The 70,074-nt window shown below is 48.2% G+C and overlaps 3 protein-coding genes across 12 annotated transcripts in view; 1 reads left to right on the forward strand and 2 right to left on the reverse strand.

The window, feature by feature from the left end:
* The window catches only part of MGAT1 (alpha-1,3-mannosyl-glycoprotein 2-beta-N-acetylglucosaminyltransferase), a 20,806-nt gene extending 13,142 nt beyond the window's left edge, over window positions 1–7,664 (reverse strand). For 2 of the 4 annotated variants that reach the window (XM_012738538.2, XM_075998798.1), the window contains exons 1-2: window positions 6,497–6,603; window positions 5,165–5,593 (exon numbers count right to left, since the gene is read on the reverse strand). The gene's annotated coding sequence lies outside the window, so the exon portion shown is untranslated. Of the gene's footprint in view, window positions 1–5,164; window positions 5,594–5,773; window positions 6,215–6,496; window positions 6,604–7,198 lie in introns of those variants that run through there. The other 2 variants (XM_012738540.3, XM_012738539.3) reach the window with 2 other exon arrangements.
* A 5,956-nt stretch (window positions 7,665–13,620) lies between these two features.
* On the reverse strand, window positions 13,621–47,149 carry ZFP62 (ZFP62 zinc finger protein). 5 transcript variants are annotated; one of them, XM_075998796.1, is made up of 5 exons: window positions 46,870–47,148; window positions 33,840–36,191; window positions 26,500–26,571; window positions 26,140–26,213; window positions 13,621–15,054 (listed from the first exon to the last, which is right to left on the reverse strand). In XM_075998796.1, exons 2-4 carry the CDS (start codon window positions 36,175–36,177, stop codon window positions 26,179–26,181), a joined length of 2,445 nt encoding a protein of 814 aa, XP_075854911.1. In that variant the 5' UTR covers window positions 36,178–36,191; window positions 46,870–47,148; the 3' UTR covers window positions 13,621–15,054; window positions 26,140–26,178. The 5 variants fall into 5 exon arrangements, with proteins under 5 accessions (XP_075854911.1, XP_075854910.1, XP_075854909.1 ...); XM_075998795.1 differs by having other exon boundaries at window positions 13,621–21,362; XM_075998794.1 differs by lacking the exon at window positions 13,621–15,054 and adding an exon at window positions 24,725–25,138.
* A 3,953-nt stretch (window positions 47,150–51,102) lies between these two features.
* Window positions 51,103–66,676, forward strand: BTNL9 (butyrophilin like 9). Of its 3 annotated transcripts, XM_075998789.1 has the most exons (12): window positions 51,103–51,134; window positions 51,249–51,296; window positions 53,168–53,303; window positions 54,225–54,572; window positions 56,585–56,866; window positions 59,782–59,910; window positions 60,163–60,195; window positions 60,433–60,453; window positions 61,562–61,582; window positions 61,802–61,828; window positions 63,768–63,794; window positions 65,871–66,676. In XM_075998789.1, the coding sequence occupies exons 3-12, from the start codon at window positions 53,189–53,191 to the stop codon at window positions 66,512–66,514; spliced, it is 1,647 nt and encodes a 548-aa protein (XP_075854904.1). In that variant the 5' UTR covers window positions 51,103–51,134; window positions 51,249–51,296; window positions 53,168–53,188; the 3' UTR covers window positions 66,515–66,676. The 3 variants fall into 3 exon arrangements, with proteins under 3 accessions (XP_075854904.1, XP_075854905.1, XP_075854906.1); XM_075998790.1 differs by lacking the exon at window positions 61,802–61,828 and having other exon boundaries at window positions 51,106–51,296; XM_075998791.1 differs by lacking the exon at window positions 59,782–59,910 and having other exon boundaries at window positions 51,106–51,296.
* The last annotated feature ends 3,398 nt before the right edge of the window (window positions 66,677–70,074 follow it).

Genomic DNA, 70,074 nt, shown 5'->3' on the forward strand with positions numbered 1-70,074 from the left:
ACAGAGTCTCACTTCTGTTGCCCGGGTTAGAGTGCTGTGGCGTCAGCCTCGCTCACAGCAACCTCGAACTCCTGGGCTCAAGCGATCCTCCTGCCTCAGCCTCCTGAGTAGCTGGGACTACAGGCATGCGCCCCCATGCCCGGCTAATTTTTATATATATATATATATATATATATATATATATTTAGTTAGCCAATTAATTTCTTTCTATTTATAGTAGAGACGGGGTCTCACTCTTGCTCAGGCTGGTCTCGAACTCCTGACCTTGAGCAATCCACCCACCTCGGCCTCCCAGAGTGCTGGGATGACAGGCGTGAGCCACCTCGCTCAGCACCATTTAGTGTTTTAGAGGGAAGGAGGGTAATAAACCTGAAGAAGAGGTGGAGAAGAAATTCATGACCCTGGCCTAGCAAGTAAGGGAAAACTCCATAAAGATACCTGTGGCTGATTCTTGAGCAAAGTCCACGTGAAGAGGAGGAGAGACGCAGAGCACCGGGGACTGCAGGGCCTGACCGTGGGGTGGGCACCAGCCCCAGAACAGAGGCAAGTCTCTCCAGGCACCCAGGCCTGAGGCCTGAGCCCTGGATTCCAGACGGGCCTCAGTGCAAGCCAGGGGCCAAGGGAGGAGCCATTTCTCCAGCGTCTCTCCTGCCTGGCCCTCTGCCCAAGCCTCAGCTCCCCACCACCCCACCCCCACACTGACCCTGGAAAGTAAGGGTCCGGGGCTGAACCACCAGCTGCTCAGGAGGCGACTTTCCTGAGAAGGGCTGCGCCACGTGACACAGGCTACTGACATCCACGCCTCCCTCATGCTCCAGAGCACAGAGCAGCCTGGAACTCGGCAGTGTGTGGTTTCTGACTGACTGACTTTGCTCGCTAACTTGTTTCTACATGAAACCGGGAATTGTGCAGGGTCCTAGAGGAACAAAAGGCAGGGCATGCCCTACAGGCCCCTGTATGGTGGGGAGGAGCTAAACCGAAATTGCTAAGGGGTCACCAGGCATGGAGAGAGGCCTCCACATGTCGGACCCCTCCCTCCCTAGCAACTCTGCGGAGTGTGAATCATCCCCATTCTACAGAAGACGAGTTTGAGGCTCAGGGTGAGTGCCAACTTGCTGGAGGTCACAAGACCTAATGGGGGGCATGGCTAGGTTTTAGACATGGCATTCCTGCCTCCAAGCCTGGCACTACCCCCCACCCCCGGCACCTCCACATTCTCGAGGGCCAGTGCTTTCTTTGAGGGCTACATGCCCGATACAGAAGGGGCACAGTGGGGCCGCAGGGAGGTCTTGGTAGAAGCGGCTGGAGTGCCGCGCTGAAGGAGCAGAGGGAGCAAAGCTGGCATACCGTGAAGCTGGACTGTGTGCTGGGAATGAGGCCATGTGCCCAATGAGTCCGGTTTAGCTGACTCTGTGGACTGTGGCAGGAGAATCGAGCTCATGCTTACGTGCCAGTCAGAGGCAATTGTCTCTCACCTCTGCCTTCTCTCTACATTTTCCTAATGAAGAGAGTTGGGGAGCCTGGGCCTTGCAAACTCAAACTCAAGTGTCAAGGCATGAAGGAAAACGAGGTTTCCTAAAAGTGTAAAAAGTTGGGAAACACTGGTTTGTAGATACAACACAGAGAACTAAAGTCACCCTGCAGGAGAAAGGGAGGACATAATGGGGTGCTGAAAGGTGGGAGAAGACGGACCAGCCCATGACATGTCAGATTCCCATCTCTAAGCAAGATACTTCTCCATGTAAGGCCCTTTAATGGGAAACAGAATGGGGGACTGTTTGTGCAGCATAACTCACATCCATCTCCACAGTCTTTTGTTTAAATTCCAAAGTTCACAGGAAGATCTATGAATAGAAATTCCCTGACTGCAAGTGGAGTATCCCAAGAAGAAAGGGCCTGGTTAGAGAATTGGGATGGCCTGAATTCTTAGATGGAAGCAAGAAAAAACATTTAGTTCGAGAGACAAGAAACCAGGGTAATGAGTGCCAAACTGATCTGGGAAAAGAGGCCCTGGGCTCCAGACAGAGGTTACATGGGGAGGGGTGTTTGGGGAAGGGCAGCAACAAGGGGCCAAGTGTCTGGATTCTGGGGATGAGCCTGGGATTGGAATATGTACAAATAGAAGAAAGAAGAGGATCCAGTCACAGGACAAAACAGAATTAGAAGGGGAAAGACTCTTTCCTGCCCACCTCACCACCACCAAAAGACAAATGAAGAGAGGAAAAGGAAATGAAAACTGTTCCAGGAAATTTCTCCCCCATTAACTAACTATGCTCAGGATATACCAAAATATTTTATGATTTGGAAAGAATGCATGCTTAGAACTTAAGACAGATCTTGTCTTGAAACCATCAGTAAAAGTAAAAGCAAAATTTTAAATCAGTGTTTTGTTTCCAGATCTGCCCCTCCCAACATCTCTTGCTCTCGCCTCCCATGGAGATCCAGAAACTTATCTCATACAGGACAGGAAAGGTGAAAAGATTACCACAATAATCACTGAGCAACGTCTGTGAAGTGTAATTTCTGGCTAGCCCCCTACAATTCCTTCTGGAACAAAGAAGGGTAAAAATAAATTCAGTTATAACACACACACACCACTCGGTTAAGTCTGTCCCTGGCCTAGCTAGGTGTCCTGACCCCTGACAAGTGCCATGCCCTAGCATCCTGGTGCCCCTGTGAGAAAGCCAGTGGCTGTCCTGAGCGGACAGTCCCGTGGAAGGGTCAGGCAGAGGGAAGTACCAATGACAGGGGAGAGGAACTCTGGCTCACTCCTAGAAGGAGGAGAGGCTGTTTAACAGGGCCCAGAGCTTCCCCCCGGAGGTTCACAGCAGAACCGAGATGGCCTCTGTCAGGTCAGATAGTGTGGAAACAGCCCAGCCCTGGGCAGGCAGTTCAGTGTCTACCACTCCACACTGAGGCAAGCCCTCCCCACTCGGGGCTTCTGTAGCTTCCACTCAAATTGAGAAAATAATCCCTATTCTATCTTCCTCACAATAAAGTGGTAAGGGAAAACTGATACAACAGACAGACCGCATCACATGATATAAATACTATACAACTACAACACAACTCCTTGGTACTTCCAGTGCTTGGAAGCACTCGTAGGCATTCACGGGATAGGATGGCCTCCCAGCGAGGATGGGGAAAGCCTTCTGACACAGAGCAGGACCCCAGAGATGGCTGGTGATGCGTCCTGGGACCATACATTCCTGAGGGATCGCTGTGATTTCTGTGCCTAAGCAAAGACTGGCACCTGGAATTTGCTAGGCAATGCTGTGCAAGGTGACTCACCCATCCTGAGAGGAGAAATAACAACTAAGGGACACCAACGCCACCCAGGCCTGCCTGCCCAGCCCTCAGGCCACAGGTGAAGGGGTGGCCGGGAGGGTGGAGAAAGAAATTCAGGAGAGAAAAACGGGAGAGAAAGAAATTCAACAAAGAAAGTCAGGCATAAATACAGGATTTTCATTGTATTTTCAAAATACAGGATTTCATTCATGTTATTGTTGCCAGTCCCCAGTGAATGTGAGAGGCCCAGATATTACTCAACTATCAAGAGGTTAGAGATGCTAGAAGCAAAGTTTCCTGCTCCTCACCCAGTCCACCTTATCCTACTGTCTCTCAAAAGTCCCAACACCATGCTCCACCTCTCCTTTCTGCTGTTTATTGTCACTAGGAAGAGCAGACATCCTGGCACAGGTAAACCAGAGTTCAAAGAAGCAGGTAGGACATGAGAAGATAACTACAAACAGGTCTACTTAAGTGGAAACACTATCTGCCAAAATACAAAGGGTGAAGAGATGTCGGTGTGAAAAAACCTTTATCTTAAAAAGAAGGAAAGACGACCAGGATGTGGCACAGGAAGGAAAAGCCCAGCACGTACTCCAAAACAGGCAGTTCCAACTCCTAACCAGACACCTGGCCCTTGAGACTTAAACTTTCCTCCACCTCTCCTTAATCTGCTGCCTCAAAGGTGCACAATGAAATGGGACTGGAGAGCCAGGAGGGCCAAGATCGCATCTGGTAGAATCCCTCAATCTAATTTCTCCTTGGCGCCATTCACCTTTTCTACAACTTGACGATCTCAGGTATTGTTTAACAGCCACAGGATGAGACAAATTGAGGGCAGGCTTTTACTTAAGAATATCTAAAGCTTTTGCCAGCACACTAATTCAATAAAAGAACAGAACTCCTAATTCAGAGCTGTTGTGTGACAATTAAACAGACATATCAAAAATGTTACTGTTAAATATACATAGACCTGGATCCTTTCCAAAATCCATCATTATTTCACTTGCTTCTTATGACAACTAGCCAGGGACCTGGAAAGTTAAGTCATCCCCATTTTGTAGGTGAAAACGACATATGTAGGGTTGCATGTTGACTAAGGAAGTCAGAACTAGAACCTCAGTCTTGCTGATCCCCAAAACTGTGTTCTGTTCCTCTGCTCTTTTCATGAAGTTTCATGCCCTAAGCTCCCTTATAGGGGAGGGAAAAATAAAGACAATTTAGAAGGTTATCTAGACCAGTGGTGCCCAACCTTTTTGGTACCAGGAACCAGTTTCACAGAAGACAATTTTTTCATGGACCAGGGTGGCGGGGTAGGGTGTCTGTCGTGGGTTAAGGGGGCATGGTGGGGAGCTCAGGCAGTTTCCTGACAGGCTACGGACCAGTACCAGGCTGCAGCCTGGTGGTTGGGGACCACAGATCTAGACCATTCCCTTCTCCTTCCCCTCAGCAGTCCTATTCAGTTAGCTCCCCAAAACAGAGCAGCCTGCCTTTGCCTAGGTAATCCATTCCGAGTATTAGCCTAAACTGATTTGGAATCCTTTTATCTCAGTGTTGGAAAGGCCCTTAAAGGTAATCTACTCCAATCTCCCTTCAGAAGCCTGAATTTTTTTCATGTTCTCCTTGGCCTAACCGCACCAGCCTAACCTTTCAATTGCCTTTGCTCACAAGCCCTTACGAGGTACTCCTCCAGCCTGGGTAAGGAAAGATTGGAAACAAGTCTATACCCAAAGAGCGTGAAGCAGAGGTGAAGCTTCCTGTTACCCATCAGAGTTAAGACTTCCAGAATGGTTGTGTGTCCCCAGACTTGATCTACTCAACACTTTCTGCACAGGCACTGCAAGACACTAAGTGGGAAATGAGACAGGAACCTTACCTTTCTCCTCTTTCAGCTGCTCCCCTGGAGATATCAAACCTCCATGCAGCACTCCACATTGCCATAACTAAGAATCCCAAAACAAATCCACCAAACAGAAGTGTAGCTTCTCTCCTCTTATCCAGGTCCCAAGTCCATGGCTGAGTGGACCCGGAAGGGGAGGAGTCTGGGGGGAAGGGGTGTGTCCAGGCCCCTCCCCCCCCGGAGGCTTCAGTGTCCCTCTCTGGAGTCTGGTTACATCCCTTCATTCAGCTGCCTTATTAAGCTCAGAGTCTGATGACAGACAGATCCCAGATACTATCCCGTCTTTTGTTCAGGCAGAGGATATCATCCATTGTGAGGACTGGCCTATCTCTCTTCTGCGGAGACTCATGAGAAGAAACAGGTCTTAGAAACGGCATGGCCCAGGAGGCTGATTTCTGTGGTAACCTGCGGAACATTTAAACAGTATGTTTAATGTTCTAGTATATACTCTCTAATCAAGTATATGCCCAAATGGGTTCTAAGACTTTCTAGTTCCCACTTCTTACCTAAATTAGAGAGCTTTACTATGCTCTAGCATCAAAAACCCTTCTTCAAACACTCCAGAAGTTTATATAAATTACCTACCTCACTCACATATTGCACCCCAAAACAGTCACCTCATCAAGAGTGTGTGTGCGCTATTATATGATTCAGGATAAAAGGAGGCTCGTATCTACTCTCCCTACGGAAAAGTAACCAGGAGACTTGCATTTCTTCTAAGAAATACAGAAAAGAATGTCCTCCTCCTGCCCTCCTCTTGTCTAAAGCGCCACACACTAATCGAATCTCCCAAGCTTCTTAGGGTGCTCAGCGTTTTAATCCTACAGTTCCCTTAGACGGAACTAAATCCTTTCCAGGCAGAGATGCTGGCACCTTCCACGCGCGTTCTTTCCTTCCTTCAACCCTCACCTCCCTCTCTGTTTCTAAAACTGTGCCAGGGATGTAATTCCCAATCTCCGTCAAACTCCTTCCCGGGGCCACCCCGAGAGCTCTCTTAGGATATCTGAGGCCCAATTCCTGCCTGCAGCACCCCACGGGGTTGCAAGTTCTCGGGAGCCCGCGCCTGTCGCCCCCTCCCCCTCCAAGAATTACTCCTAAACACACACCCCCACCCTTCCTTCCTGTAGGGGCGTGGTGTCCACATGACCTCCCCCTCCCTTCAATAATTAACTCCTCCCACCCGTCTCCTCCGAACCCCGTGCTCGCGGTTCACAGGGGAAGGGGGTGACCCGGCGACCCTCCTTACACTCCGACCTCTACTGCTCTGCCCTGCGGATGACCCTCGCCCTAACCAAGCCGGGTCGTTACCTGGTTCCCGTCCGCCCCGTTTCTGCTGGGAGCCACTGCCCGCCCCGGGTCGCAATCCAGGCCGCAGGCCCGGTCCCAGTCGCCGGCCCAGGCCCCACCCCCTCGACCCCCGGCGCCCCGGCCCTCCCCTCGCACTCCGTTCCCCCGCCCACCATCCACCACAGCCACTTCCGCCCGGCCTCCGGAAGCGGGCCTTCGGCAACCGCCGCTTCCCCGCATCCGCCTATATTTCTACCCCACGCCCCCCGCCCGTCACCACCGCCGCTACGGGAGCAAGGGAGGTGGGTCTGCAGGGCTCGAGGCTTTTCTACAGTCACTGTTCACGGGACTGAAGACTGGGTGTGGGCAGATTCAGGTCTGGGTGAGAACGGAGCTGGGGCGCAGCGACCAGACAGGAAGGGGCGGGGCAAAGGCTGTGGCCGAGAGCGGGAGCGCGCGTCACGTCGAGCCCCGCGGGAAGGAGCACGCATGCGTCGCGGGGCCTCAGCCGGACGCCAGCGCCAACACGGGTTGCGCCTGACCGGGCGGAGCTTGGGCGGGAGGAGGCGGGGCGAGGAGCCCGGAAGTGGGGGCGGAGCCTGCGCGGGTTGCCTAGCAACGGCCCGCAGGTCAAGGTTTGTGGAGAAGCCAGTGCGGCTCCGGTTCCGGGCGCCGGTCCTCCCGACGGGGACCGATTCAGAAAGCACCGAGGCCTGTGTTTACCTGTCCCTCTGCAGAGGTCTGTGTAGCAATACCAGAAGAAGGCCGTTTCATGTTCGTCGCTTACTCTCTCGCTGCCCCTCTTAAAGAGGCAGGACCTTCCTCGGTCTGGAAAAGGGCAGAAAAGGGTGGGCGCCTCCGCCGCGGCCGTGGGCTCCGCGTTCGCCGCCGCGGTCTCCGCGAGTGTTGACACGGCGCCGGCGCGTCGGGCCGGGTCGCTGTCGCCGAGCGAGCCCCGCTTCCGACTGGAGCGTTGGAGAGGCCTCGTCCTTGGTCTTTTGGCATGTTTCTATCCATGTAATTTCTCCGTATCACGAAGAGTGACTAACTTGAAAATTTTCAGCACTGAGAATAGAGTAGTTGCTGGATCAGCAGTCTGGAAATGATTGTTTTGTTTGGAAAGTTGTCATAACATTGGAAACTTTAAAAAAAATTATATTGCTACTCCACTCAAATATACAACAGGTTCGCAAATAAGTGTGTTATCTTCTCGCAGCCCTAAACCTACTTCACCTAGCTGTCTTTCCTACCACAATTACTGGCAATTCCATCTACTCAGACCCAAACTGGGAAAAGCCACCTTCGTGCTCTCCCTCACATCCTCTACGCAATCTAAGTGGAAATCCCGTTAACTCTACCTTCAAACTATGTCTAGAATCCTCCAACACCTCGGCATACTTTTTTAAATTACTAGTAAAGCCGAACCTGTTCTTATGCATCACTTTTGCAAACTGCCTACTCATATCTTTTGCCCATTTGGATTCATCTTTGCCTTACTCATTTGTAAGCACTCTTTATAGACTATCAGCCCTTGGTACCTATGTCACAGCCATTTTCCCAGCTTAAAGCAGGCTGTTAAGTCTGTTAATGTGCTCTTTTGACATTGCAGGAGTGCTAGCTGGGCCAGAAGTCTGGTCTCCTGTGCATGTTCTGCCTTCAGAATAAATACTTAGGAGTAAGCTAGAGATTTTTGGTTCAATTACTCCATCTGGAGGACCTGCAGGCGGAGTGTCCGCAGGCAGTCTCCTGGACTGGGATGGGGTAGCCTATAGGGACTGAACACCTGGAGAATATGGCCACAGGGCTGTTATACCAGGTGCTTCCTTACCATGGAAGTGTCAGGTCTCCATGAGCAGCAGCAGGCAAGTGCCTTCACCTCTCTTCTTCCAAATTACCTCAAGGGCATCTAATTAGCTGAACCTGATTATGAGGAGTTAGATTTTCGACATATTCTATTCAACTAGACAGAAGGTAGCCAGAGACCAAGGGGCTGGTCCCCCATCCCCAGCAAGCCCATGTGTACTGGGGCTTCATCCTGGTTTGCTGAGTTATCTGCTCTGGTACTCATTCCAGTCAGTGCAGCTGATAGTAAGATTTAATAAATGGCAGTAAGAGTCTACCCCCATTAACCTTGGTTTTCAGTGTATTCTTGGTCATTAATCCATTCACAAGGACAGAGCCCTTATGACCTCTCCCCTCTTAAAGGCCCCACCTCTCAATGCTGCCACATTGGGGAATACGTTTTCACATGGGTTTTGAAGGGGACATTCAAACCACAGCAATGCCCAAATACACATCCTCAGGCCTCTGTCTTCCAGACCCACATACTTAACTGCCCGCTTGGCTTTTCAGCTTGGTCCCCTCAGAGATACCTCTAATTCAAGTGTCCAAAACTTACCTCACGATGTTCCTCCTAGCTCCTCTCCTGGCACTCTCATTCTCAGGAAATGGCTCTATCATTTGCTGTGTCAAAAACCCAGAGGTCTTCCACAAAGTTCCCACAGCCAGTCAATCCATAAACCCTGTACAGTTCAACTGTGAATTATTTCATGTCTCTACTTGCTCGCCTTCTCCTTTGGCCTTGTTGGTTTTCTTTCCTGCATCCCTTTTCTTTTACATCTGTCTTCATGTGTGATTCATTAGTCATTGCACCATTTTCTAAAATCCACTCCCCACGAGGTGAGGGTGGACTTTTCTGGAACACTGAAGACAAATTTCCCCCATCCCCTTTTTCTTTTTTTTCTTTTTTTTTTTCTTTTTTTTTTTTTGAGACAGAGTCTCGCTTTGTTGCCCAGGCTAGAGTGAGTGCTGTGGCGTCAGCCTAGCTCACAGCAACCTCAAACTCCTGGGCTCGAGTGATCCTTCTGCCTCAGCCTCCCGGGTAGCTGGGACTACAGGCATGCGCCACCATGCCCGGCTAATTTTTTATATATATATCAGTTGGCCAATTAATTTCTTTCTATTTATAGTAGAGACGGGGTCTCGCTCTTGCTCAGGCTGGTTTTGAACTCCTGACCTTGAGCAATCCGCCCGCCTCGTCCTCCCAAGAGCTAGGATTACAGGCGTGAGCCACAGCGCCCGGCCCCCATCCCCTTTTTCATGTTCCTGTGACTTTTTAAGATTTCTGGAAATTTTTTTTTGTTTTAATCCAGAGCTGCACTGCAGTTACAACACTGAAGGGGACATGACAATCCCAGACATCACCATAGCAAAGGTGTAAAGCTGAAGACGTTTTACATACGCCATAAGGAATCCAAGCAAAACCCAGAATATTAAACAGGGACTTGAAGGAGGCAGCAGAGGACATTTGGGAATTTCAGTTCATTTCTATAATGGTAACAAGGGAAAAAAAGACCCCACCCCGGGGCCCATGGCTGAACTCACTGCTGATTAGATAACATCCTCATAGTTGATTGGTTTTGTAAAGCTTGCTGTTGATTGGTTGCATTTTGAATCCCACTGCTAATTGGAAACTCCTCATGCTCATAGTTGTTTGTGTGTAACCCCAAGAAGTATATAAAACTGGAGGAAGCGGTGCTCAGAATTTGGTGGCATTGGCTGGGCTTGGTGGCTCACGCCTGTAATCCTAGCACTTTGGGAGGCCAAGGCGGGCGGATTGCTCAAGGTCAGGAGTTCGAAACCAGCATGAGCAAGAGTGAGACCCCGTCTCTACTATAAATAGAAAGAAATTAATTGGCCAACTAATATATGTAGAAAAAATTAGCTGGGCATGGTAGCGCATGCCTGTAGTCCCAGCTACTCGGGAGGCTGAGGCAGTAGAATTGCTTGAGCCCAGGAGTCTGAGGTTGCTGTGAGCCAGGCTGACGCCACGGCACTCACTCTAGCCTGGGCAACAAAGCGAGACTCTCTCAAAAAAAAAAAAAAAGAATTTGGTGGCATGCCCCTCTGAGCCTGCTGGTGGAATAAAGGTTGATTCTCCGACCCTCTGTGTGCCGCTTGGTTCTTTCTCAGGTCAGTCACTGTTAACACTTGCTGGAACAATGGGATTTAAGTACAGTTGAAAATCACAGCCTGTCTTGCCTCATTAGACAATGAAGGATGTACTTACTGCCTTATGCCTGGTCTTGCCTTATTTAATCCTTGTATTATTATTTTTATTTTGAACATTTCTCCCCAACTAGATTATGAGCTTCTTAAGGGCAGACACCCTGTTTACCTTAAAACACTCATATATTTCTTTTTAATTTTTTTAAACAACAAATGTTCTCACATTTCTGGAGGCTAGAGGTCAAAGATCAAGATTTCAACAGGATTGGTATCCTCTGAGGCCTTTTTCCTTGGTTTGCAGGTGGCCATCTCCTCCCTGTGCCTTTGTATGGTTTTTCCCTCTGTCTTCATACTGTCTTTTTCCTGTGTTTGTGTCCCAGTTGTTAGGTCCGGAGCTGAGCGGGAGACACACAAAGACTCGTGTGTAGCAAAGTGCCGTTTGAGCACCTGGGTGCAGATGGGTGGAGGCTGAAAAGAGCGTCCACGCCGAGGGGGGGGAGCCTTGGGTTTTATAGAGGGTTTTTCTGGGGAGAGTAACTGGGCCAGAACAGCTGCTGTAGTCAATTCTTTCAAACAACCAGGAGGGATAGGAAAATACGTTCCCTTTTGAATTCCATTCCTTTATCTCCTTAGGGTCTGGCAAAGGCTGTGCCTAACACCCCTAGAAAGGGGAGAGAGGTGGGTTTTATAGGAAGTTTGGGGAGGGTGAATTCCTTAAGCCTGACACTAATCTTCTCTTCTTATAAGGACACCAGTCAGATTGGATAAGGGCCCATTCTAATGATCTCATTTAACTTAATTACCTCTTCAAAGGCCCTACCTAACTCCAAATACGTTAACATTCTGACTTGTTAATACACACGAATTTTGAGGGAGGACATGATTTAGTCCTTAAGCCACATATGTAAGATCAGGAGAATTTCTGTATTTGTTCCATCAGTTAGTATCTACTTGTGGGCTCAGATCCCAGCTCCTCTGGTTTCTGTGGACTCTAGAGATTCAATTTCCTCTTCATAAAGCGAAGATAATGAAACCTGTCCTTCAGTCTTGGCCAGCTATTCATGAGGACCAGGTGAAACTATGGGTGTGAGAACCCTTTTAAAACTGGAAAGAGCTCTGTAAATATCTGTGGCATGTAGAAGTGCACAGATAGCAATCAGAAAGTGCCGGGGTGCTGATATAAAGTGAGCTTCCAGGCCATGTACTCTCCATGGCAAGCCCTGTATGTCCCCTCCCTAAGGAGGCTGCTCCTGTTTCTCCCCTGGCGTCTCCCCTTTTCAGGGCTCCTAAAGAGTGATTATCATAGAGAAAGCCAGTCTGTTGTAACAATATTATAAGTTCTGGCCATCACCAGGTTTGGGTTTCTTTTTTTTCTTTTAAGTCTTGAAGCAGTCAATAGGCAGGTCACTAAAACAAGCCTGACCCGCAGATAGGCCCAAGATGGCTCCTGCCTTGCTCTGAGAATAACTGTAGTGAAAAGTCTCTAGAGGAAGTAAAGTGGGGTAGGGGGTAGAGGGGAAGAAGGGCTTGTTCTGGCCTGTTCTCAAAAAGCCCTTGATGTATCTTTCCATTGTTGTTTGCTCTAACAGCTAACTGCCAAGTTCCACTTCTGTGACCGCTTGCTTGCTCAAGAGGGTGGCAAAGTTTCAGTCAACCTGCCATCCTGCCCCTGCTAGTGTGATTAAGTTTATAACCCTTGCATAGCTGCCAGCTCGGAAAGTATAAAAAGAAAGTAAAGTCTTTGTTTGGGGCTGCTTCTCCCTGCTTGCATAAAGAGGTGATAGCACCTGCGCAGGTAAAAATAATTTGGCTGATTGGATTCTGGTATCTGAGTCCCCTTGATCCGCTGGTTTACAACAGTCTGAATTTACATTTGAATCGGGAGTATTTGTCCAGGTTAGTTCTTTTCTTAGACCAGGTCCATCAGCTGGGGCAGGTCCCGTTACTCAGGGAGTCTTCGAAACCATGGACACTGATGGCCGGAGGCTGAGGGTTCCTGTGCCGGGCCTCCACTTGTGTGTGGTGGGGGAGAGTCAGGGAGGGCATGGGGTGCAGAGGGAGAAGGGTAGGGGAAGGGAGGAGTCTAGGGAGCACAGTCAGAACTTCTAGGGCAGGCGTCCTCAAACTACGGCCTGCGGGCCACATGCCGCTCAAAGAGGACATTTATCCGGCCTACCGGGTGTTTTTGCCGCTGCTGCCTGTCCTGCTTAGCAGCCAACTCATCCCAGGCCCACAGTGTGCACTCGCCAATGGTCTGAGGCACAGTGAACTGGCCCCCTGTTTAAAAAGTTTGAGGACCCCTGCTCTAAGGGATTTCTGGTCTCGTGGAGAAAGGAAACTCAGTCCCAAGAAATAAAAGAGGCCGGGCGCGGTGGCTCACGCTTGTAATCCTAGCACTCTGGGAGGCCGAGGCGGGCGGATTGCTCAAGGTCAGGAGTTCAAAACCAGCCTGAGCGAGACCCCGTCTCTACTATAAAAATAGAAAGAAATTAATTGGCCAACTAATATATATATATAAAAAATTAGCCGGGCATGGTGGCTCATGCCTGTAGTCCCAGCAACTCGGGAGGCTGAGGCAGTAGGATTGCTTAAGCCCAGGAGTTTGAGGTTGCTGTGAGCTAGGCTGACGCCACGGCACTCACTCTAGCCTAGGCAAGAAAGCGAGACTCTGTCTCAAAAAAAAAAAAAAAAAGAAAAAAGAAATAAAAGAAACAGGTAAAAAAAAAAAACAAGTCAGTTCAGAAGTGGTGATGTAAAGAAGTGTTGCCTCCTGGGAGTAGGTGGGTCACCAGCAAGGTGTTGAAGGCAACCAGGTGAGAAAAGAACTGCTGGTGTGGGGCTCATAAATCCTTCAATACAATCAAGGTTGGGTAGGAATATGTATTCTCCTGATAGTCGAAGCTGGTTCTGGTGTTGGGAGCTTCGATTCTGGTTCTCATTCTACTGACCAGCTCAGCACACACTATGACCACATTCTGTAGGCATCTCCTTGTGTAGAAGCAGTTGAAAGTACTTTGGGGAAAACAGTTATATCTATTTCCCCCAACGTTAATTATAACCTTATAGTTCCTTTGTCTTTTTCAAAATGAGTTTTAAACCAGAACCATTTTTAATTATTAGAAACATTAAATGATTGCCAGTAAAAATCTTTATTAATAATAAAAGGGGAATTTCAACTATTAATCTTTCAAAGTACTATTCCGTGATCTTTTGCCAGGTGTGTAATTCATTTTTCTTCCTTATTTTGGGAAAAAGGTGTGGTCCACATGTGGCCCCCACTCAGAACTAACAGTAGGTTCCTTCAAAAACAATGGAAGACACTTTAACCCCCTCCAGATGCTCATTGGGTGGTGTCTGGAAACTGTTCAAGTAAAAAAAAAACCAAAAAAAAAAAAAAAAAGCCACAGGCTCCTAGGAGTTAATGATCCACTGTGCATGTGACTTCCCAGTTGTCTCTGACTTGTGGCAGTCATATCTGCATTGTGACACACCACAGACTGATACCCTAGGAACTATAAAAGAGCTGACATTTTCAGATGGCTGGCCTGCCTGAATAAACCAGACCCATCCGAAGTCATGTCTATGGGCACAGCAAGCTTATCTGCTTGCATTCTGCCATGCCTTTTTGAGCGGGTGAAAAACAATTGGAATTTCTGAAGAGAATTGGGTGTAATGTATGAAATGGGCCAGATCTACTCAGCTTCTCAATCCAAAATATTCCTAGGAGAATATTCCAAGACAAAAATCTTGATTTACCTTTCTTGGCTTTCTCAATATCCGAAACAGGGAGTTGGTTCCAGGGAAGAGATGAGGCATGGCTGGCCTGAGGGGTGGGTGGGAAACCCCAGGCCCTTCTACCTCAGCCTGGGGCACCACCTCTCCCTTCACCTGCCCCGCAGAGTCCTCAGACTTTTTCACCAGCTCAGATGCCACTCTCCTTGAAACTCCCCGCACATCAGAACTTTGCTTTGCTTTGTATTGGAATTCGTTGTGGGACGGCAGTCCCCGGTCTTAACTCCTTTCTGTATTTCTCTTTTCTGTACCACCCACAGCAAAGTCTTGAGGGGACGAGTGGACATGCAGCAGCTGTGTTCCGGCAAGTGGAACGGCTAGTGTTACAGCTCTTGCTACAGCGCTTGACCCGGGGAAGAACCGAGCGGCAAACGGAGAGTCGGAGAACAGTCTTTACTCCTCCAGAAGGCTCAGCCAACTTCTGACTTTTGACCCCCCACTTCCTTGTTCTCCTGTTTTTTATACCCTTGGTAGGACTCAAAAAGCGCCAATCAGCAACAGCAGGGTTCAGAAGTGTCCAGTCAAGACCATGCAGCCAGTGCGGCCTGAGGATGGGAGCAGGGTTAGGGTTAGGGCAGCCTGGGCACGAGGCCCGACCGTGGTGCGCCTGCCCGGCCTCTGGCAGCCCTGCAGCCGGCCACGGGATGCCCAGCGGCGGGGCGGCCGGTCCCTGTGCCCGAGCTTTTTCCCTGTCAGCTGCAGGGACGGAGCAGACAGGAGCAGCCACGGAAGAAACCCAGATTTTAGTGGAGCGCTGTGTGGAAGTCCTCCCAGGGAGGCTGTGGGATCAAAATTAAGAAAGATCGGTAGAAAAGAGAGTTACAGAATGAACCTGGTAAGTCTTGAGGGAAAAAAAAAAAGGTACAAGATATAATGGACAAGGCAGGACTCGGGGCTAAAAGGAAGTGAAATTTACAGACTCCAGTAAACCACATCCCTAAGAAGAGATCCAGCCAAGAAATGTTAGAAACGTGGTTGCAAATTGTCCAAGTGTGAACAAGCATATAAAGATAGGCATTCCAGGAAGGATGATACATTGTTTTCCTATTAAAAATGTAAAGAAGTACAATTTGAAAAGTAGGCACTGGAACCCTTGAGTTGTGATTAGGAGCGCACGCAAGAGCCTTGGCTTTAAAGGCCAGCCCGCCACGATGCTGTGCCCATGGGCAGATTACGAACCTCTCTGGCCTGTCTGCCACCTGCCAAGTGAGAGACTAGTAACAGCCACTGCACGGTGCTGCGAAAGTGGAGGAGCTGCCAGGATGGTGGTGCCTGGCACTTGGTGAGTACATTACATTGTAACAAAGGTAAAAGTCTAAAAAAGAGCAATTGAACCGTTCATGAGTTTTCTCTTCGAAACCCCTCCCTTTTTGGGAACTAAAACTTGAATTCCTTCCTGAGGCAGGTGATGAAAGGGGCAGAAAGCCGTTCTGTGCTATTTGTTGTCTACTATCTTAAACAGCAGGAGATGGCGCGACAGAACTGCCTGCACACACGGACTGTAGTCACCGGAACTGCCCGTTACAGTTAAGCAACAATAGTCCAAAGCCACGACATTTGATACCAGTCAGCCGCACAGACCCATGCCCAACCACCCAAAAACTCCTTTAAAAAGCCGTTTTTCTGCTTAAAGGCAGTATGGTGGTCTTTCAAACACTAGTCTGCTGCCCTCCTTGTTTGCCAGCAGATTTTATCCTTTTTCCTCAAACCACTTGTCCTCCTTCGTTCTCATGGATTCGGCCTTGGGGACAAGTACAGAGCTTTTGGTAACACTATTACATAAAATTTGAAAGATCTAGTTGGTTATTTATTTGGAACAAATAAGGAAATTTAAGAGATAACTCAATCAAATCCTCTGTGATTCCACATATGAGGAAACACTGTCCTTATATGAATTTTATTAGTCATTTTAAACTCATTTTATTGTCTACCAGTTTCTTTGAGTCATTCTTAAATAGCTTTCATATATTTAAATCTTATTTTCCAGTATGATTCTTAAATGTAGACATTTGTGTATTAACCTTTGTGCCCACAACAGTGTCATGATAGTTTTTAAAATATAGATTTTCAACTCTATCTCAATGTAGTAACCAGTGACACATTAACAATGACTAGTAGGTTTTTGGATTTTTTTCTTGAGACAAGGTCTTGCTCTTTCAACCAGGTGGAGTGCAGTGTGCAGCCACAGCTCACTGCAGTCTCGAACTCCTAAGCTCAAGCTGTCCTCCCACCTGAGCCTCCCAAGTAGCTTGGACTACAGGTGCACACCACCACGACAGGCTAATTTTTCTATCTTTTGTAAAGACACAGTCTTGCTATGTTGCCCAGGCTGATCTCAAACTTGTGGCCTCAAGCAATCTTCCTGCTTTGGCTTCCCAAAGTGCTGGGATTGCAGGTGTGATCCACCACACCTGGCCACTTTTTTCTCTTTTCTTTCTTGTTTTTTAATGCCACTTTGAAAGAGCCAGATGGTCCTGACAGAAGAGTGTGGATGAGCCCACTGGAGAAAGAGGCACATCAGCACCTTCACAGCACTGCCCAGGCCCTGGAGGGAGGCCTTGCAAGGCCCAGAGCCCAGAACTTGGACCCTGGCTGCTGGAAGACTTGGAGAAGCGTTGAAGAAGCCTTGTCCATGAGGTGACACTTATGCTTGCCTCTAGCCAAAGGTTAAGGGAACAGCCTGGGTGGGAGCAAAGCAGGGAAGAGCACAGCACTTCAACAAACATCTGTTTGTGAGCAGTTTCAGGTAATAACTGATTTTCTGCTGGGTGGGGGCAGGGCGGGGATGTGGGGGTGGGGGGGGAATGAGTAAAAGGAAAACCCAAGTCCTGATTCTGAAGCCGTGGACAGACTTGGCTTGTGTGGGACAGACACTGAGCTTTGGTGGAAGGCAAGAGTTTTCTTTTGGGCGTACATAATTGGAGGGAGGAGGCAGGAGGGAGGCTGGGGAGCGATTCCCGTCCTCCCTGCAGGGTGCCCTCCCTCACTGAGGGATCAAGGGTCCCTTGCAGAGACTCCAATGCCTGCAGGAAGGCAAGACTGGAGTTCCTTCAGCAGCAGGGTAGGGCCGACTGTCTGCTCACCTCTGACCAAGAGGTGGCAGGGGGACAGCCTGCATCCCCAAGGTTTGGCCTGCCAGGTTCCAGGAAGCCCCAAGGGTGGAGTGGACACACACAGCAGAAGCAGTTTGCACCACCTTGCCAAGCCAATACCTGTCTTAGAAGGTTGAGGAGACTGGCTGAGGGAAACCCTGCTCAGGGCTGCAGGGTGTGTAACCAGCAACGAAAACTAAGGGGAGAAGGAGGAGGCTGAGCCAGATGTTCCTGTTGTTCCTCCCAGCCTGGACTCACCAGTAAGATTTAGGGCCTTCAGAGTGAAAGTTCAGAGCATGTGACCAGTAGGGGTTCCAGATGAAAACAGGACACCCAGTTAAATACACAACAAATAATTGTTATTACATGGGACATATATATACTAAAAAAATTATTGTTTATCTGAAACTCAAATTGAACTGATCTTTGTTTTGCTAAATCTGGCAACTCTAGTGACAGGACAATATGCTAAGTTGGACCTCAACGTTATTAAAGATGACATTAAAGTAGTAGGGCCTTGTCAAGCCTCAGCAGAGGTGGCAACTTCCACAAACTGCCACATCCCCAGGCTCTAGAGCAGGGGTCCTCAAACTTTTTAAACAGGGGGCCAGTTCACTGTCCCTCAGACCGTTGGAGGGCCGGACTATAGTTTTAAAAAAACTATGAACAAGGCCAGGCACGGTGGCTCACGCCTGTAATCCTAGCACTCTGGGAGGCCGAGGTGGGTGGATTGCTCCAGGTCAGGAGTTCAAAACCAGCCTGAGCGAGACCCTGTCTCTACTATAAAAAAATAGAAAGAAATTAATTGGCCAACTAATATATATATAAAAATTAGCCTGGCATGGTGGCGCATGCCTGTATCCCAGCTACTCGGGAGGCTGAGGCAGGAGGATTGCTTGAGCCCAGAAGTTTGAGGTTGCTGTGAGCTAGGCTGACGCCATGGCACTCACTCTAGCCTGGGCAACAAAGTGAGACTCTGTCTCAAAAAAAAAAAAAAACAAAACAAAAAAACTATGAACAAATTCCTATGCACACTGCACATCTTATTTTGAAGTAAAAAAACAAACGGGCAAAAACACCCGCATGTGGCCCATGGGCCGCAGTTTGAGGACGCCTGCTCTGGAATTTAGTCACTAATTCCCAGTGACACTCTCCTCTCCAAACACTGAGTCTGTCTATCCTCTAGAAGCTGTGGGGCAAAATGAGAAAATAAATACCCTGCATATGCTGGTGTGATTTGCAAGCCAGAGCAGTAGCCAACAGCTCAGAGGTTTCAAACAGCCACAACTCACAGGTAGAAGAGGGCAGGCAGCAGTGGGGAGGATGGAGGAGGGCAAGGGATCAGAATGTGTTGCCTGCATTTTGTCTCATAAAACATTTGTGTGTCTGTGAGTGACTGTGTGTGCACTGGCCGATGGTATTTCTTGCTGTAGTCACTGCCTAGAACGTTTGAAAGCCACTGATAGGACAGTGAGACCTGCAGGGCATTATCTGTGAAAACTATGTTGGGTCAACAGCCAGGATGAGTAGTTTCACACTCACACGTGAGGGTAGGCTTTGCCTTTTTCTGGAAAAATCACCCTTCCGGAACCACCTCACCTTTTCATGGAGTCTGCAATCCCTGCAGACAGGTGGCAAAGCTTCACTTAATCCGGGTTCCCAGTTTTGTTTCATTTTGCTATAACCATCTCTAAAAGCATACGTTGGAATCTAATGTTGCATCCAATCTCAGGCAATAAGCATTTAAGGTATCTATGAATCAATATGGAATGATTCCTTGGAGATATATTATTAAGAGAAAAAACAAGACACAGAACAGAGTATACAGTGTGCTATAATTTGCATAAGAAAGGAAAAATTAAAATGTGTGGGTATACATATATATATTTGCTTATTTTTGCAAAAAGATACAGAACAGGAAAAACCAGAAACTAATGAAAATGGTTATCCTTATAGGCAGATTGTAACAGGATGCAGGAGATAGGCATGGAACTGAGACTTCTCTGATTAAACTTTTTATACAATGTTATCGTATTTCTTTATTTATTTACTATTTTAGCCTACATAACATAGCATATACAATGTTATCTTGAATCATGTATTTTATATATTCAGAAATAAAAGTAAATTATAAAGGAAAATGCCCTAAATTTGGATCTTAAAAGAAATAAATGACCTAACTCTGTCTAATACTGATTACTGAACCAAAAATGAATGAAGCCGGGCGCGGTGGCTCATGCCTGTAATCCTAGCTCTTGGGAGGCTGAGGCGGGCGGATTGCTCAAGGTCAGGAGTTCAAAACCAGCCTGAGCAAGAGCGAGACCCCGTCTCTACTATAAATACAAAGAAATTAATTGGCCAACTGATATATATATATAAAATTAGCCGGGCATGGTGGCGCATGCCTGTAGTCCCAGCTACTTGGGAGGCTGAGGCAGAAGGATGGCTCGAGCCCAGGAGTTTGAGGTTGCTGTGAGCTAGGCTGACGCCATGGCACTCACTCTAGCCTGGGCAACAAAGCGAGACTCTGTCTCAAAAAAAAAAAAAAAAAATGAATGAAAACGTTATTTTGGGTAACTTGGACACACTACTCTAACTATTCATACATTATTATTATTGGGAACCAGGGATTTTTTAGTATAAGAAAAAAATAAAATATAAAAAATAATTTAAAATAAATGCTGTTGTATTAAATTTCAATAACATGAATTCATGGTATCTCATTTTATATATTTTTTTCATTACATATGTATAAAATCTCCTAATATGTATGTGTGTATGTCTGTGTGGTATGTTTATGAAATATCCGGTTGTGTTCCTGAAAGAGCCTAGAAGCAGTGACACCCTAGTGGGAATGAGCATAACCAACCCTCCTTTCTCGTACCCCACTGCAAAAACTGACACAGGCAGGAACAGCGGATACTGAAACCATCACATGAAAAGTAACTGGGCAATAGGGCGTTCCTACAGGGGCAGAGTACAGCTCGCAGAGCATGGAGTAACTTCAAAGGGAAAGAAATACTCCTTTTTGTGCTGGGTCCAGTACATACCCACCCCACATCCACCTGGCTCTGCCAGCCCTCAGGGCTGACTTGCCCTCATCTTGGCTAAGGCAGCCCCAGCGATGGTCACGGAGCTCCAGTTTTCCCTTCGTCACCTTTTCTCCTGTGGTGACAGGCATCGCTGTCTTTGGCAAGGCTACCATTTGACCCGCCAGGGCGGAGCTGCAGCAACTCCCGTGCCAGGTCCAACATGGCAGGACCCATGGGTGCCCCAGCTTTCCCAGGGGCTGCCAAGAAGCGCCTCGTAACACAACCCTGAAGTGCAGGTGCACTGACACCCTGCGAGCTTTGTTCCGGAGAAGGACTCACCGAGATGCAGTGGTGCTACGCTCTGAAGATGTCTCACGTGGCCAGGCTACCAGCCACGCTATTCATGAAGCCATGGCCAGCTCAGCCATGGATCACCTTGTATTTCCCCCTCCCTTTCTGCCTCAATTATTTTTCCCCCTCTCTCTTTCTTAGGATCGCATCCCCCATAAAACATTAGCATGTAAACTTTGCCTCAATGTTTCCAGCAAAGGCACTTTCCTTGGAGATATGACAGTTACTTTCTCAACCAAGTCAACCCCCTAAGCATCACTAGTAGTGCAAAAACCCAACATATGAACCTCCTCATAGGGTTTTCTACAAAGTCTTCTTGCAAAAATAAAAAAAATGTTTAACCCAAATCTAATCAAGCCTCCAGGCCTAACTTTAACTTCCCCTTTAGAGGAAATACAGACTTAAAAGTTACAGGACACTATCAGGAAACAATCAGACAAACCAAGAATGTGTGATGTTCTCTAAGTCAGCGAGCCCAGACTTCAAGTCCATGTCATAAATTAAAACCAAACAGAAGTTAAGGTGGGGGAGTTTTTCCAGATTAACCTCCAGATGGAATCCACGGACCTTGACTAGACCACAGGCTTTCAAGAAGTGGTACTGCATAACAACCTGTAGGGTAAAATTTAAATATGACTTGGATATTATTAATAGCTGTGACTGTAGAATGATCGTTAAGTTTCATAGGTTGTGACAGTGGTATTGTTATTACATAGGAGATTACTTTATCCTTAGGAGATTCATGTTGAAGTATTTAGGGATCATGATGTCACACTGACAACTTATTTTCAAAAATGGAGTGTGCCCTATGTGTTTGTGGGGACAAAGAGAGAACGCCAATATGGTAAAACATTAACAACCACTGAATCTAGACAGAACGCATTTGTGGTTCTATTCTTTTGACATTTTTAAGTGTTTGGCAATTTTCATAATAAAAAGTAGGGAGATAAATACCAAGAAAGACTAGGTAAAATTTAGGATGTACATGCATCTGAAGAAATGTTTTAAACCACGTTTTATTTTCCTCAACCACTTTCAAGTATGCAGCCAATACTTTATCAGAGACTAATTCGTCTACCTAAATGCTGTGCTTCCAAAAGCTTTTTACCTCTTGCATGCCTCTAGCAGTCCCCAGGTAGAACTAATTTGATGCCATCTCTGCACACCCAAATTCTTGTTGGCCGGATAATCAGCAAGTAGTACGGAGAGCTGCTCCCTTTAAAACGCTGCGCTCTGCTCATCAACTGTGAGTGCCGGACACCAAGGACTGCAGAGAAAGTGTCCTCTAGAGGAAAGTCTTGACTGATCTAGTAGAAGCATCAGTTTTCTTTTCTTTTTGTCCTTTTTAAGACAAGGTCTCACTCTGTCGCCCTGGCTAGAATACAGTGACATCATCATAGCTCACTGCAATCTCAGACTCCTGGGCTCAATCAACGCTCCTGCCTTAGCTTCCTGAGTAGCTGGGAATACAGGTATGTACCACCAAAACAGGCTAAGTCTTCTGTTTTTGTAAAGATGGGGTCTTGCCCTTGCTCGGGCCAGTCTCGAAATCCTGACCTCAAGCAACCCTCTGGGCTTGGCCTCCCAGAGCGCTAGGATTACAGGTGTGATCCACTGCACCCCGCCATCAGTTATCTTTTCCATGCACTGCAAATATTGCATAGGATCCAAACGACGGGTATTCTCTACAGCTGTATTAGCTACAGATGGACACAGATGAACTAGTTAATATGGCAAAAAATGTACAGTTATTTCAGGGTTTTTGTTTTTGAGACAGAGTCTCAGTTTGTTGTCCAGGCTAGAGTGAGTGCCGTAGCATCAGCCTAGCTCACCAGCAACCTCAAACTCCTGGGCTCAAGCGATCCTCCTGCCTCAGCCTCCCAAATAGCTGGGACTACAGGCATGTGCCACCATGCCCGGCTAATTTTTTCTATATATATTAGTTGGCCAATTAATTTCTTTCTATTTATAGCAGAGACGGGGTCACGCTCTTGCTCAGGCTGGTTTTGAACTCCTGACCTTGAGCAATCTACCCACCTTAGCCTCCCAGAGTGCTAGGATGACAGGCATGAGCCACCGCGCCCGGCCTATTTCAGGCTTTTATTATTAGCACCACCTCGTGACTCACTGAGAAAACTCTTGCCCAATTTGTTTTGTTAATGTGAGTTTTGTTTTGACACACTTTCCATTATCATTCCTCCGACCCCAACCTGCCTTTCATCCCCAAGATGCCTCCAGAAAGGTGCTCCCAGCCTGCTCTTCCCATTCTGGCTTGCACCGGGTCAGCTGACCTCCAGTCCCTCCACCTGTGACAGAGTCCCAGGAGAACATGCCCCCCCCCCCGTGTCGTACTGATGCTAAGCTGCCGAGGCTCTGCTCCGGAGTCCCCCATAGGTCAGGCCCTCTCTGCTTCATCCAGAGAGGGCCCCTCCTGTGTGCACAGAATACTCGCAGTCCACAAGTGTCCACTCTTCCCTTCTTTGATAGAGCTAACTCCTCAGTTAAGGATGAGCCCATACAACCCCAAATCTTCAGTAGCCTATCAACAAAAGCTATTTATTTTTCATGCAGGCTGCAGAGACAGCTCTGCTTTAGGCTATGAACCGATTCAGGCCTGTGTCACTTGTCTCTCACCCTCGGGCCCGGTGGCTCTTTCCATGGAGGGCGGCAGCAGTGCCAGCGGGACGAGCAGGGATGCAAGGGCCTCGGAAGGCCTCGGCTCAGAACTGACCCACACTTCTGCCCACATTCCTCTAGTCAGAGGCTGACATCAGTTGTGAGAAGCTGGAAACAACCCAAACGCAAATACGTTCACGTTCATAGGCAGTGGGGCACTAGGACCTGAGTATACCTTCTGGGGAGGAACAACTGGACCCACGGCAGAGGCCAAGCCACAAAGCAGTACATGACTAGACCTGCTTTTTATGAAAGTGTAAACTGAGATCCGGGCCATGCTGCCTTGGAAAGAGTTCAGTGTTGTCATTCCAGAGCCACTGAGGATGGGTGGTGACAACAGGGGTGGGTGCAGACAACGGGCTACTCTTTCCAAAGGCCGTGAGTAGGGGCAACCACAGCATTCACTTGATCTCCTATAACACGTTTTATTCGAGGTGGTGTAAAAAGCTAAACCGTAATTATGAACATCGCATAACATTCCTGAGCTGTATAATGGGAATCTCCAGAAATGAGTCTGAACAGCTATAAAACTCAACGTTTTCTGTGAATACACCTATGGCCACCTGAAAGCCATAACCAGGTACAGACTTAGCCCTGCCACTTGCTGACCTGCTTCCCAAAGCACACGAAGCTCCTGCTAACTCGGGGTCATCCCGGCCCACTGACTAGATGAAGAGTTAATTTTATGAGCATGAGTCGGCTTGCAGAGCGAGCAGCGGAGGGCCACTCAGGGAGACGACCTGCGGCCATGCCTGAGGATGAGATGAGCCGTGCATCCAACCGCAGAGACCCTCTGTGGTCGTCCCTGTCATCTTCTATTTCCTGGCTTTTCCATACAATGGCTTGTTCATTGCCCATGACATCATGTACACTGTGTTGATCTAACTTCTATTTTGTGGGTTTATTTTGCATTAAGGTTTCGCTTACATGAGCAGAGTCATAAGCTTTGACGGTGAGCACCACCTGAAGTGTGTGGCACCTCACAGGCACTGGGAGGGAGCTGGTGACAGGTGTGGGCAGTAAGAGTAGGGTAAGCAGACAGGTAGGTAAAGAGCTGTTTTAAAGACTAATCATTGGGCCAGGTGCGGTGGCTCACGCCTGTAATCCTAGCCAAGGTGGGAGGACTGCTCAAGGTCAGGAGTTCGAAACCAGCCTGAGCAAGAGTGAGACCCCCCCCCCATTCTCTACTAAAAATAGAAAGAAATTAACTGGCCAACTAAAAATACATAGAAAAAATTAGCCAGGCATGGTGGCACCTGCCTGTAGTCCCAGCTACTCGGGAGGCTGAGGCAGGAGGATTGCTTGAGCCCAAGAGTCTGAGGTTGCTGTGAGCGAGGCTGATGCCATGGCACTCTAGCCTGGGCAACAGAGTGAGACTCTGTCTCAAAAAAAGAAGACTAATATTGTTGAGTTGGGATAACTATTAGCAGAGATGAACTTGGTCTATCTATTGGGATTGGGAGGCTTTTAGCATGAAGGTGTATTAGTTCAGTAATGCATAATATTTTCCCCATTGAAATTTGAATGAAGGGTAATGGAAAGTAATTCAAATGGTAAATATGTGAATAAATCTAAATAAACATTTGGCATAAAAACAATAGTAACGTATTTTAATATCTATGCACATTTATATATAATTAAAATCCACCAAAACAATAGCAGATAAGACGGAAGGTAAATAAAGCTGAAGTATTCCAAGAGCCTTGCATTGTCTAGGATGAAGACAAAAGTATCCATTAACATTGGGCTTTGATAAATCGAGAATGAATCTTTTAATTCCTAGGTGACTAAAAGAAGAGAAAAACCATGTAACTTCCCAAAAAAGGGAAAAATAGAATAGAATTGCCACAGAATTCTAGGAGAACCACTCTAATCTAACCTGAAAGAAGGCAAGAAAAGAGATAACAGAACTTAGATCAGGAGTAAATAGAAAGCAGTGAATAGACTTAGGCCCAACCTATCAGTAATTACACATTAAAAGGCTAAGTGATCCTGTTAATAAATTATCAGACTAGATTAAAACAACAGCAGCTATCTGCTGTTTTGAAGAGGCACATCTAAAACATAAGAATACAGAAAGGTTGACAGTAAAAGGATGGAAAGAGATATCCCATGTAACAGTAATCAAAAAGCAGCTTATGTTATTAATATCAGAAAAGAAGACTGTAAGTAAAAGGAATTACTAGAAATAAAGGGTTAATTCATAAAGTTTCCATTGAGCAGAAAAATGTCACAATTCTATTTGTGTGGCCTCAGATATATAAAGCAAAATTCACAGAACTATATTTATGTAGAAATGGATAACTCAACAATTATGCCATTAATTGATAGAACAAGTAGACAAAAATTCATTAAGAGCAGAGAAGATCTGAACAACTCATTACAAACTTGATCTAAAGGCTTTATCTAGCATCTGCAGAACACATGTTCTTTCTAAGTGTCTATGAACTTTCACTAAGGTCAAACATAATGCTGGACCATAAAGCAAATCTCAACACATTACAAATAGCAATCATATAAAGTATGTTTTCTGACCGCAATGCAGTAACAAAACTATAACTAGGAAATTTGCACATTTGGAAGTTAAAAAAATATAAATTAGCCCATGGGATCTGTTGTGATCTCCAAATTTTCATTCCCAACTTTGACTATTTGTACTTTGTTTTTCCTTGTCCAATCACATCAGAGGTTTATCAATTTTCAAAGCACCAACCTTGACTTTGTTAGTCTTCTTGTGTTGCTTCCTGTTTCATTAGTTTTTGCTCTCATCTTCATTATCTCCGTCAACTTTTAAAAAGATAGATTAGTCAATTTAACAATAATGTTTATACAAAGTTTTTATAAAATACAGGGTGTTTTTTTAATTAATCTTTAAAGCAACCATGTGAATAGGTATTTTTCCCTCATTTTACAGATGAGAAATTATAGACAGGAAACAAATTCATAATTATTACACTGAGTGGAATACTGCCCTAAGGTTTGCATCCAGAAACTTTGCCTGCCTCCTCTGGGGCTTTGCCCTGCCCACCCAAGGACCGCCTCTTAGCCTTTGAGATCTTCAGGGGACACTCACCAAAAACGGCCATGGTTAAGATGCTGGAAGTATGGCTCTCACCAACTCTTCCTGAAGTAAACTCCAGCACATCTGAATATTGCCAGGAAAACACAGGGGAAGCAAAATGCATACGGCATGAGTGGGTAGGCCACCCCGGCCAGAGAAGCCCATGTGCAGCAGCCCTCACCACACCCAAAATGCTTGGTCACTGGACCAAAGCTGGAGGCCCTCAAGCTGCTAACACTTTTCCAACCTGACAAAGACAGAGCATGTTTGCTTAGAAACAAGATACCACTGAGTAACCATATTGAAAGAATCACTTTCCTCATGTCTCACATCTCTTCCCAAGTTGTGTCTGCATGTGGGGTGGTCCTTGAAGGATTTTGACTTCCAGATAGGAGCTGTCTTCCATTGCTTGAGCATCTAGATGCCGAGTCCTTGGGCAGAGGCCACTTCCCTGCAGGACTTACTTGACACACCCTCATACACACTTCTCATTCCAAATTTTCCAGCCCTCATTACAAACAGGATAAGCTACTATTCTTATCCTGACAAAAGACAGGTGATGCCACAGAAGCATAAAAAGGGGTTAGGCTGGGCACGATGGCTCATGCCTGTGATCCCAGCACTTTGGGAAGCTGAGGCAAGATCACTTGAAGCCTGGAGTTTGAGACCAGCCTAGGCAACATAGCAAGACCCCATCTCAAAAGATAAATATTTTTAAAAAATAGCTAGGTGTGGTGGTGCATGCCTGTAGTCTCAGCTACTTGGGAGACAGGTGGGAGGATTGCTCAAGCCCAGGGGGTTACAGTGAGCTATGATTGCACCACTGCACGCCAACCTGGGTGACAGAATAAGACCTTGTCTCTCTCAAAAAAAAAAAATTTTTTTTTTAATGTTTAGTTACTTGTCTAAAGGTATCTGAGAATAAGTGAGAATGCTCACTTGAATCTGGGCTTCACGGCAGACAGAACATGCTCTTGGCCACTAGACTTTGCTGCCTCTCTACACAGGGTTCACACAAACTGCTCCTTGAGCATAACCAACATCATCCATGGCCTGAGAAGTGATGCCAGGTCTCAATGGGAACAGTTCCTCGGCGGGAAGAGGAAGCCAGTTAAAGTACTATCTTGTATTTCCTTCTCCATGTCTCCAGGCCAAGGCCCCTGGCTGAGGCTGGAGAAGCATGAAGAATCCTCCCAGCCTAGGGACTATCCTGGGGCAGCTGTCCCCAGTTCCTCTAGGTCCTCTTGATAAAGGAGACTTCATGTTCCCAATGTCTGTCTGCAGCTAACTGGGCCTCGGGTGTCATCCTACTGGTGATCCTCTCTTGTTTTTGAGCCCCATGAAGGTAATTTCCCTTGCATTGCATGGCTGACGTTCCATGCTATTCACCCCCAGGATCTCCATACATGAAACAGACACAATTATTTTTCGGGCTTTCACCTTCAGACAAATTCACTAATAGAGATGTACACTCGTGTGAAAGGCTTTTGCATACTCATTGTTTACTCAGGTTTTCCTTTGTGCTTTCTCTTCTCCTCCTGCTTATTTTTTCTTCTTGCATATCATTTTCTGGAAGGGGTTGGGGGTGGTCCTTAAACCACCTCTCGTCCCTAGGGTGGCACATGTGAGCCCATTGGATCTTTAGGGGCTAGAGACTGAGACACCCCATCATGTCTGGGATCAGCCCCAAGAGGCTCACGTCTGGCTGAAGGCAAACGTGAGGTCCTGGGACCATTTCCAGAGCCTCCGAATAGATGGAGGAGTGTGTCCTGGCATGCAGGGCACTCAGATCCCCATCCGAGCTGTGGCCATCCTCTCCATTGTTAATTAACCTGCATCTCCCATGAAAACAGATGGTGCGTTAGGTCCAGTGGGAGCTCAGGCAGGGGTGTGTGGGCACGTGGAAACCTCAGCAAACCTGTGATTATCTAAAACAGCCAGAACTGGTCTCATCTTTAGCAGATGGAAACCCCATCAGAGCCACAACTACTGGGAACAAGCGCTCCGCAGCCACCTCCTTCTTGCCCACCAGACATCAGCCCTGCCAGAGACCAGCCTCACTGGAGGAAGCCTGAGTGTTTTCAATGATGCCTTTGCTCAGGCCATCCTATTTCCCAATCCTCCCTCAGAAAACCTAATTCGATGTCCCACTCAGATGTCACCACTACCTCCCTTTTCCTGGTTGGTCATGGTCACTGTCCTCTGAGAACCTGCAGAGTCTACTGCAGGGCATCCATCAGGCTGGTTTTGCTTGTGGCCTTTCTCCCTCATTCCTCCTCATCTACCAGGGTCTACTTCTGTTGCCATTCTCTGTCACCCAGTGCCTGGGACAGTGGACTGTGCCCAGGAGATCCTCAATAAATCACTCCAAGCTTGTGGGTAGGGCCAGGCTTGCCAGGGCCACATGTAGGGAAGGACAGAGGGCAAGTGTGGTCATCATATTCCAGTGTGGAGCTGGGTCAGAGACGCTGTCTTCCTTAGCTCCCTACCACCTCTCCCCTTCCCCCCACCTATCAACACCTACTGGTGGGTGGAGTCCTGGCAGGGTACTGGAGGGAGCACACGGAGAAGCTAGGAGGTGGGGTCAGAGAGTGGCTTACTGGGAATTGAGATGAAAGAGAGGCTGCAGCTGTTGGTAATGACATGACATGGGGAAGGGACGCCTCAGGTGGGATGGAGCACGAGCTCATCGGAGGAGAGAAGCAGAGGTTAAAGACCTCAGAGGCCAGTGCATAGAAAGCATCACCCGCAAGTCATAGAAACTGCCCAGAATTAGGACAGGATTCTCTTTGGAGAAAGTGACAGTGAGACAGGAGCTACAGTCTTCAAGGAATGATGGAAGCCAGGCGCAGTGGCTCACGCCTGTAATCCTAGCTCTCTGGGAGACCGAGGCGGGCAGATCGTTTGAGTTCACGAGTTCGAAACCAACCCGAGTAAGAGCGAGACCCCGTCTCTACTATAAATAGAAAGAAATTAATTGGCCAACAAATATACATAGAAAAAATTAGCCGGGCATGGTGGCGCATGCCTGCAGTCCCAGCTACTCGGGAGGCTGAGGCAGGAGGATCGCTTGAGCCCAGGAGTCTGAGGTTGCTGTGAGCGAGGCTGACGCCACGGCACTCACTCTAGCCTGGGCAACAAAGTGAGACTCTGTCTCAAAAAAAAAAAAAAAAAAAAAAAAAAAGGAATGATGGAGAGCAACCCAGGATCTGCAGACAGCTACAGAAAGAAGGGCTGGCAGTTGTTTAATGTAAAGAGATTTCAAACTTTAGTGGAGAGAGGGGGCAGTTTAGGAAGACGGAGTGACAATGGTCCTCAAGCAGCAATAGGAGCATGCAGGTTGCCTATCCCACCTGGAAACATGGGATATGGCAGAAAAGCAGCCCCGCTTGAGAGAAGTGCAAGGGAAACAGCACCCCCAGAGGATTGCTAGTTTGCAGTAAGGCCAAGAGGTGAAGAGAACATAGGAAATCTTGCTAATGGTGGACTCTGAGCTCCAGGGGATACAGTGAAAGTCCTTGTGTTATGGAAGGGAAGGAAACACTCAGGTGAAAAAAATGTACAATGTTATGGGAGTGCAGTCCCTGTCTGGTGGCAATATAAGGTACACATATAAGGACAAAAGGCAGAATGGGCTTTGTAGCAATGGTCTCCCAGGTAGACGGTGGTAGTGAGGCAGGGACTCTGGTTGGGGAGGAAGGGCTGAGGATTTTGCCAAGAGCATGAAGCCTCTGGGGCTCTGCCTTCTATTCTGTGGACCGTGGGGAGGAGGCTAGGAGGTTACTCAATGCTCAGAAGAGTCTACTTTTATCCTTTGAGTTACCTAGTTAAGCACTTCATAGATAGTTAGCAATACTTCATGTTAAATTCTACCTAGATGGGAGGCGCAGTGGCTCATGCCTATAATCCTAGCACTCTGGGAGGCTGAGGCGGAAGGATCATTTGAGGTCAGAAGTTCGAGACCAGCTTTAGCAAGAGTGAGACCCCGGCTCTACAAAAATAGAAAAGGGGGCCAGGTGCAGTGGCTGGTTGGGTGCGGTGGCTCACGCCTGTAATCCTAGAACTCCGGGAGGCCGAGGCGGGAGGATCACTCAAGGTCAGGAATTCGAAACCAGCCTGAGCAAGAGCGAGACCTCATCTCTATCAAAAACAGAAAGAACTTAATTGGCCAAAATATATAGAAAAAGTTAGCCGGGCGTGGTGGCACGTACCTGTAGTCCCAGCTACTTGGGAGGCTGAGGCAGAAGGATCGCCTGAGCCCAGGAATTTGAAGTTGCTGTGAGCTAGGCTAATGCCACGGCACTCTAGCCCGGGCAACAGAGTGAGACTCTGTCTCAAAAAAAAAATAGAAAGGTTAGCTGGGCATGGAGGTATGATGCACAGGGCTATTACAAGACCCCAGGTAAGGGATGAACTGGGTTGTGGCAGGAGTGGAACTACTAAGAAACAGCTGAATAAGGAATATATTTTTGAGATAGAGCTCAGAGGACTAGTTAATGGGTTGGATTGATGGGATGGGACAGGGGAAGTAGAGTGAGAGAGAGAAATCATGTATGATTCTAGGTTTTGGTCAGAGCAAATAAAGACCGAGGAGGAGGAATGGCAATGGCTTGCACCATAGATTCACCTCACTGTGGCCTGAGAAACTCCATTTAGACTGCAAGAGTGAAAGAGAAAAGTCTTCCTTGCCAGCACTGATAATAAAAAAAAAAAAGAAAGAAAGAAAAGTGGCAAGACTCTAAAAGAAGGGGAAGCAGCAGGAATGTTACCTGGGGCCTCACTGATATCCTGCTTATCCACTGAATTATTGACTGACAGCTCAACACTGCCCTAAATGGACTTCTCCTTGGACAAGATGGCTAGAAAACATAAGGTTCATTTATTACTTCACTTCCCAAACATCTATGAGCACCTACTGTATATGCCACTGGGTATTGGGAATAAAAAGATAAATAAGATACAGCCCTTGGGGGAAGAAAAAAACTTACTGGTGGGAGCTTGGAAACAAAGTCAAAGAATTACTCCTAGCGAGAGGCATGGGAACTATCGAGCTAGAGAGCTAGGAATCCTACCTGGCTACAGATTGTTCTCTTGAACCCAGAGAGACCAGACTTAGAATTCAGCCTCTACTGGTATCCCCTGCCCCCACAGTATTCTTGGTTACTCAACTGTCAGAAGAGTCTACTTTTATCCTTTGAGTTACCTAGTTAATCACTTCATACAGAGTTAGCAATACTTCACGTTAAATTCTACCTGGATGCTGGGCACAGTGGCTCACACCTGTAATCCTAGCACTCTCTGAGGCTAAGGCCAAGATCATTTGAAGTCAGGAATTCGAGAACAGCCTGAGCAAGAATGAGACTCTGTCTCTACAAAACTTGCATGGCAGTGTGCACCTGCAGTCCCAGCTACTCGGGATGCTAAGGCAGAAGGATTGCTTAAGCCCAGGAGTTTGAGGTTGCTGTGAGCTAGGATGATGCCATGGCACTCTAGCCCAGGTGACACAGTGGCACTCTCTCTCTCAAAAAAAAAAAAAATTCTACCTGTGATGACACACACAGCCTGCCCACTCCCATTATAAGGATCACAACATTTGTTCCCTCAAAATCCACCCTGTGGGTCTCCTAGTGAAGCACCATCTAACTTCTGCTGAAACCAGCTGAGCTCCCAGCCCTGTGGGATGAGTCCCCTGCTGCCTTCTCTGGTTTGGATCTGGTATAACTTACCTCACAAAGACCTGACACAGGATTGGCTCTGTGTATCCCTCCACCTAAAGTAAGTCACAGTCTGTTTTCATTTAAGGAATGTCTTTATTGGAATTCCACCTTACTTCACACCACAACTATCTGGCCTTCATGGCAAAGAGAGTGAGCCCTGAACAAAGCATTCATAACATTTTACAACAGACAATTTACACATATACTGCAAGAAATCTTTACAATAACACATTCCAAAACAATCAAACATTTAACAAGATTATTAAGAAACATGAATTTCCTTCTCTCTTGAATTACTGGTAGCTACTTAGCTTTTTAGCTCCTACAATAAAATGCCCTCCTTCCCAACATTCCTATCATAGGAATCCCTGAATCAGTTGTCATATAAGGTGCAAGTTCACGCTGAAGATGTGTCCCACTGATTATGGATTGTGTCAAGATCCTCTCCAAGGTAGAACCCTTTATTGTAGCATAAATGTGTGAATACCACCTTTCAGGTTCTCACTCATCACACATCCATCATTCACTGAGGGGGCTGATTTGAAACTTTAAAAAACAGTTCCATCCACTCAACTAGTATATCACACTAGTACATTCCAATCAGTTTGCCTTTTCCATGAGTGACTCTCTCCTATCTCTGTTACATTTATAACAGTCTGCTTTCTGTTTTTCCTACAAGGAAATCCAGATTTTGTTTCAGAAATCATCACTGCCCCCCTCAAGCCGTTCAATTATATCAAGTTTATACTTCAAGATCACTATTATTAAATAAATTTATATTCCCTGAAGCCTATCTCTCCCTGAATTTGTCTGTTGTAGGCCCTTTTTAGATTTTTTTTCCACACTAACTAATGTATTATTGGGATTCAAAGGTGTACCTGAATTTCCTACATTTTTATTCACAAAATTCATCCAAATATGAACTTTCTGATCATGACTATGTGACTTCTAATTGAAGTCCTTTCCTCAATTGTGTTTTCTTTTATGTCCAGAAATGTCTGCTTATTTTGAAGATTTTTTTCATATTCCATCCCTTCGATAGGTTTTATCCCCAGTAGGGAGTATTTTATATTCTATAAGGGTTAAAGTACCTTGACACTGGAGCCTTCCTTGCTATGACTGAAAAATCACATAGAAAAGATTGCTCCTGATCCTTTACAGTGATTTACACTATGTAAAGTATAACCCACGAACAAGGACCTCAGACACTCTTACATTCGTAAGGTTTTTCTTCCACTTGCAATCCTTGAGACTCAGTAAACCCCACCTGCTACAGAGGCATCCTCCTCCTGGTCCCATCCAGAGCATTCCCTCCCTCCTCGTAGGTTCTCCTCTGGGATGTGCCACTATGACTTCCCACATTTGTCACATTTAGAAATTCCTCTCCAGTATGTGTTCTTTTATGCTTGGTGAGGTTTGATCTGATATTAAAAGCCTTACCACACTCATTACATCGGTATGGCTTCTTTCCAGTGTGGATCCTTTTATGTTGGTCAAGGACTGATCTATAATTGAAGGATTTCCCACACTCACAATTATAGGGCTGCTTCCCACGGTGGACACTTTTATGGTTGATAAGACTTGAATGTGAGATGTACGCCTTCCCACACAAATCGCATTGATAGGGTTTCTCACCTGTGTGGATCCTTTTATGCACGGTGAGGCCTGAGCTGTTCCTGAATGCCTTTCCACACCTATCACATACATAGGGTTTCTCCCCCGTGTGGATCCTCTTGTGTTGTGAAAGGAGAGAGCTGTAACTGAAAGACTTCCCACATTCGACACACTTGAAAGGTTTCTCCCCAAGATGGACTCTTTTATGGCTTATAAGAGTTCTGCTTGAGAAAAAAGCTTTTCCACATTCATTACATGTATAGGGTGTCTTGCCAGGGTGAGTACTTTTATGATTAATAAGGCTTGAGTGTGAGATGTAGGCTTTTCCACAAACATCACATTCATAGGGCTTCTCCCCAGTATGGATTCTTTTATGAACTTTAAGGCTTGAGTTGTTTCTGAAGACCTTCTCACACCTGTCACATTCATAGGGTTTCTCTCTAGTGTGGACTCTTTTGTGTTGAGAGAGGAGTGAGGTGTAATTAAAAGATTTCTCACACACATCACATTTGTAGGGCTTCTCCCCAAGATGAACTCTTTTGTGGTTTATAAGGGCTCGGTATGTGATGAAGGCTTTCTCACACTCATCACACTTAAAGGGTTTCTCCCCAGGGTGTACACTTTTATGATTTATAAGGCTTGAGAGTGAGATGTAGGCTTTCCCACATTCTTCACATTTGTAAGGTCTCTCCCCAGTGTGGATTCGTTTATGTACTTTAAGGCCAGAATTATTTCTGAAAGCTTTTCCACACTCATCACAGCCAAAGGGTTTTTCCCTTGTATGAATTCTTTTATGCTGTTCAAGAGCAGAGCTATAGTTGAAGGATTTTTCACAATAGCTACATTTATAGGGCTTCTCCCCAAGATGGATTCCTTTGTGATTTTTAAGGCTAGAGCGTGAGATATAGGCTTTCCCACACACATCACACTTATATGGTTTTTCCCCAGTATGGAGCCTCCTGTGGACTTTGAGGCCTGCATTGTTTCTGAAAGTTTTCCCACATACATCACATACATAAGGTCTCTCTCCAGTGTGAATCGTTTTATGTTGAAGAAGGAGTGAGTTATAACTAAAAGATTTTCCACACTCCTTACATTCATGGGCTTTCTTCCCAGGGTGAATACTTTTATGGACTGCAAGGCCTGAGCTATAGCTGAATGCTTTGCCACAGACATCACACTTGTAAGGTTTCTCTCCTGTGTGGATCCTTTTATGCACTATGAGGCCTGAGCTGTTCCTGAAAGCCTTGCCACACTCATCACATTCATAAGGTTTCTCTCCAGTGTGGATGACTTTATGCTGAATGAGAAGAGAGCTATAATTAAAAGATTTTTCACACTCATCACATTTATAGGGTTTATCTCCAAAGTGGATGCTTTTATGGTTGAGAAGTGTTCTGCAAGTAATGAAGGCCTTTCCACACTCATCACATTCATAGGGCTTCTCGCCAGTGTGGATCCTTTTGTGGACCCTGAGGCCAGAACTGTTACTGAAGGTTTTCCCACAAATGTCGCATTCGTAGGGTTTCTCCCCTGTGTGGATCCTTCTGTGGACTCTGAGACCAGAGCTGTTCCTAAAGGCCTTCCCACACTCGCCACATTCGTAGGGCTTCTCTCCAGTGTGGATCCTTTTGTGCTGGTCCAGGACAGAGCTATAATTGAAGGATTTTCCACATTCATCACACTTACAGTTCTTCTCCCCAGAATGGGTGCTTTTGTGGTTTATAAGGCTGGAGTATGACATGTAGGCTTTTCCACATTCCTCACATTTGTACGGCTTCTCTCCAGTATGGATCCGCTTGTGGACCCGCAGGCTCGAGCTGCTCCGGAAAGTCCCTCCACAGTCACTACACTCGTAGCGTTTTTCCCCTGTGTGCATAATTTTATGTTGAACTAGACGGGAATTATATTTGAAGGATTTCCCACACTCATCACATTTATGTGATTTCTTAACAGCACTGGTTTTCTGCTGTAGACTGGGGTGAGAGCTTCCATTAATGTTCTCCACACACTTGCCTTGTTCACTGCTTTTCTGCTCTGCAGGGACAGTCTGGTATGGGATGTGTTTTGGGCTCAGTTGTGAGCTATTTTCAGATGTCTTGTCCCCCTGTTCCGTCTTTAAGTTTGCCATGTTCTTGGCCTTGCCAACTATCTCCCTTATGCCACTGTTGTCTTCCTTCATCCTTTTTCCTGCCGGCTTTTCCCATTGACTCTCTATTTTGCTATCCCAATCACATGTTTCACCAACCTTAGATTCCTGCACAGGATCCTTGTGAAGACTTTCCGTTTTTGGCCACTTACATTCTGCATTTCCCACATTTTCAGACTTTTCAGTTGGTTCCTCATCCTCAGTGCCCATCTTCAAATGTGACACTAAACCAAGAAAATAAAAAGGATACCTGTTTACTTTGTTTAGAAAAAAACGAAGAATCACATCAAAATTCACTCATTAATTTGACAGGTATTTACTGACAGCATGCTATCAGAGAGGTATCATTTTTAAGTACTGGGGACACAAAAGTGGACATAACAAAATATCTGCCCCTGTGGGGCTAACATTAAACTGCTAGAGTCCTGTATTTTCAATGGAACAAAGAGCTTTTCTATTCTTGCATAACAGCTCAGCATTAGAGAAAGGTGAAATGACACACAGAACCAGAGGCAACAGTGACTGGTATTTGAACAATGTCACTTAGTCATGGAAAAACAGAGGACAGAAGAAATCTCTGAAGAGTAGGAAACAGAAAAATTAGTAAGACAAATGTTAGGTGTAACTTTTTTTTGATTATGAGAAGTTAGACATAATCAACAGAGAACAGGCAAAACTAAACAAAAGGAGAAATCAGTACCTGGGTAAAGGTATCAGGGAGACAGTTATGAAATTATGAGGACAGTAATTTCAGAGATGAGAAACAAAGCAACCTGCAGCTGCCTGGAGTCGATCTGGCTTCCTGGACTTTCCCTCCCAGGAAAACATCAACTCTGGAAAGTGGGTGGCCAGGGAAGAACTCTATACAGAAGAACATGCTCTGGCCTGCTGTGAAGAGGCTTTCATTCCTAGTTATGAACTGGCTACCATAGTCAGTGCATATAAATGGTGAGAAGCAAAACCTCAAACCATCAAGCAAAGGAAGTGACTGCCTATGTCCAAATACCTAGCTGGATGACCCTGAGAAAATTACTTAGCCTCTTTGTGTAGCAGTTTCATCGTCTGTAAAATGAAGGCAATAGGGTCTTTGCGAATATGAAATGAGACAGAACACGTAAAGCATTGAGAACAATACTTGTCACTTGATGAGTGCTATATGTTGTTATTATTTATTATTCATTATAGTATTATAACTAAGAATATGCAGTCAGGTTACTGGATCAGGGTCGGAACCTGGAGATAAAGCACATGACTCAGGAAAGTTTGCACACTCCTTCTCAAAGAAGATTCTAGGCCTGAGCAGGGACCCTTTGTTCCCTTGAAGGCAATCTACCCATGACTGGCACCCCATCAGCATCCACTTACTGATAGACTAAGTCCTGATAACACACACAACAGTTCCAGGCTAGTTATTCTTCAGCCTCAGACAATAGACATTCATGATCAGACTTTGTTAAAATTTGGATCTCCCCCTCGTACCCCAGGTATCAGACTCTCCTAGGTCAGTACATGGCAATTCTGTCAATCCTACTCAGAAATTCTATTTGTGAACATGCCAGGAGGTGGCAGGGGCAACACAAGTAAGATACAGACTTTGGAGTGGACTTGTATAAAGAATCACACTTATAAGTTATGCTTATGGCAACAATAGACTCTGAATTAAAACTTACAGTTCATACAAAGTATGAACTCAGGGGATCGCTAGGAAGATAAAATAAAAGCGTCACTCCCTAGACGTTAAACCCAAAGGTGGTTCAGCTATGAGAGTTCCCCCAAATGACTATTTGGTAATTAAATATTAAGCAATATTAAGTACTAAGTAAGATCATCACAGGCCATTGAGGGATGGTAGCATGGCCTTGTTCCCCGACTCCCTTTCTTTATTACAAACATTCCACATCACTTAAAATATAAGGGCTACTGGGTAGGCAGTGGAATTCCAGAACCATAAACAGCAACATACTATCTACCTATGCTCAGAATCCTGTTCTAACACACACCAGGGAGCCTGCTCCATCCGTTTCCTTTTCAGCCCTGGCCTTCCATCTGTACTCACTCTCAGCCCTCAGGACAGAAAGACATTCAACTTCCTATAGCCATAAAACCAAATCCCAACACAAAAATTGCTAGGAAAAAAAATGAAAAGAAGAGCTATGAGGGGGTACTAGCTATACTAGATATTAAAATATACTATAAAACCCCTATAATTAAAACAGCATGGTACCAGTATATAAATATACAGGCAAATGGAATAGAACAGAGTATCCAGAAATTGTCCCAACTACACACAGAAATCAATGATAAACATGGCTTTGCAAATTACTGGGGGAAAAGATGGTCATTGCATTTATTTATTTATTTTTTTCAGACAGGGTCTCACTCTGTTGCCTGGGCTAGAGCACAATGGCATCATCATCACTGTAACCTCAAACTCCTGGGTTAGAGCGATCCCCCTGCCTCAGCCTCCCGAGTAGCTAGGACTACAGGTGCACACCACCACGCCCAGCTGATGTGTTTATGTTTTGTAGAGATGGGGTCTCACTATGATGCTCAGGCTGGTCTGGAACTCCTGGCCTCCTCAAGCAATCCTCAGTTTCTCAAAGTGCTAGGATTACAGGCATGAGCTACCACACCTGGCCAAAAATGGTCTTTTTAATAGTGTTGTAACAACTGTAAAGCCATTTGGAAAAAGATAAAATTAAATCCATTCTTCACACCATACGCAGGGATAAACTCCAAATGGAACAGAATTCTAAATATAAAATACAAATAATAGAAAAAAAAAATCAGTAAATGCCTCCAAGACTTAGGTATAGAGAAAGCTTTTTAACTGTGACTCAGATGAATAAGATTTATAAATTTGACTATATAAAAACAAAACTGCATGGCAAAAATACCATAAGCAAAATTAAGTTATAAATGACAAAGTACAAAAAAAAATTTGCAAGATACATCATATAAAATGGCCAATATCCCTAATATACAAATAATTTTTGAAAACTAAAGAAAAATAGACTAAAATGGTCCTTAAATATGTGGAAAGATATTCAACTTCAGTCCCAATAAGAGAAAGGCAAATAACTACAGTAAGATACTATTTCTCATCTGTCAGATTAGCAAATAGTCAAAGCTTAACAATATACTCTGTTGATGAGGCTGTGGAGGAAACAGGAACTCTCATACATCGTTGAGAATGCAAATTGGCACAACCTCTGTTGAGGGGAATTTGCCAATATCTAACAAAACCATGTATGCGTATACTCAGAAATCTCACTTCTAGGAATTTATACTGATGATACACCAACAATGCAAAACTATACATGCACAAAGTTATTCATTGTAGCGTTACGTACAACTGAAAAATCTGGAAAACGACCTAAATATCCAAGCATAGAAGACTGTTTAAATAAACTATGGCATATATACACAATGTAGCACTACAAGGGGGACATACTGTAAAATAAAAACAGCACAGTGAATAAAAGAGCATATATGCTACATTTCGTGTACAAAAGAAGAAAAACAAGAGAACAAGTATGTATCTGCTTCTCTTTATAACAACGATAAACCAGAAAACAATGAAGTTTGTTACTTACAAGGGGTTGAGAGGAGCAGAAGGGATGGCAGGTGGGGGCAGACAGACACTCTATAGCTCTCTGTACAGTATTTACTTATGGAAGCATAATAATGTTCTGCATATTCAAAGAATAAAATTAAATCCATGAGGATAGGAAAGTAAAAAAACAGCTAAAACAGAAAGTAAACAGAGACAAATGAACTCATTTGTGTTTTATATGAATACCATAACCACAGGAAGAGAACAAACAAAAAGAAACAAAGAACAAATCCAAGTAACTTAGGGAAATAATATATATATATTTTTTTTTTTTTTTTGAGACAGAGTCTCGCTTTGTTGCCCAGGCTAGAGTGAGTGCCGTGCCGTCAGCCTAGCTCACAGCAACCTCAAACTCCTGGGCTCGAGTGATCCTTCTGCCTCAGCCTCCCGGGTAGCTGGGACTACAGGCATGCGCCACCATGCCCGGCTAATTTTTTTATATATATATCAGTTGGCCAATTAATTTCTTTCTATTTATAGTAGAGACGGGGTCTCGCTCTTGCTCAGGCTGGTTTTGAACTCCTGACCTTGAGCAATCCGCCCGCCTCGGCCTCCCAAGAGCTAGGATTACAGGCGTGAGCCACAGCGCCCGGCCTGGGAAATAATATTTGACTATAGAGGTATATTCAGTCTTGGGAAGTCTGGAGGGGGTAGGAGGGAAGAAGTGCAAACAATTGAATTATGTTAGCAGGTCTGTTTTCTGTAGTGGTATGGGCAGAGCAATTCTGAAACAATTTTAGATGTATTATGGAACTGAGTAAATGTGTTGATTTGCTTGGAAGCCAGGGCTCTCCTGGAAGGACATAAAAATAGGGGAAAGCAAGAAAGAACCTGTGGGGATGTACTGAGAGTACTGGTGTGAACTTATGATTTCTAAATTATATGTATGTGCATGTATATAAATTTATGTATATTCACGTCTGCACATCTGTATGCATATGTGTATATATGTGCATATATTCCCTAGCTCTCTTTGCTGAAAGGCCAAGAAACAAAACTACCTCAGTGGTAATGAGCACATTTGGCACCATCTCCTGGGACTCTATTATAATACCATCACTTACTAAAAGGAACCAGAGGTCCTCAAAGAAAAGGCCGACTCCTGGCTGGGAACAGGAAACATACAAGATGATGAACTGGGGCATCCTGTTAGGCCAGCAAGTAAGAAAGGGCTCAAAACAATGGGGTGGGGGGACACGGCGCAAGACCGCAAGAGCCAGCTTACACACCGGATTCAAGCACCACAGAAATTCAGGACAGCAGCGAACTATAAGCCATCAAAGGTAGGATTTTGCGTCCACAGATACAAAACGGGGACAAACGGAGGCCTCTTGTTTACAGGAGAATGTGAGCACTGGCTGGTAAATATGAAAGGAATCATAGAATTGGAAAAATCGGCATTCTGCAACTATCAAAGTAAAAACTGCATCAGGGGAGAATCAGTGAATCCAAGGGGAAATTTTGACAAGGAGCAGGACATCTGCATAGTCTTAAATATTCCCCCAGAGACTGCGTCTTTAGTTACAAGGGAAAACATAGTATTAATTAGTATATAGTGGAGAAATTAGACAATGCCTTGGCCTGCATTCTAAATAAATACCTCCAGTGGAGGTAGATGGACATGTGCTTCCCGTAGTGACACCTTGAGGACACATCACCTATAAGAATGCATTACATGAACTAAATCACAAGGAAACATCAGGCAAATCCAAAATGAAGCATATTCCATTCAAAGAGAAGTAGGAAAACGGAGACTGTATTTTTCAAACATATCATTTTCATAAAAGACAAAGAAAGGCTGTAGAAATGTTCCAGATTAAGAAGGCTAAAGGGACTTCACCACTAAATTCAATTCCTGACCTCAACTAGATCTATACTAGAGCAAAAAATTGTTAAAACAATTGAGCCAGCTGACAAAGTTGGAATATGGATGGTAGATTAGATAGAAGCGGTATCAACTTTAAATTTACTGAATTTGACAACTATACTGTAGTTATATAACAAAATATCCCTATCCTTAGGAAATATTTACCAAAGTACTTAGGGGTAAAGGGCCATGATGTATGTAAGTTACCTTCAAATGGTTCAGGAAAAAAATTGTATGTATGGAAGAACAAGAAGACAAAACGAAGTAAAATGTTAACTAGAAGTGTACCTGCTGAGCAAAAGCTCTCTTTTTATTGTTCTTATTATTGAAATTTTTCTGCATATTTAAAACTATTTCAGAAAGTAAATTTAAGATTCTCTCAACTATACCTTCCCCTCCAGGTACTGCTTCATCATCCTGCCTCCTATTCACGTCCCGTCTCCCTTGTGCCTCGTCCACTCAATCTCACTTCTTCCACTCAGACCACACTGCATTAGCTTCTTCCAGTGCTCCCTCCTGGCTGTTGCCCCCTGCCTCCACCCTGAACCTCTCCTCTTTGGACACCCCATGCTCCTTGGGCAGCCCTGTTCACACGCAGGGCTCCTACCACTCCTAAAAGCCAGGTCTCTCAGATCCTCACCTCAGGCCTGAAGTGCTCCCTTCAATTACAGACTCTCATACCCACCCCACTCTTCCCTTTGCCGAAATCGGAAGTGAGCTTTTTTATTTTTCTCACCACATCCAAAACAGCCCAAGACCAGGTGATTTTATTGCCTAAACAATTCCCAAGCTCCCACCCTTGGCCCCACCACCATTCCTACTGTGAAGGCCTTACTTTTTTTAAAGCCCCTTGAATTCTCTTCTGAACAGTCCCTCTTCCTTCACTGTCATCCCTGCCCAATTAATCCTCCAACAGCCATCAAGAGTTTTGTAAAATGCACACCTGGTCATTCCCCAATGCCAAGTTTTCCCAGGCTACTTATTGTGGCACTTGAAACCTGCACCCAGCCACTCGGAGCGACTCCCTGGACACAGAATGGACTTTGCTGGTTCACCCCTCACTGCCACTCTGCCTGCCTCTCCCCAGCTCTTTTCAACAGACTAATTCTTAGTTCCCTTCATGTGCTCTAGGATTCCGTTTGACTGGTTGCTGACTGGTCTAGTCTGTACGAAATCACAAACACTTCCCTACTTACCTCTCTAACTTTGGCAGAGGCGCCAGGAGTCTCCATGTTCTGGCTCTGCCTAACCTCCTGTCTGGACTGGGGCACAGTGTCCCATCATCCGACGTAGCTCATCTAATCCTCTTATTGAGTAAAATCAAAATGTATCAATATAAATGTGCATTCTCATAGAAAATAAGATGGTTTGAAATGAAATAAATATTAATCAATACTAAGAAAAGATCCATCAAAAACAGAGGCAGAAAAGCACCAAGATAGCACTAGAGTAAATGTTGCTAAAATATAAAGGCAATCAAGCGAATGTAACAAAATAGTTACCCCTAAACAATACTGAAGATGCATTCTAATATCTAAGTCATTTCTGAGGTTGAGCATTGCAAGGAACTTAGATTATGATCTGTAGACTGTCTGGTTTGTCCCCAGGCCCTGGGGACACAGAGATGAATAAGACAAGGCCCTGCCATCAAGGCACCTGCAGATCAGTAGGAGGGTCTGACAGGAAACAGTAATGTTATGAAAATGACAGAGACAAACACGGGGCACGGAAAGGGGAAGAAGAGGAAGGGACAGACTGCCTCAAAGGAGTAAGAAGAACTTCAGGAAGAAAGGAGTGGGCACTCCCAGCTGAGGGAGGAGCAGGTGCAAAGGGACCGGTGCTAACCATCCCCCGTGTATCTGGTGGCAGGGAAAGCCAGACAGGTGGGCAAACACAGGGCTGCCTCATACTAAGGAGTCCAGACTTGATCCTTGGTACTTTCCGAGAAAGGAGTAGCAAACCTGGATATGTATTTTGGGAGATCACTTATTTATTAAATCAGGGGCTGGCAAATATTTTCTGTAGCAAATATTTTAGGTTTTGTGGGCCATACAGGACTGCTGATTATTATTTTTAACGTTCCTTAAAAAATATAAAAACTACTTTTAGCTAGTAGGCCATACAAAAACAGACCACAGGCCCAGTAGTTTGCCAACCTATGTTATATAATACCAAGGAGTCATATTTAATTTAGTTGGTATAATAACGGCATTGTGGCTATGTTAGAAGCATCTTTTTTTTTTTAATGCAGACTGGTGGAAGTATGCTAGGGTAGAGTGGCATGATGTCTAGAATTTGCTTTAAAATACTTCAATTAAGAAAAAAAAAAGGGAAAGATGAAACATAGCAGAATCCTGATAATTGCTGGATCCGAGCAATGAATGTACTGGAGTTAATAAGAAAACATTTTAAAAAGATCACTCATACTATTTGCAGTGGGAGAATGAATCGAGGGGAGAAAGAACAAAGTCCTAGAGTTCCAAGAGGTGTTATTATAATCCAATCAATTAGACAAATGTGATAGTTAAGTCATGTGTGCCCTACGACACAAACAAGGAATTTCTCCAAAAACACATCTCCTCCAAAGGGCTGCAAAGGTTTGAATTTCTTTTTCCATTTTTTTGTTGTTGTTGTTTTCTTTTTGAGACAGGGTCTTGCTCTGTCCTGGGCTGGACTACAGTAGCTCGATCATATCTCACTGCAGCCTTGAACCCCTGGGCTCAAACAATCCTCCTGCCTTGGCCTCCAGAGTAGCTGGGAACACAGGCAGGAGCAACCACACCAGGAAGGCTTGAGTCTCTTAAGTGTTCGAGACGCTGAATGAGAGAGTCCTCTCCAACCAGTGTTTAACAGGAAGCATGACTCTAACAGCCTAATTACAGTACTCAAAAGTGTCAGCCATAGAATGCCATCTACTCCTCCCAAATTCTGTATGACTTACAACCTCTGGGCACTTGTATGCTTGTCCACACACTACCACCAATGCCTGGACTGCAAATAGTAAGGCCTTGCCCTTCATTCTTGCTGTCCCTGCCCTGGAGAGTCAGGAGCCACTTCTCCAAGAGCCTAGACAACTCGCAAGAACTGCGGCTCACCCTGGCTAAAAATCCCTTCCTAGTAACAACAGATTGCAACAAGCAACAGGTGCAGCATCCCAGCAACTACTTTGAATTTTCAGAGTCCAACCATACTCCACAAGGCAATCTACCATCTCACATGTCAGTTATGAATTCTGTATCTTATGTTCCTGGACATTATATTTAACTTGAAGAGGACCAGAAAAAGAGAAAACAAGATGAAATGTTATGACAAAATGCTTACCAATACAGAAGAAAACGTACCTGAAAGGGGAGAATGTACAAATAAAAGATGGGACTAAGGAGTAAATGATATGTAGATGAGCAGAGAGAGAATAGGGTTTGTGCTCTAGTAATTCCTGCATTTAATTTATAAATATCAGAATTATAAATGGCTAACAGAAGTTGGTTCTATTGCTTAAATGCAGAAACAAAAGTGAAAGGTGATTTTTCTTTAAAGTAAAAAAATAAAATAGAACATTCTCATACCTGGTAGTGGAGAAGAGAGTTCCAGTCATCCTAGGGAAGAAGGTAAGCAAAGGAGATTCTGAAAGACAGGCTAAGAGATTTTCTGAAGCTAAAGAGGCAGCGAATGGCTCGAACAAGTCATGGATCAAATCAGTCTACCAGGCTAGTGTAAGACTAAACTTCATAGCTACAAGTCTCAAAGAGGGAATGGCTGTTTTATCTGTTCTTTAGACTCTACATGACTGAATGTAATAATAACTGCTCAAATTTAACAACCTGCCAATATATGGTTGAGTTAATGAAAACATAAAACAAAAATTATTAAACGCTTACCCTAGTATTGTCATTGAGTATACCATTGTTTGAGGTAACAAAAAAATGGAAACAACCCATTGTCCCTGAATAGATCTAAAAAAAATCATGGACCTTTGAAAACATCCGAACAATAGCCAATACCACAGCTCTGTAAAACAAAACAACTGTGTTCTCAAGTGTAGAGATCTGTAAGATAAAGAGGGAGAAGGAGGGCTTCTAGCATTTGTGTAAAAAAAAATAGGGAACTAACTACATTTACATTTGCCAGTATTTGCGTAAGAAATCCTGGAAAGATACACTCAAAAGAACAAAAGTGGATACCTAAGGGAGGAGAGCCTAGGAAGACAGCTGAGCAGATCTCTAGGAAATCTTTTCACTGATAACTTTTCATACTTTTAATATCTGAGCCATATGAATGTACGTGCTCCAAATTGATTTTTTTTTTTTTTGAGACAGAGTCTCCCTTTGTTACCCAGGCTAGAGTGAGTGCCCTGGCGTCAGCCTAGCTCACAGCAACCTCCAACTCCTGAGCTCAAGCGATCCTCCTGCCTCAGCCTCCCAGGTAGCTGGGACTACAGGCATGCGCCACCATGCCCGGCTAATTTTTTCTATATATATTAGTTGGCCAATTAATTTATTTCTATTTTTAGTAAAGATGGGGTCTCGCTCTTGCTCAGGCTGGTTCTGAACTCCTGACCTTGAGCAATCCGCCCACCTCGGCCTCCCAGAGTGCTAGGATTACAGGTGTGAGCCACCGCGCCGGGCCCAAATTGATTTTTTTAAAACAGCATTGTGCTTTCAAGAAGAAAACACTCCTGCTGGCCGCCCAGTCTAAACATCCGAGCAGCACACCCAGCACTGGCACTTCCCTTTCATCAGTTACATACCAACACCTGGGTTCCTACGGGCTGTCCTCGGTCTAGGAAACTCTCTGACCTTCCTCTCCCTACCAATTAACTCCTTCTAGTAACTTCTCAGCTTTTGGGGCCCGCGGCGAGTCGCCTCCTCCAGGCGCACCCCCATCTGCACACAGGTGAGGGCCGGGAAGCGCCTCCGGGGGTCTCTCCGCACCTGCGGCCCGAGTCTCTCCACATCACCCCCACCAAAACAAGGGGTGGGCGGAATGTCGGTCAGGTCACCCCCAGGGTCCCTGTGACGCCCGTGTCCACTCTCAAGTGCCAGGGCCAACCTTAACCGCCATGGGAGCACAAAAGGGGGGTGTTTAGCGAGCTCGTTTTCAGCGCCCCCCTCGCACCCGAGAGCGGCGAACGGTCGAGGAACACCTGAGCGGAGCCCGGCCCTTCTCTGGACCTTGGCCCGGCCGGCCGGCCGGAGTCGGAGCCTGCACGGAGCCCCGGGCGAGCCCTCCACCCCGGCCCGCCGCCCGCCGTCTCCCTCCCCTCCACTGCTGCGGAAGCGCCTCCCGGGACGTGTGTGCGGACGGGCACGCTTCCTCCCAGACCCGCCAGAGGCCGGAGGAGCGGACCAGACTCGGCCAAGGAGGGAAGGGCGTGACAGGCAAGGGCCGGGGGCGGGAGCGCGGGCAGCCGTGGACTCACGTATTAGCTCCGGCGGCGCCGCGGGAGCCCGGCCGCCGGCGGGACAAAAGCGCAGACGGCCCGGCCGGAAGAACCCGCGTCGGTCCTGGGGCACTTCCGAGGCCTCTCTGGGATGGTGGAGGACCGACTCGGTGGTACCGGCCGGCGGCGGCGCAGATGAGGGGTTGGAGTCTCAACCGCTAGTTATCGAGTGCGGCTGCGCAAGGCGTGCTGAGGGTGCGGCCTGGCAACTGCGGGCGGGCCTTCCTGTTTTCACGTGCTTACGTGCCCCCCATGGGGGCGGGGCTGGGACCGCCAGACTCCACCCACAAACACGCCGGAGTGGTGGCCCCGCGCCGGGTGTGGCGCGTGCCTGTAGTCCCAGCCACTCGGGAGGCTGAGGCAGGAGGATCGCTCGAGCCCAGGAGTTGGAGGTTGCTGTGAGCGAGGCTGGCACCACGGCACTCTAGCTGGGGCGACAGAGTGAGACTGTCTCAAAAAAAAAAAGATATCCAGAGTATTTAAAGAGTGCCTGCAAGTTGATATGAAAAGGCAAACAATCCAATATAAACATAAACATGAAAGGCAAAACAACCCACAGAATACGAAATACAAATAAACCATGAATATGAAAAGATACACAGCTTCACCAGGGATCAGAAAAAGTGACCCTAAAATAAACTTAGCACAATTCAGAAGGTTTATGACATTCAGTTTTTTTCAGGGGTGGACAGATATGGGTCCCCTCACTCGGCTGCTGGAACTACTAATAGGCACAGCATTTTTGGATGATAGTCATCAAAATCTACAATGCAGCAGCTCCTCCTCAAAATAGACAAAAACCAGCTAACAAAAATGGCAAGAAACTGGATTAATAAGCCCTTAATTATTAATCCTTGCCTTAAATGTAAATAAATTAAACTCACCAATCAAATGGCTCAGCGTGGCTAAATTGATTTAAGAAACAAGATCCAGGGACATGCTATTTACAACAGACTTTAGAGTTTTCGAGACCTAATCGTAAAGGGACAAAGGGGAAGAAGGAATGGTCTCTTACAAAGGATCTTTGCTATTTGGGGGAAGGAAAACACTACTTGAAGCCCAATTTTTCAAGCAACATTTTTCAGATAATCCCATTTCTCCCTGATAAGGACGGATTGGGACCCATCAGGTCAACGATTAGTACACAGCGCTGGCGAGGCCAGGGTCCTGCCAGGTACCCCTCATTTACGGCCAAGGCTAGAGGCCTTTAATCACTTCGGTAGGAGTGTCAACTACAGTCGGTAGCCACAGATGAATGCGCACAGCGTCGACTTTTCTAATTTTTCATTTATCGAAATAAAATTGTAAACATTTAAAAATAACGTAAGAAAAACATATGTGTATATGTTACCCATTCCGATTGACATTACAAGTCAAGCTGCCTATAAAGTAAAACAAGCTTTCGGTGCTTTGAAGCTTTCCTCATCGCACAAGAGGAAAAGGGATTCATGAGTGCCGGCTGCGAGTGCCGTACTGAAGTGGTTAAGAAAAGCCGTTTCTAAGATAATGATTTGCCAAAGTATTGTTTCAAAAAAATTAAAATATAGGCCGGGCGCGGTGGCTCACGCCTGTAATCCTAGCACTTTGGGAGGCCGAGGCGGGCGGATTGCTCAAGGTCAGGAGTTCAAAACCAGCCTGAGCGAGACCCCGTCTCTACCAAAAATAGAAATAAATTAATTGACCAACTAAAAAAATATATATATACAAAAAAATTAGCCGGGCATGGTGGCGCATGCCTGTAGTCCCAGCTACTCGGGAGGCTGAGGCAGTAGGATCGCTGAGCCCCGGAGATTGAGGTTGCTGTGAGCTAGGCTGACGCCACGGCACTCACTCTAGCCTGGGCAACAAAGTGAGACTCTGTCTCAAAAAAAAAAAAAAAAAAAAAAAAAAAAAAAAAAAAATTAAAATATGACTCATTTATATATAAAATGAACATGTGTCAAAATTTTTATTTAGCCCATTAATTTATAGGGGGACCACAAAAAGGTTAAAGACTAGTTCAAAAACCATTGAGGAATTGGATATTTTGAAGCAGCTTAATATGGGAAGGTGAGAATGAGGTTGCTGGCTTATTCTTGTACAAAACTGGTTAATGATCCACACGGCAGTAAGCCATTACCTTTAGGGCTATTTTTCCACCATACAGAAATTATTTGTGAGTCCACTGGACAAAAGTGGACAAGTTAAGGCCGGGCGCGGTGGCTCACGCCTGTCATCCTAGCACTCTGGGAGGCTAAGGTGGGCAGATTGCTCGAGGTCAGGAGTTCAAAACCAGCCTGAGCAAGAGCGAGACCCCCGTCTCTGCTATAAATAGAAAGAAATTAATTGACCAACTAATATATATAGAAAAAATTAGCCGGGCATGGTGGCGCATGCCTGTAGTCCCAGCTACTCGGGAGGCTGAGGCAGGAGGATCGCTTGAGCCCAGGAGTTGGAGGTTGCTGTGAGCCAGGCTGATGCCACAGCACTCACTCTAGCCTGGGCAACAAAGTGAGACTCTGTCTCAAAAAAAAAAAAAAAAGTGGACAAGTTAAAATGCAAGTTCACTAAGTCAGGGACCTTTAAGTAATAGTGAACAGTAGTCAAAAAAAAGTACACTCCTATAAATAATCCTTTATTGAGTCCTTCTCCCCATATGACATTAAAAGGACACATTGCCCATCTTTTTGTCTCATCTAGAAATTTCAAATAATTTTTCTTAAAATAGTTTAGTTCTCCCCTAACAGAGTAAACAGGTACTATTAGTTCACCTAACAAGCCAAGAGAATGTTGAATGCCGCAGCGGAGCCCTCCTCGTGCTGGGGAAGGAAGCACAGGCTTGAGTGTGCTCAGGTATGCAGCACCATCTGTAAGAATTGGACTGGTCATTTTTTAGCTACAACCTGTTTGTGTAACTCAACCTCTGGTGCACTGACTGACTGTTGTCCTCCAAATGGACAGGACTCATGTGAGCACTGTTTTCACAAGGCCTGCATTCAGCTCATGGCTAATTTTTTTCTATATATATTATTTGTCCAATTAATTTCTTTCTATTTATAGTAGAGACAGGGTCTCGCTCTTCCTCAGGCTGGTCTCGAACTCCTGACCTTGAGTGATCCTCCTGCCTTGGCCTCCCAGACTGCTAGGATTATAGGCGTGAGCCACCGCGCCTGGCCAGCTCATGGCTTCTTGACGACCAATTTTCATTCTGCACAGCACAAGACATGGAGCCAGAGTTCCCTGTCCCACCCACTGCTATGCGTCAAGAGAGGATGCTGACCACCTCCTGACTGCAGAGGAATTCTTCTGAGGTGGGAATGCCCAGTGCTGATCTCTTTGGGCAGCACTGTCAGGAATGACTTTCCCTGAGCCCTCCTCTGTCTCCCCAGGGAACCGCACCCACAATTTGAGCTCACCATGCAGCCCCTTTTGCTCTTCTAAGAACATCTTTTCACATGAACAAGCCCAGGTGCCCAGTCTTGCCAGCCTGAGTGTGGACAGTCCCCTTCAAGTCAGTGCCCAAAGCTCACTGGGTCCTGCCTCCACCTACACATGTAGAGCCCTAGCACCTGCACAGGCCCCTCTCCAACGTGGGGCACTTCTGGGAACCCCTGGGGTGTCCTGCATATGCCTGAGCTCTGCCGTGCCTCAGGGCAGACCTGTCCCCCTGTGGAAGACGTCCATGTGGGCTGCAGTCAGGTGGCCAGTGCCTCAGCCCATAACGCTCAAGTCGTACCATGGCCCATGGCCAACGGAGTGGGGTGGGTAGTGCTGGCTGCTGCACTAGAGAACCCCACACAACACCCCACTGCATTTCCAAGCTGTACAGGAACAGGTCTCGAAGATTTTACTAATGACAAAGCTCCCAGGCTCTCTTCCTTACTGACCTTCCCTGAGCTCAGTGGCAGGTTAAGAAGGAGGAACCTGCCCCTTCCTCACCCTTAGTGGAGGTTGTAGTCCGTTCTCTGTCAGCCAGACTCGGCCGCCCTGCCTCCAAAGAGCCCCATCTCCAGCGGCCCCGGCAGCCCCGGCCGCTGGATGGCGCCTTTTCTCCCTGCTCGGAGCTGCTGCCACTGACAGGCTCTATCTACAAAGCTCTGGCTACCTTTCCCCTCCTTCTGAGACCCTGGAGGGACATTTTCCCAGGAATTCAATGCATGATTTCCCTCACAGAGACAGGACGTGACGACTTCCTCATTTTGTTCTCTCCAACCTGATTTTTATAGCAAAGGGCAGAGCACACGGCATATGTATTAAGGTGGAAGGTGGGTGCAGTCCTTCATGCATGAGCCGGCCTCCTGAGCTCAGCTTCCAGCCCGTGTTTAGGGGCCTTCACACCTGAGACCAAGACACTTTACGGCAGTTGTCATCCTTTGCAGGGGAGTGAGACCATCTGCCATTTCGGACCCTTTGCTGCTACCTGCCAGGTACAGGGCTCATTCTCAACACTGTCTGCACCTCTGCTTTCAGAAACGGAAAGCAGAAAGTGATAGTGGGAGGCTTGGGGGAGCATGCGGTGGCTGGCACCTCCTGTTGGCTGAGCCTGGCTGCAGCATGGGGTGTTTCGAGTGTGGCCCAGAGGAGAACCATTTCGGCAGGCCCCACCCGAGGGGGCAGGATCCCGAGGCATCCCTTTGCCCTCTCAGATAAAAAGGATTTCAGGCCTAATTGCGGTTCCTTCCTGAGGCAGTTCATCAGTGGGAGGTAGAAATCCTCCCGTTGGCATATTGAAATCAAACCATCACAGGCTGGCAGGTAACGCTGGTGTCTGCTGGAGGGAAAGGCACAGCACAAAAAAGCAATCTTCTTTTTTTTTTTGAGACAGAGTCTCACTCTGTTGCCTAGCTAGAGTGAGAGCCGTGGTGTCAGCCTCGCTCACAGCAACCTCAGACTCCTGGGCTCAAGCGATCCTCCTGCCTCAGCCTCCTCTCGAGTAGCTGGGACTACAGGCATGCGCCACCACGCCCGGCTAATTTTTCTCTATATATTTTTAGTTGTCCAGCTACTTTCTATTTTTAGTAGAGACGGGGTCTCGCTCTTGCTCAGGCTGGTTTCGAACTCCTGACCTTGAGCGATCCTCGCCTCCACCTCCCAGAGTGCTAGGATTACAGGCCACGGCGCCCCACCCCCTGAAGCTTTTAAAATCCTCCATCCACACCTCGCCAGTGCATCGCTGACAGTGTGGCCAGGGTCTGCAGCCGCAGGGCAAGGAGCTGGACCAAGCCAAGGTCTGCAGAAGGAAAGCCCAGCGGGGTGGAGGGGAGCCAGAGGGGCAGGAGCGAGAAGCCCTCCGCAGCTCCCCTCAGGGCACGTTGTGATGGAATGGGATGCAGTCTGAAAAGGTCAGAAGGTGGAGGGAGAGGGATGAGGTGCTGACTTTTACTTCAAGGGTGCCTAGCCACCTGTGGTTTCTTCCATTTGTCAAGCAAAGTGACTGAGGCTCAGCCAGTTACGAAATCTGCCCGAAATCCTATGAGTAAATGGAAGAGAAATGTGGGGAGGTTTGTATGTGCCCAAAGATTCAAAGGCCACACCCCGCTCTCTGACTGTGAGGTGTTGCCTCGAGGGTCAAAGGGATGTCGAGAGGAGAGGAGAGGGCCTTGGTCAGAGCCGGGCGGGTCTGCTGGACCACAGGTGGGGAAGGCGTGGCCACATGGGGTGGCTCCGTCACTGTGGCCTTGGAGAGGTGACACAGGCACGGTTACTAGCTGGCCTGTGGGGGACCCCGGCTGAGGTCTCAGCCCTGGAGGAAAGCGTCCCAGGGTGGTGGCGTAGGGGCTGGCAGGCAGACACACAGCACAAGCCCCACGTCCACAGGAGAGAACTCTGTGTTTGTTCCTCTGCTTCGCGGACCCGATGTCCCAGGCCAAAGGGAAGTGGGAGCAAGGTTGAGCAGCCAGCGCTGGGGCTCAGAGAATGAAAAGGCGTCTGGGATCCTTCAGAGGTTTCCCTTTGTTTGGGGAAAGTCACAAACCCAGAGGCCGGGTGCTGAACCCTCACACACTGAACGGCTCCGTTCCTGGCTCCACACAATGAGCAGGCCGGAAGCTGCTTCCTCTGGGACCCGTCCCCTCGAGGCTCTGTGTGCCCAGGCAAGCTCAGCGATGCCACTGATGGTGTCGTCTAGCAAACTTGGAAGCAGCTGTCACATCCGGCCACGGTTTAAAAGAAGCCAGGCACTAAAGCCAGTGAGGAATTTGAGAATCACGCAAAAAATAACTAGCAGCAAGAGACGTGAGGCCTGGCGGACTGAGTCCCAGCTCCCCGCCCACTCCAGCGTCTCTCTGTTCCTGCCCAGGTGGCCCCACGGCTGACGAGGATGGCAGACTTCCCAGTCTCCCCGGACTCCTTGAAGCCAGCATCTCCGCCCAGCGGTCTCATCTTCCTCGCGCACCTCCTACTCTTCCTCCTCCGGCCTGAGGAGCTGTGCGCAGGTAGCCAGGACACGAGCGCCCAGCTCTGTCCACCCTCCTGCCAGGTGGTCCCCAGGGCTGAGGTCTTAGAACGTGGTCCCGGGCCGCGCCAGATGCCAAAATGTCCATACGAGAAGGTTCCCGTCCTGCCCGAGCCCAGGCAGCCCTAGAGTGCTGCTCCCCGACGCACCGCCCCAGCTCCTCTGCACGCCCCAGCACCCGAGGGTCCACAGGCTCAGCAGTGAGCACGGTGGGCGGGTGCCAGGAGAGTCACTGTTCTGAGTGTGTGCTGAACCAGTTGGTACGTGTGTCTAGCTGTTAGAGGGCAAGAGAGACCTCACCGGGTCCTACCATCTCTCACGGAGCAGAGGGTGTAACTATAATGCGATAACGATTCCCGCATCACCTGGGCTGCAGACAGCGATGCCAGGGTGACCGCGCATAGCCCAGGTCCCCACGCAGTCGGTAGTCAGGGAAGGGGACAGGTGTGACACAAACGGCTCCCCAGTTATGTGACCAGGGCTGCGACAGAACTGACTGCGCCCGGACAGGCCAAGAAGAGCCCTGCAGGATGCACATCTTCCAGGAAGATGACAGAGGGAGGTAAACCGAGGCAGGGTGGACTCAGAGAAGCATCCAGACATCAGTGTGTGTGGAGAGGCAGCTGGGGCAGGAAACGCGTGGACAGGTTATTGGATCTTCACCCTGTGGGCAACACGGGGCCTCAGACAGTGTCAAAGGAAGGCGCCTCCATTTGAATCGCGCACCCTCACTTTTTGCCATGACAATCGCTTGGTCCAGAAACCCGGATGGTCGTCCTTAGAGTGTCTCCCCTTCCTAGTGTGAATGGTTTACTACAGATCCCTGAGCTGCAAAGAGGGGGGCTAAAAATGCTTTTATTTGCTGAGAGTTGCTTTTGGCTGTTCTGACTTCTCGTCCTAGAGGAGGTCACGGTGGTGGGCCCAGGGGAGCCCGTCCTGGCCCTCGTCGGGGAGGAGGTGGAGTTCCCGTGCCACCTGTCGCCCTACCTGGACGCCCAGCACATGGAGATCCGCTGGTTCCGGAGCCGCGCGGCCGACGTGGTCCACCTGTACCGCGAGCGGCAGGAGTTCCCGGGCCGGCAGCTGGCCCAGTTCCGGAACAGGACCAGGCTCATCAAGGAGGGCATCCTGGACGGCAGCGTGGTCCTGCAGCTTCGCAGCGTGGCGCCCTCCGACCAGGGCCTGTTCGGGTGCCGCTTCCTCTCCGGCAACTTCTCCGGGGAAGCAGTCTGGGAGCTGGAGGTAGCAGGTGCGGGGCTGGCCGCCCCCGCCGGGCAGGAGGAGGCAGGGCCGCTGTGCTCCCCAGCAGACAGAATCTCAGAGAAAGGGAGACTGTAACCTTTAAAAACCGTTACAAGCTGCAAGGGATAGGTCCATTAGCAAATGAACGAAAGAAAGAGTTCACAAGAAAATACACAAATGATGCTTAAACGTACGAAAAGTTGATTATTTTTACTCATAATGAGAGAAAGGCAAATTAAAGCTACATCGCAATGCAATTCTGTGCCTGCCAGACTGACCATTCCAAAGTCCTCCCACACGCCCTGGTGGAGCCGTGCAGGGCAGGCCCTCTGGTACGCAGGCTGTTAGAGGAGTTCAAAGCTGGGGGGCTCCAGGGCAGGGGGTGGGGCGAGGCCCGATAGGACCAGGTGTGAGTCTCCCTCTGGCTCGGCAAGCTCAGCTCCAGGAATTGGCCCTGAAGGCACGTCCCCCCAACACCTCCAATGTGAAAAAGGCATATCATAAATTTAATTTCTGTAGCATCTTTTTTTTTTTTTTTTTTTTTTTTGAGGCAGAGTCTCACTCTGTTGCCCAGGCTAGAGTGCCGTGGCGTCAGCCTCACAGCAACCTCCAACTCCTGGGCTCAAGTGATCCTCCTGCCTCAGCCTCCTGAGTAGCTGGGACTACAGGCATGCGCCACCATGCCCAGCTAAATTTTTTTCTATATATTTTTAGCTGGCCAATTAATTTCTTTCTATTTTTAGTAGAGACAGGGGTCTCGCTCTTGCTCAGGCTGGTTTCGAACTCCTGACCTTGAGTGATCCTCCCGCCTTGGCCTCCTGGAGTGCTAGGACGACAGGCGTGAGCCACCGCGCCCGGCCTGTAGCATTATTTATAACTGCAAAATAGTGGGAGCCACCTGAATGCTCAAGCATGAGAGCTGAGTATGATCCACCCACCTAAGGGAGTGGAAGCCACTATACAGCTCAGAGAATGGGAGATGCTCTGTGGAGGGGTGTGGAGAGATTTATAGGGTACATTGTTAAGAGAAAAAAGCAAGATGCAAAGGAGGTTCAATAATACATATGTGTGTGTAAGAAAGAAGCCTAAACATTGCAGAAGGAACACAGGAAGCATAAACTAGAAACTAATGGAACTGGCTAACCAAGGTGGGGTGTGATGGAATGGGAAGGATAAAGGCCTGGGGCATTCCTTCCTGGTAGATATTTTTATACAGCCGTTGACACTTAAGCCATATTAATGTTTTGCATATTCAAAATATAAAGGCCGGGCGCGGTGGCTCACGCCTGTAATCCTAGCGCTCTGGGAGGCCGAGGCGGGAGGATTGCTCAGGTCAGGAGTTCGAGACCAGCCTGAGCAAGAGCGAGACCCTGTCTCTACTATAAATAGAAAGAAATTAATTGGCCAACTAATATATATAGAAAAAATTAGCCGGGCATGGTGGTGCATGCCTGTAGTCCCAGCTACTCGGGAGGCTGAGGCAGGAGGATCGCTTGAGCCCAGGAGATTGAGGTTGCTGTGAGCTAGGCTGATTCCATGGCACTCACTCTAGCCTGAGCAACAAAGTGAGACTCTGTCTCAAAAAAAATAAATAAATAAAAATAAAAATAAAGCTAACTCCATGAGGATGGGGAGATAAAGGAGCACCTATAACATAGGCACTGGAAATCTGGTGGGATTCAAGAGAGATAGAAGATTCATAAGTCTAACGTGTTAGAATTTGTGGTGGGACTAGTCTTCATTCTAAGGGGATTGTCCCTTGGATAATATGACTAAATCCCAGTAGCCCTTTCCCACCAAATGGCCCCCTCATATTTCCAAATGTCCCTCAGGGGTAGTACTGTCCCCACATGCCACCCCTGATTTAGGCTGTCATTTATAATCTATAGCTGGGGACTTCGAGCCCACACGTGTTAAGAACAGTCGCAGTTTGTGATGCTTTGTGGTAACTACAAATGGTGGACTTCATGCACAATTTCCAAGAAGCCTGATCTTTCCCACTCCTCCTGCCTCTCCCAGGGCTGGGCTCAGACCCTCACATCTTCCTCGAGGGCTTCAAGAAAGGAGGCATTCAGCTGAGGTGCAGCTCCAGTGGCTGGTACCCCAAGCCCAAGGCTCAGTGGAGAGACCACCAGGGACAGTGCCTGCCTCCCGAGTCCGAAGCCATCATCCAGGACGCCCAGGGCCTGTTCAGTCTGGAAACATCTGTGGTTGTCCGAGGGGGAGCCCACGGCAACCTGTCCTTATCCATCCTGAATCTCCTCCTGGGCCAGAAGAAGGAGTTCGTGGTCCAGATAGCAGGTCAGTGGCTGCCAAGCACATTCCTCTTCCCAGCCGTCACTCTCTCTGTGTGCATTAGCCCAGCGGCAGTCCATAAAGACAGCGGTCCTGGACCTGGCCGCGTGAGGGGTGGGCGGGCCTTGACTGAAAAGGGAGCAACTTGGGTATCAGGAGCATGCTAAGAATAAAACTGACAACCCAAACAGGAAGCAGGAAAGACCTCAGAGAGCCAACATTTCTGTGCCAAAGGTCATGCATTAAAACCCAAGAATTCTACTCATTAGGGGTCATCATGAGAGCCCCCAGACCTAATTCCATCCCTCAAACAATATTTATTAGCACCCACGTGTGCCCCAAGTCCCAGCCCTCAGGTTCTTATTCCAGTGGAGAATACAGTAGGGTCAGGGAAGTAGACGTTTAGGCAGTTGAAGGTGAGGTCATTATGTATTATCAAATTCTTACCTTGAGGCATCCACCAAAGGGTTTAGTGTTCATGGTTCTAATTGTATTAAGTTTTGAGGACAAACCCAACTTGTGGACCATTTTTCATATCAGTCCAAATCAATGGTCATATAATTACAATAGAAATAAATGTCACCCTTTGATATAGTTAGGCAGATACAACCCACTGAGTACATGTTCTCGAGATAAACAATAACTTGTCTTCAAGTAGGACTTGACAGCACACAATTTATTCTAAACCTCTCTAGTAATTGGGGTGGCCATCTGTGATGCTAACTGCCTTTATCCAAAGGAAAAACAAAGCATGTGATGGATCTATTGCAAGGATGTAGTTATAACCTGGAGCCAGGCACCTGAGCTAAAATCCTCTGAGACTTGGATTTCCACACGGTATTTTCTCCTTGATGTTTACATTTCAGAGAACTAGCCTTTAAGAAAAACATTCTTGGGATGCAAAGCCGACATACACAGAACAAGAGCTTACGGGTCTTCTAAAGAAAGTGAGCTAAGGAGGCGTGGTGGCTCACGCCTGTCATCCTAGCACACTGGGAGGCAGAGGCGGGAGGATCGCTCAGCTCAGGAGTTCGAGACCAGCCTGAGCAAGAGCGAGACCCCGTCTCTACTTAAAAATAGAAAGAAATAAATTGGCCAACTAACAATATATAGAAAAAATTATCCGGGCGTGGTGGCGCATGCCTGTAGTCCCAGCTACTCGGGAGGCTGAGGCAGGAGGATCGCTTGAGCCCAGGAGTTTGAGGTTGCTGTGAGCGAGGCTGACGCCACGGCACTCACTCTAGCCTGGGCAACAGAGTGAGACTCTGTCTCAAAAAAAAAAAAAAAATAGCGTGGGGAGGAATGACTGTAAGTGGCAAGCACTTAAAGATGGTAAATTCATGTTATGTACACTTTACCACAATAAAAAAAAGAAAAACTATATTTTTAAAAAGATCTCTGAGATAAAAGAACCATTTTTTAAATAATTAGGTTCAACAGACCCAAAATCAGTCTATTAAACTGCCACAAGGGTCACTTCGCATTTTTGCCCCCTCCCTTCACCTTCTGGCCGGGCCAGGCCTGCGGGTAGCTGGGGAGGGAAGCGGCAGGTCAGCGCGCACGCGGCTTCGCGGTGATTCTTGAGTGCGGCAGAACAGGTGCGGGAGCCCAAGGCTGCAAAGCAGAAAGGAGGCGGCTTCGCGGTGATTGTTGAGTGCGGCGAGAACAGGTGCGGGAGCCCAAGGCTGCAAAGCAGAGAGGAGGCGGCTTCGCGGTGATTCTCGAGTGCGGGGAGAACAGGTGCGGGAGCCCAAGGCTGCAAAGCAGAAAGGAGGCGGCTTCGCGGTGATTCTCGAGTGCGGGGAGAACAGGTGCGGGAGCCCAAGGCTGCAAAGCAGAAAGGAGGCGGCTTCGCGGTGATTCTCGAGTGCGGGGAGAACAGGTGCGGGAGCCCAAGGCTGCAAAGCGGCGCGGAGGCGGCTTCGCGGTGATTCTTGAGTGCGGGGAGAACAGGTGCGGGAGCCCAAGGCTGCACAGCAGGGAGGAGGCGGCTTCGCGGTGATTCTCGAGTGCGGGGAGAACAGGTGCGGGAGCCCAAGGCTGCAAAGCAGAGAGGAGGCGGCTTCGCGGTGATTCTTGAGTGCGGGGAGAACAGGTGCGGGAGCCCAAGGCTGCAAAGCAGGGAGGAGGCTTCGCGGTGATTCTCGAGTGCGGGGAGAACAGGTGCGGGAGCCCAAGGCTGCAAAGCAGCGAGGAGGCGGCTTCGCGGTGATTCTCGAGTGCGGGAGAACAGGTGCGGGAGCCCAAGGCTGCAAAGCAGAGAGGAGGCGGCTTCGCGGTGATTCTCGAGTGCGGGGAGAACAGGTGCGGGAGCCCAAGGCTGCAAAGCAGCGAGGAGGCTTCGCGGTGATTCTCGAGTGCGGGGAGAACAGGTGCGGGAGCCCAAGGCTGCAAAGCAGAGAGGAGGCGGCTTCGCGGTGATTCTCGAGTGCGGGGAGAACAGGTGCGGGAGCCCAAGGCTGCAAAGCAGCGAGGAGGCTTCGCGGTGATTCTCGAGTGCGGGGAGAACAGGTGCGGGAGCCCAAGGCTGCAAAGCAGCGAGGAGGCGGCTTCGCGGTGATTCTCGAGTGCTGCGAGAACAGGTGCGGGAGCCCAAGGCTGCAAAGCAGCGAGGAGGAGGAGGAGGAGGCGGAGCAGCCGTCTGAGCGCAGAGCGCAGCAGCTCGCCGTCGGGCCCAGCGAAGCGGCGGATAAGGAGTCCCGCGTCGCCGGGCGAAACGGGAGGGAGTGGGGCGGTCGGCTGCGGTCTGGGTTCTGCCGCGCGGCGGGGAGCCGCCGGCGCGCTCTCGTCCCGCCCGCGGGCGAGTCCCAGGCGCCCGGGCGCGCCTAGGCGCAGCGGCAACGGAGGTCGCTCGGGAGGTTTTCCGGCCCGCGGGGTCCGGGCGCCTTCTCAGAGACACCTCCCTGCGGGGCGTTTTCCAGACGTGCTTCTGCCCGGAGCGTCCCCCTGGCGCAGAGCTTTCCTGGGCACGCTGGCGGCGCTGCCGCTGCTCCTGGCCGCGCTGGGCGCGCCGGCGCTGTGCTTGCTGCAGAAGCGGCGGAGGTCGCAAGGTAGGGCCCGCCCGGAGCCCGCGCTGCCGGGGAGGGAGGGGACGCCTGGCGGGAGCTGGGCCAGGGCCGAGCCCGCGCTGCCGGGGAGGGAGGGGACGCCTGGCGGGAGCTGGGCCAGGGCCGAGCCCGCGCTGCCGGGGAGGGAGGGGACGTCTGGCGGGAGCTGGGCCCGGCCGAGGAAGCGCCCGCGGGGATGGCACCGGGAGGCAGGCAGGGCGCGCTCAGCCCTCTCCCCTTCCTTCTTGCTTGCAGAAAAGCTAACGCAGGAGGCTGCAAAGAGACAAGGTAAGCGGGGCGCGGGCCACCGAGACCCGAGCCCAGAGCCCAGCCCGGGCCGTGGGAGCAGGGCAGCAGGGGTGCCCGGCCGTGCGCTCCCGCGCCCCTCCCTGGAGGGGCCCTGTCTGGCCCAGCCTGGGCCCCTCGGGGAAATGACGCCTTTAATCCGTCTGTCCTATCTGACTCCGTCCCCTAGCTGAGACATTTGACTCTTTTCTTTGTTTTTTGTTTGTTTGGTTTCTCCAGGGACACTCACCGCAGAGCTGGGTAAGTTCTGGGTGCTGAAACGCAGTGCTGCCAGCGCGGGCGCGGGAGGACAGGCTCGGTGGTTTTAGGCTCCCTTAGCACGAGACAGATGTCAACTGTGTGATTCTTCTGAGCCTCCCGCCTCTCTGCGTCCCCGGGCTAGTGCCGACAAGGTCTGACTGAGACCCGCTGGACAGACCCTGCCAGCTCCTCCCTGCAAATGAGCTGAATCGGTTAAAATCCCACAATTAAACGTTTGCTCCCTCTGGTTCATCTTCCTAGGAAATCCTTCTCTTTTTAATACAAAAGCCACTAGGAAGGGTGGCACCTATAGTGTGCACCGAAGTGGGAGTAACTTTTCAGATTCACTTTTCTCCCCAGCAGGACTCAGCAAGTTGAAATTGTGGGGGGAGGTGTCTGGACGAGGAGGGGAGGGCGAACCCAAAGGAAGGAAGGTGGAGGGAAAGGCCGTGGGGGTGTAGGGGTGGATCGATCAGACAAACTGTGAGGTTGAGGAATTTTCTCTCCCTGTCTTGTCCTTCAGGGGAATTAAAAAACAGCCCTAAGTCATTAACACATAGTCTGAATATATATACAATGTTGCCTTTCCTGGAAGCGTTTACCTTTGATAGAGTGTGACATTTCCTTCCTAATGGCAAAATGTCAGAGTCCTTGGTATCCAGTCGGAGGAAGTAAGTGGGTACGATGTCCTTCCAGTCCTTTAAATAGTGTTCCCACTAAGCGACCATGAGGCTCATGCAGGCTGTGCTCAGTGCCCGGACCTTCCCCGGAGCCCCTCAGGGTGGAGGGGCCGGCTGAGCCCTGGGAAGAGGCCCCTCGGCATTGAGGCCCGTGTCCCTCCCAAGCCCTGTGCACGTCTCCGCCTTTGAGCGAGAGGAGGAGGCATAAGCATTCTGCAGGTGGGCCTCCTTCTCTAGGGCCATGAACAGGCGAGGAGGAAGCTGCGGTTGGCAGTGGGTCAAGACTGAGGAGTCTCTTCCCAGGGGCCTAACTGCTTGGGGAAGGGGGTTAATCAACTAAAGGCTGATGTTCCGCAGACATAAGTTAAAAGAAAAAAAAAAAAACAACAACTAAAGGCTGATGTTTTCTCCCCGTGCTCTGTTTACAGAGAAGCTTCAAATGGAGCTTGGTAAGTGACCCCTCTTAGAACTATCTCTTCTCACCCCCATTTTTGCATATGGTTATCTTCTCATCTCCCAAACAGGTAAGTTGCCCAGGCTGGCCCCCTGCTGGCTGTGTGGGTGCAGGAGAGAGGGGAGGGGCAGGGCTGGGTGCGAGTTGTGACGAGTGAGCAGGGAAGCGCAGGGCCCTGCTGTTCTAATTCCTCCTTTTCCCTTGGCTGCCTCAGACTGGAGACGGGCTGAAGGCCAGGCTGGTGAGTGAAGCCCTCTCTTTCTCTCCGTTCCTCGGGGGTCCCAGCGCCCGACCCAGCTCTTTCTGATTAACCAGCCACACTTCATTCTGGTTTCATGGCACGGCCTGGCACAGCATGTGTTAACCTACGTCACTGGGTAGAGACTAGGCTCAAGTTTCGCTTTTGCATAGTCCTGAGGCCTAAGCGCCCTGCAAACCACTGGTTTCGATCCTGGCTGCACATCTGGGTCGCCTAGACCCCTGGTGCCCGCCCGCAGATACTCTGACAGTGGGTGCGGTGGGTCTGGTACCGTACACGTAAACATTTCTCCCCATCCCTCCCTCCACTGCATCCCTAACGTGGTGTGATGTGTATAGTTTGTACGTACCCTTGCAAGATGTGAATGTGTTCTGTGTGCCTGTATTATGCAGTTCACGTGGCGGGAGGACTACGAGTGACCTTTATAGTCCTGCGCTGTTCCTTGCTTTCCGCGTGCGTCGCTTGCTGCAGCATCCATCTCTGCTGCCTGTGTGCATGTGGTCTGTTCCTCCTAGCCGCACAGTGCTCCGTTTTAGTCAGCCACCCTCCTGGGTACAGGCTGCCTCTAACCCCACACCACCACAAACAACACTGAGTGAACAGCCCCAGCGTGTCACTGTATTGCCCTCGGTGGAGATTTCTCTGGAATACCCACACAGGACAGGGACTGCCGGCCCATGAGAGGGACCCTGGAGGCAGCAGCATCCTGCCGCCCTTTGGTGCTTGTTCCATTTTATAGTGTCTGAAAGTGTAAGTTCTACTTCCCCATTCCCGCTTCCTTTTTAAAGTTAATAGACCTTTTTATTTATTTTTATTTGTTTTTTTATTTTTATTTATTTATTTTTTGAGACAGAGTCTCACTTTCTTGCCTAGGCTAGAGTGAGTGCCGTGGTGTCAGCCTCGCTCACAGCAACCTCAATCTCCTGGGCTCAAGCGATCCTCCTGCCCCAGCCTCCCGAGTAGCTGGGACTACAGGCACAAGCCACCATGCCCGGCTGATTTTTATTTTATATATATTAGTTGGCCAATTAATTTCTTTCTATTTTTATGGTAGAGACAGGGTCTCGCTCAGGCTGGTTTTGAATTCCTGACCTTGAGCAATCCTCCCGCCTCGGCCTCCCAGAGTGCTAGGATTACAGGCGTGAGCCACCGCGCCCGGCCTAATAGACCTTTTTAAAATATAAATTTTAGGGTAAATTTATGAAGCTCCTTAAATCCAAAAGAGGTTTTGCATGGGATGGCTCTGAACTTACAAATCTGAGGAGAATCAATATCTTAATAGAACTGAGTTATTCTACACAAGAGGTATATGTTTTCAAAGTTCCACTGGTTATCCCGATGCAAAACCAGGGTTGAGGATCCCTGCTATAAATTTACCTAGCCCTGGGAATGTCTTGCATTGCTTTTGCTATTTTGTGACTCGGTGAACTCTTTGTTGCAAAACAGAACAAAGTAAAACAAAACAGAAATCCACTCAGAATGGCTCGCAGTAAGAAAGGAGGCCTGCTGATGGAAGACAGGTTATCTAGACGGCATCTTGGGACAAGAGCTGTGCTCCCTGGGGCTCCTGGGGACTGAGCCTGGCCAGTGAGGGGCTGAGGCCTCATTTCCATCCCTCAGGGCATCTAGGATGCTGAACTATATTCTCTCTTTCCACAGGCTCCCTTCTCCTGCTTTTTCAACACAAAGTCAGTGTGCACATAGCTCTGGTATAACCTAGCACTGACACCAGCCCTCTACACAATCCCAGATTGTCAGGAATATACCATGGTGGACCCAGTCTGGATCCAAACCAGCTGTCACGGTGGGAATGGGGTACTTCGATTTGCAGACATGCCTCACGCATCTTGAGCCTCTCTCAAGGTTCCGGAGTTACTGACTCGCATTTCTGAGCCTCTTTTCTGTCTCTGTTTGGTTTCAGAGTGGAGAGCAGCCCAAAAATACGCAGGTAACTGAAGCTGAGAAACTGATCTGTGGCTTGCATTGGCTGGATCTTAAACAGAAGGGAGGTGGAGACAACTGAGATTAGAGGGAAGGTCTTTCCAGGAGGGAAGTCTGGGGCCTGCACACACAGACACACATGTACACACGTGACACGTGGCTGCATGTGCGCACATACACAGGCGTACATGCTTGTGTGCACACACATACACGTGCTCCCAAACACATAGCTTTCTGGGTGTTGCTGGCAGGAAGGCTGCTCTTGGCCCAGTTTGCAGGAGAGAATGCAGAGTCTGCAGGGAACGGCTCAGACCTCTGACAGAAAGGATCCTCTAGGTCCCCATCTGACACACGGGGTGTTTGGGGGATGGGGTAGAGTGCAGGGCACTGGACCAGATGATCTCAAAGGTCCTTTTAAAATCCAAAAATTGCTGTGAAACCTAGAGCTCATCTGATGATATCAAGGTCACCCAGGGTGGTGGGCCAGCAGGGACTAGAACGCCCGTAGCGCCTTCCCCTGACGCGCACCTGGCTCCATCAGCGAACTCACCGCATTCCTTATCGCTCAGCGTGGAACTCGGGGCCCCCCCAGTTGGGGGAAGGACAGGGTCCCCCTGCCTTGTCAGATCCCAGGAGTGACTCGCACCCACTTCAGTCCCCCGTGGAACTCGGGGCCCCCCCAGTTGGGGAAGGACAGGGTCCCCTGCCTTGTCAGATCCCAGGAGTGACTCGCACCCACTTCAGTCCCCCGTGGAACTCGGGGCCCCCCCAGTTGGGGGAAGGACAGGGTCCCCTGCCTTGTCAGATCCCAGGAGTGACTCGCACCCACTTCAGTCCCCCGTGGAACTCGGGGCCCCCCCAGTTGGGGAAGGACAGGGTCCCCCTGCCTTGTCAGATCCCAGGAGTGACTCGCACCCACTTCAGTCCCCCGTGGAACTCGGGGCCCTCCCAGTTGGGGAAGGATAGGGTCCCCTGCCTTGTCAGATCCCAGGAGTGACTCGCAGCCACTTCAGTCCCCCGTGGAACTCGGGGCCCTCCCAGTTGGGGAAGGACAGGGTCCCCCTGCCTTGTCAGATCCCAGGAGTGACTCGCACCCACTTCAGTCCCCCGTGGAACTCGGGGCCCCCCCAGTTGGGGAAGGACAGGGTCCCCTGCCTTGTCAGATCCCAGGAGTGACTCGCACCCACTTCAGTCCCCCGTGGAACTCGGGGCCCCCCCAGCTGGGGAAGGACAGGGTCCCCTGCCTTGTCAGATCCCAGGACTGACTCGCAGCCACTTCAGTCCCCCGTGGAACTCGGGGCCCCCCCAGTTGGGGAAGGACAGGGTCCCCTGCCTTGTCAGATCCCAGGAGTGATTCGCAGCCACTTCAGTCCCCCGTGGAACTCGGGGCCCTCCCAGCTGGGGAAGGACAGGGTCCCCTGCCTTGTCAGATCCCAGGAGTGACTCGCAGCCACTTCAGTCCCCCGTGGAACTCGGGGCCCTCCCAGTTGGGGAAGGACAGGGTCCCCCTGCCTTGTCAGATCCCAGGAGTGACTCGCAGCCACTTCAGTCCCCCGTGGAACTCGGGGCCCTCCCAGTTGGGGAAGGACAGGGTCCCCCTGCCTTGTCAGATCCCAGGAGTGACTCGCACCCACTTCAGTCCCCCGTGGAACTCGGGGCCCCCCCAGCTGGGGAAGGACAGGGTCCCCTGCCTTGTCAGATCCCAGGAGTGACTCGCACCCACTTCAGTCCCCCGTGGAACTCGGGGCCCTCCCAGCTGGGGAAGGACAGGGTCCCCTGCCTTGTCAGATCCCAGGAGTGACTCGCACCCACTTCAGTCCCCCGTGGAACTCGGGGCACCCCCAGTTGGGGAAGGACAGGGTCCCCTGCCTTGTCAGACCCCAGGAGTGACTCGCACCCACTTCAGTCCCCCGTGGAACTCGGGGCCCTCCCAGTTGGGGAAGGACAGGGTCCCCTGCCTTGTCAGATCCCAGGAGTGACTCGCACCCACTCAGTCCCCAGTCCCGGGGAGGCGGGTGTCGAGGGCGGGGAGGGGACAGACGCCCGACCGCCCTGGGCAGGCGCTCACCGCGTGTCTCTGCAGCGGAGGTGACCCTGGATCCCGCCTCGGCGCACCCCAGCCTGGAGGTCTCGGAGGACGGGCTGAGCGTGTCCTGGCGCGCCGGGGCGCAGGGCCCCGCGCCGGGCGACCCGCGGCGCTTGGCGGAGCAGGCGGAGCAGGCGGAGCAGGCGTGCGCGCTGAGCCGCCAGCGCTTCTCGGCCGGCCGCCACTACTGGGAGGTGCAGGTGGGGCGCCGCAGCGGCTGGTTCCTGGGCGCCTGCCTGGCGGGCGCACCGCGCGCCGCGCCCCCGCGCCTGAGCCCGGCCCGCGGCTACTGGGTGCTGGCGCTGCGGGGCGGCGGCGAGTACCTCGCGCTGGGCGCGCGCCCCGTGCCGCTGGCGCCGCGCGTGCCGCCCCTGCGCGTGGGCGTGCTGCTGGACTGCGGCGCGGGCAGGCTGAGCTTCCTCAACGCGACCGACGGCTCGCACCTGTTCACCTTCGCCGACGCCTTCCCGGGCGCGCTCTGCGCCTACTTCAGGCCCGGCGCGCACGGCGGCCTGGGGCGGCCCGAGCCGCTGACCGTCTGCCCGCTGCCGGCTGCAGGGGCCCCCGAGGACGGGGACGGCGACGGCGACGCGTGGGTGCAGCCCTACGAGCCGTGGGCCCCCGCCCCGGGCCTGCCGTGAGGCGCCCTCGAGACCCCGAGACCCGGCGGCGCCGGGGACACCCGGGAGCGCACGGTCCTACACGTCCCCAAGCGCAGCGGGGATGGGGAGGAGAGGGGCCTTTCCTGTATAAATATGTACCTGTATGGTCTTCTTTAAAGAAAAGAGGCAATTCAATTCCAAGGCTCATTGGTGTGTATTATTAGGATTGAGCAAATGGGTAAAAAAATACATTAATCTTGCCGGGAGTTAGGGGGCCCCACCGTGGGCCATGGGAAAGAAACTGGCATAGGAGAAAGAGGGGAGTGGATTAGAGGGATCAGCTACCACGTATAGTTTTACATTTTTCATATATGTTTGCTGGCTCTAAAAAGGTCTAGGAGCAAGGACCGCTCATAAGCAATGAGTTCACCTGCAGCTCAGATCCTGGCTTTAGATACCATTTCCCGCTAACATGAAGTTGGAGAAACATCTGACTCCAAGCCTGGGGCAAAGAAATTCCAACGTGAGTCTTGAACCTCTTGTGCTGTGAAGTAAAAATGTGCTCAGAAAATCACAGGGACCTAGCAATAGGACACAGGAGCCAGGCTGAAGGGAATTCACTGACCGATTATGGAACAATTTGAACATAAAAATGCATAATGCCAAAAATGGATTATAACACACTGAATAAATACAAAACCTGTGAGTCTTTCCCTCCTTCTTTTCCTTTTAATTTTCCTCTTCGTGGAGACTATTCTTTTTTTTTTTGAGACAGAGTCTCGCTTTGTTGCCCAGGCTAGAGTGAGTGCCCTGGCGTCAGCCTCGCTCACAGCAACCTCAATCTCCTGGGCTCAAGCGATCCTCCTGCCTCAGCCTCCCGAGTAGCTGGGACTACAGGCATGCGCCACCATGCTCGGCTATTTTTTTTCTATATATATTAGTTGGCCAATTAATTTCTATTTATAGTAGAGACAGGGTCTCACTCTTGCTCAGGAGCAATCCGCCTGCCTGGGCTTCCCAGAGTGCTAGGATTACAGGCGTGAGCCACTGTGCCTGGCCCGTGGAAACTATTTCCATCGGCGCCTGCAGCACCAGGGATGGGAAGGGGCTGGTGAGATGGAGCCATCCGCGCTGAGCTTTTGGCCCGTGGGCTTTGGCTGCACACAGGGGGAGCCTGAGCAGATAAGAAAATTCACTGAGTGTGCTGAAAGTCAGGTCTTTCCCTCAGAGAAGGGAAACAGAAAATGCGGAAAGGGGAAAGGAGAAAATGCTAGAATAACTCTGAGGTGGACTGGAATTAGAGATATTAGTGTGAGCGTGTAGGCTTCACTGTGTGCAGACAAACGGAGCACACGCACACGATAGACAGATGATGTATGTGTGCGTGTGTGCATACACACGGTTTCTAGATTTGGCTTCTTTGAGGGTTTAGAAACAGTAACACCCCAGTACCAGTGAGCACACCCAGCACCCAGAACTTGGTTTTTAGAACTATTTTCCACTTAAAGGAACTAAGGCTCCTTGGAGAAATGGTTGGCTGCAAGGCCAGGGCAGGGAAAATACAATTGAGTCTAAAACATCTTGTACTAGAAAATAAGGACGTCATTCTATGAGAATGATGGGGACTTCAAATGGACAGGAAAGCTGACTCCATTGGCCAAAACTGAACATCAGAATACTTAATGTCAGTACAGGTGGTAACCGCGTCAGTAAAATAGGAGTCCATGAGTATATATATATCCCCAATGACATACATAAATAAATGAATGAAGAAATACATGTGCCCCATTGTTGAATTGTCAGGAAAATAAAAAAAAGAATAAAAAAGTAAAAAAAATTAAAAAAATAAATACATGGAGAAGAGAAAGCTCTTTTGCATCATAATGTACATATTTGGGGGGTAGAAATACCTCAAAACAGCATCACTTTTGAGGTTTGCCTGGCCTCAAAATGCATAAATCATGAGGAAACATCAGAAAAACTGGCTGGTACTCTTGGAAAATGTCAAGGTCATGAGAGACAAGGCAAGTCTAAGGAACAGTTTCAGATTAAAGGACACCAAAGAGACAGGACAACTAAATCCCATAGGTCATTGTGGGAGGGATCCTGGACCTATAAAAAATATTACTGGGAGAAAAAAGAGACATTTTGAAAGAGGTTTGTGGATTAGATAGTAATATTGGATAAATTTTTTTTATTTTGAAAAATTTGATTTTATTTTATGAATCAAAAAGTATATTCATGTTAAATTTAGCATGTTTAGCTTTCCAATGATCTCTCAAGATACATTCCAGATATTAACAGTGCTCAGAACTATGTAAAAGTTAACATCTAATACCATGTTTTAAAGAAAAAAGTTTAAAGGTAGGACCTATTTCTAATAAACCCTTCTCAAAAGTCAAGGCATTGGCAATTCTGTTTTAAAAATAAAGAATTTTAATTATTGGAAATTTAACAATGGTTTCAAGAGCTAAAAACCGGATCTCTTTTAAAACAGATTTTTTTTTTATTTTAAATTTCTGAGGGATTCATTCTCGGCAACACCTCTAATTAAACATAACGCTCCACCCAATTCCCAAATTATTAAGTGCATTATTTTACCCTGGAATAGGAAAATTATAAAATGAAGTTTCTAAATTATAATATATATTAATACACCATTTTAACTGTCATGTTTGCTAGCAGAATTATGAAATAAAAAACAAATTCTACACTCAAGGGACAAATGATAAATGCTCTTTCACTGTTTTATGAAAGAGTCTACCCAATTCTTTGTTGTTTTCTACATATTTTAAAATCATGACCAAAGGCCAAGAGTAGATCTATTTCCGCAAACAGAACAGCCAGTAGGTACTAGTCCTACATGTGTGTCTTTAATAAGCCCAGTACTCAAAAGGCTGGGCGTATTTGTAAGAACATGATTTAGGAACACTTTAGAATTCTAAAGTGACTCTGGGATCCACATTCCCCAAAGCTAGTAGACATTATTCACTGGCTATTCACGTGTACTGAGGCATGCCCAGCATGCAGGCAAACTTATTTGTTCAAATTGAGGTAAAGCAGACAAAAAATTCTTAATATTAACAGAAGCTTCGTAACTAAAACTAACCTTTTGTTGCTTATTTCATATAAACAAATTAAATTTTCTCACAGAAGAGACTCAAGCCAATAATTTCTGATTTCATTACCCCCCCCAAAATTAAGCCACTTCTTTCAAAGCCATTATTAGTAAAAAATATTCTGAAATGAAGGAAAACATTTTTCTAGAACCTGCGTTTTATACTCCGTGTGACACAGTTTCTCATTATTTTACTTTTTACACTTAGAAAGAATTAATATATGGGTACTATTTGATATTTTTTCAGACGCCAAGCAATACCGACAGGATTCATAAATAGGATTTTCTGACACAGGCAGGAAAGTCTGCTAACATTTACAAAATACCAACTACTCTTCTTTTTTTTTTTTTTTTTTTTTTGAGACAGAGTCTCACTTTGTTGCCCAGGCTAGAGTGAGTGCTGTGGCGTCAGCCTGGCTCACAGCAACCTCAAACTCCGGGGCTCAGCGATCCTACTGCCTCAGCCTCCCGAGTAGCTGGG

Source organism: Microcebus murinus, chromosome 30 (assembly GCF_040939455.1).
Source record: "Microcebus murinus isolate Inina chromosome 30, M.murinus_Inina_mat1.0, whole genome shotgun sequence".
NCBI classification, from domain to species: Eukaryota; Metazoa; Chordata; class Mammalia; order Primates; family Cheirogaleidae; genus Microcebus; species Microcebus murinus.

What these genes read in the sequence shown, in the direction of transcription:
- ZFP62 (XM_075998792.1), bottom strand. Translation starts at nt 36,177, where the DNA reads ATGGGCACTGAGGATGAGGAACCAACTGAAAAGTCTGAAAATGTGGGA.
- BTNL9 (XM_075998789.1), top strand. Translation starts at nt 53,189, where the DNA reads ATGGCAGACTTCCCAGTCTCCCCGGACTCCTTGAAGCCAGCATCTCCG. An exon ending in GACACTCACCGCAGAGCTGG is followed by an intron (nt 60,454 to 61,561) that starts GTAAGTTCTGGG and finishes CTCTGTTTACAG; the next exon opens with AGAAGCTTCAAATGGAGCTT. An exon ending in ACGGGCTGAAGGCCAGGCTG is followed by an intron (nt 61,829 to 63,767) that starts GTGAGTGAAGCC and finishes GTTTGGTTTCAG; the next exon opens with AGTGGAGAGCAGCCCAAAAA.